Raw genomic sequence first — 67,747 nt, forward strand, 5'->3', positions numbered from 1 at the left:
CTCTGGGAAGTTTTCTGATATTATTTCTTCCAATAGGTTTTCTAACCCTTGTTCCTCTTTCTGTTGTTCTGGCACCTCTATTATTCGTATGTGGTTTCGTTTCATGTTGTCCCATAGCTCCCTTAGGCTCTCCTCCTGTCTTTTATTTTTTTTTCTCCAATTGCTGTTCAGTTTGTTTCCTTGTCTTCTAATTCGCTAATTCGGTCCTCCGCTTCTCCTAGTCTACTGTTGAAATGTTCAATGGTGTTTTTTATTGCAGCTATATCACTCTTCATTTCTTCTTGGTTCTTACATAAGTTATTGATTTTTTTTCATCCATTTCTTTTTGATTTTTACATAAGTTGTTGATTTTTCATCTGTTTCTTCTTGATTCTTGCATAAATTGTTGATTTTTTCCTCCATCTGGTTTATGCACTCTAGGACCCTTAATCTGGATTCTTTTTCTGACATTTTGCATGCCTCTGTTTCACTCAGATGCTTTTCTGGTGAGTCCTCTTCTTTTCTTTGGGGGTTTCTTTGTCTACCCATGTTTGATCTCACCAACAGATCTAGACGTGGAGTCGTTCAGGGGCTGCTCCTTGGGTGGCTGTGGCTCTTTGTGCTGTGTTTGCTTCTTGGGTGGTTGTGGTAGCAGTTGCTCCTCAGTTGGCAGCAGCTCCTCTGGTGGGTGCTGTTCACAGCCATAGCAGCTCCTCTGGCTGGTGGTGGGAGGCTTCTCACACAGCTGCTGTTCCTCAGACAGAGGGTGTGCTGATCACGAGGCTGCTGTTCCTTGAATGGGTGCGGGCTACACATGCAGCTGCTACTCCTTGAACTGGGGCGGACTGCTCACATGGCTGCTGTTCCTTGAATGGGGGCTGGCTGCACGTTGCTGTTGTTCCTCTGATGTGGTGGGCTGCTTGTGGGGCTACTGCTCCTTGGACTTGGACAGGTTGATTGCAACTGTGCTGCTCCTCAGATGGGGGTGGGCTGCTTGCATGGCTGCTGCTCTTTGGACAGGAGTGAGCTGCACGCATCGCTGGTCCTCCTCTCCAGGTGTCTGGTTATGTGGCTTGCTCTCTAGCATTGCACTGAATGGTCTGGTCAGTGCTTCAGGCTACCCCGTTTAGGTTCAGTCCTCCGTAATTATGGAATCCAGATCTCAAATCCCCTGGCGCCAACAGTCTTGCCGATTTCCTTTCCCCAGTCAGGGGCTTTGCCTGTCCCAAAGGACACAGCTGGGTGTTGCACGGTCTCCCTCTGACCCTCTGGGCTCAGAGATCTGGCAAACTTTCCTGCCCAGGTCCCTGGTTTTTACCTTTCCAGGGGAACTCTGCCCTTCCCGGCTGCAAACTGTCTCACCAGCTGAGTATACTTTGCCAATTCGGGGGTGGATGCTATCTGTTTCAGCTGCTCATTCTATTTGCTCCGGGACAAGCCTTGGGACATGTCTGCCTATTCCACCACCATCTTGTCTCTCTCCGGTGATCTCCATTTTGTAAATCCAATAATCCAATTCTTTATGATTTAGTCTGGGAAGATTATATATTTCTAGGAACTTATCCATTTCTTCTAGGTTATTGAATTTGTTAGCATATAGTCTTTCATAATATTCTAGTATGATCCTTTGTATATCTGTGATGTCTGTGGTGACTTCTCCTCTCTTGTTTCTGATTTTTTAATATAGGTCTTTTCCCTTTTTTCCTCAGTGAGTCTAGTCAGGGTCTTGTTAGTTTTATTAATCTGTTTATAGAACCAGCTCCTTGTTTTATTGATTTTTTGAATCGTCTTTTTGTTCTTTATTTTATTTAATTCTACTCTAATTTTATGAGTTCCTTTCTTCTGCTCCTTTGGGTTGCTTTTTTTCTTTTTCTAGCACTTTAAGATGTGATGTTAGGTTGTTTACTTGGGATTTCTCTTGTTTCTTGAGATAGGCCTATAATGATATAGACTTACCTCTTATTACTACTTTCATTGCATCCCAGAGGTTTTGGTATGTTGTATTGTCATTCTCACTTGTCTCTATATCTTTTTATCTCATCTTTTATCTCTTCTTTGACCCAATCATTTTTAGTAGTATTTAATCTCCACGTATTTGTGGTTTTCTTTACTTCCTTTTTGAAATTGATTTCTAATTTGGAGGCATCATGGTTAGAGAATATGCTTGGTATAATTTCAATCTTCTTGAATTTGTTGATGCTAGTTTTGTGACCCAACATATAGTCTATCCTTGAGAATGTTCCATGTGCACTAGAGAAGAATGTATAATTAGATGTTCTGGGATGAAAGGTTCTGAAATGTCAATTATGTCCATTTGGTCTAGTGTGTCATTTAAGGCTGATATTTCTTTATTGATTTTCTATTTGGCTGATTTGCCTAGAGCTGTCAATGGAGTATTAAGGTTCCAGACTATGATTGTGTTTTGATCTGTTTCTCCCTTTTGTCCTTTGAATAGTTGTTTTATATGTTTGATGCTCCATGGCGGGGTGCATATATATTAAGAAGTGTTATATGTCCTTGATGTGATGTTCCCTTTATCATTATAAAGTGTCCATCTTCATCTCTTGTTATTGTTGCTATCTTGATATCTATTTTGTCAGATATAGTATGACTATACCTACTTTTTTGTGGATTTTATTTCCTTGGAGAATCATTTTCTACCCTTTTACTTTGAATATAATTTTGTCTTTGCAGCTTAGATGTGTCTCTTGTAGACAGCAGATGGTTGGGTTTTGTTTTTTGAACCATTCTGCTACTCTGTGCCTCATTATTGGTGAATTCAGAACATTTACATTTAGGATAATTATTGGTGTATGAGGATTCCCTATAGCCATTTTATCTTTTGTTTTCTGGTAGCTCTGTACCTCCATTTGGTTCTTTTCCTTTATGTTTCTGTCTGCTATTTTTGTTTGGTGTTATTCCATACATCTCTCCTCTGTTTCCTCTTTTTGTTTAAGCTAAATGTCCTGGTTTGGAGATTTTTGTGTGTGGTTACCATTAGGTGTATAAAAAATGAAGTTGCATATATACCATAGTTTTTTCCCCTTTTGAGTGCATTTGATCTTCACCTTTTTTTGCCAGTTCAGACCTTTCTGCTTTCCCCTTGTATGTTTTTGTTGTCACAAATTATCCCCATTTATGCTGTAAGCCAATGATGGCAAACCTATGACACGTGCGTCAGAGGTGACACGCAAACTCATATTTTTGGTTGATTTTTCTTTGTTAAATGGCATTTAAATATATAAAATAAATATCAAAAATATAAATCTTTGTTTCACTATGGTTGCAAATATCAAAAAATTTCTATATGTGACACGGCACCAGAGTTAAGTTAGGGTTTTTCAAAAGGCTAACACGCTGAGCTCAAAAGGTTCACCATCACTGCTCTAAGCTTTTTAGTGATCTTACTTGTAATGTTGTGACCTTATGTTCTTTGTTTCAGGCAGAATAACTCCCTTGAGTATTTCCTGCAATGGAGGTTTTCTGGCAATAAAATCCCTCAACTTCTTTATTTCTGGGAATGTCTTTATTTTATCTTCATATTTAATAGATAATTTTGCTGGATATATTATTTGTAGCTAGTAATTCCTCTCTTAGATGTTTGAATGTTTGGTTCCACTCTCTTCTGGCTTGTAGAGTTCCTGCTGAGACATTGGATGAAATTCTGATGGAATTTCCTTTGTAAGTTATGTCCTTCTTTTTTTTAGAATTTTTTCTTTGTTATTAATTTTTGACAGCTTCAATACCAAGTGCCTTGGAGAGGGTCTCTTTGTATTGAGGTAAGTAACTAGATGTTTTGTTTGCTTCTTGGATTCAAGGAACTAGTTCTTTCCATAGATTCAGGAAGTTCTCATCCATTATTTGTTTTAATAGGCTCTCCATTCCATGTTCTCTCTCTTCCTCCTCCTCAATGCCTATAATTTTAATATTACCTTTTCTGATGGAGTCAGAGAGGCCTCATAGAGCTCTTTTATTTTTCTTTATTCTGTCTCTCTTCTTCCCTTTGTGTCATTTCTTGATTATTAACTCTGATATCACTAGTTCTTTCCTCTAACTGGTTGGTCCTATTTTCTATGCTCAGTTTCTCATTCTTAATCTCCTTAATTGCAAACTTAATTTCCAGGATTTTTTATTGATTCTTTCTCAAAATTTCAATTTCCTTGGTAAAATGCTCATTTTGTTCAAAGATTTGTTTTCTGAGTGCACTGAATAGCCTGTCAGTGTTTTCTTGCACCTTGTTGAGTATTTTCAGAACTGCAATCTTGAAATTTGTCTTGAAATATTTATTTCACGTATTTCCATGTGTTCCAGCCTGCTTTCTGGGGATTTTTCATTTTCTTTCTGGTTATCATTGTTACTGTGGTTCTTCAGGGTATTTGCTGTCCTTTGTATTCGCATTTATCTCTGAAGAGGTTTTTCCACTATATTCCAGTAGATGGCACTGAATCACGACATTTTTACCTCTGTCATCTCCCAGTCTTGAACCTCTGTGGCTTCCTTAGGATAGTACAGACACCCTGCTTGGTGGTGGGGTTTGTTTTGCCCTCACTACAATGGCGACCTTTGATCTCCGCACGGTCCCACCCCAAGAACCCCTCCTGAGGATCAGTCACAGAAGGAAACAGCGATTCCACTACAACAGCTCTTGGATTACCGATGATATGCTTCTGGACCCAATTCCAAAGGCAAGAGGAGGTGAGTCTTCGGAGTTCAAACTACGGCAGGGCTCTGTGGCTCTGTTTCTGTCTGAAACACCTCTGTCAGGCGCCTGCCAACTCAGACACTATTTGCTCTCTCACTGCTCACAGCTCACTCTGCTAGGCTGCCCCCACCCCTGCAGCTCTTTGTTCCTCCTGCCTAGCCAAGGGAAGCGCCTATTACCTCCACCTTTCTCCCCTCTCCTGGCCTGCTGAGCCATGAGCTCCCGGCTGCAGGCCTTCTGTGCTTTCCTCCCTCCTGGCTTCCCTGTTTATTCCCAGATGCCCACCTTCATGTGTTTCACTGCATAGGTCTCTCAGGTGTGCTTCTGTGCTGAGCAGAGATTTCTTTGTTGAGTTATAGATGTTTAACTTGTTGAAATGTCTGGGGAAGAGGAAAAGTTGTGCCCTTACACCGCCACTCTTCTGACATCACTTCATTCTGTGTTTACCATGTTATGCATAGGAGAATAAATTTAAGTATAAATTTTGTGATAACAACTCATTTTGTTTTTTTCTATTGCTCCAACATGTCAGCTGTCATCATCCAATATCTTACTATATTAAACCATGGTGGTGGCAAATGCAGCTCCAAATAAAGAAGTTCCCAGTTTTTCATGTTCTTCTATACCCTTTACCCCTGAGTAATTCGATAGTGGCTGGTCCCCAGCTACAAGAAAATGTTCTCCAAAAACTCAATTGCCCTTGTATTTGGATGTTTTCTCCTTCGTTTTCCTTCTACGTGTTTACAAAACTATGTGGTGGGTGGTAGAAGGTGGTTCTTTCTCAAAGGCCTTTTCATCTCTAATTAAGTTAGTCAATGAAGTTTCCCAGGATTACTTTAAGCAATACTATGATGCTATTTTAGAAAGGAGAGTTTCTAGTTGGCCATCATTTATGTGAATCAATTTTTTGTTTGATAAAATCACTTATTTTTTTATATATATTTTATTGATTTTTTACAGAGAGGAAGGGAGAGGTATAGAGAGTTAGAAACATCCATGAGAGAGAAACATCTATCAGCTGCCTCCTGCACATCCCCCACTGGGGACACGCCCGCAACCAAGGTACATGCCCCTGGCAGGAATCGAACCTGGGACCCTTCAGTCTGCAGGCCGACGCTCTATCCACTGAGCCAAACCAGTCAGGGCAAATCACTTATATTTTTAACAGCATTTCCCAATACTAATATTAGAAAAAGTTTCAGGCAACTCGGCCGCTGACATGGCATCCAGACTGAGGAAGACCCAGAAACTTCGGGGCCATGTGAGCCATGGCCACGGCCCCATCAGCAAGCACAGGAAGCACCTGGGGGGCCGCGATAATGCTGGCGGCCTGCATCATCACAGGATCAACTTCGACAAATATCACCCAGGTTACTTTGGGAAAGTTGGGATGAGGCATTACCACTTGAAGAGAAACCAGAGCTTCTGCCCAACAGTTAACCTTGATAAACTGTGGACCCTGGTCAGTGAGCAGACACGAGTGAATGCTGCCAAAAGCAGGACTGGAGTTGCTCCTATCATTGATGTGGTGCGATAGAGCTACTAAAAAGTTCTGGGGAAGGGAAGGCTCCCAAAGCAGCCTGTCATTGTGAAGGCCAAGTTCTTCAGCAGAAGAGCTGAGAAGAAGATTGAGGGTGTTGGTGGGGCCTGTGTCCTGGTAGCTTGAAGCTACATGTAGGGGAGTTCATTAAAATGTCCAAGTACTTTTGTAAAAGTGAAAAAAAGAAGTTTCAGAAAAGTTATTTAGTAATGTCTTTTAAGAGAATTCATACATTTTAAAGTCATCATATAAAGAAATAATTATTGTATTAACGGGTATTATTCTCCAATCACATGATGCTTAATTCATGTACTATTTGACAAAATTTAATGAGAATATATTGTTTACATATCTCACATTTGATTAGGATATTGTTACAGGGTTTTAGGAATGTGTTGTCTTTGCTTTTTTTTTTAATCTTTATTGTTCAAAGTATTATAGATGTCCCTTTTTTCCCCCATTAAACCCTTCTAGTCCACACCCACCCCACACCCACCCCAGGCCTTCACCACACTATTGTCTGTGTCCATGGGCTATGCATATATAAATACAGTTCTTTAGTTAATCTCTTCCCAACAACCCACCCACCCTCACCTTCCCTCCGAGATTCAAAAGTCTATCTCATGCTTCTATGTCTCTGGATCTATTTTATTCATCAGTTTATTCTGTTCTCTAGATTCCATATATGAGTAAAGTCAGGTGCTATTTGTCTTTCTCTGACTGGCTTATTTTATCATAATACTCTCCAGTTCCCTCAATGCTGTCTCTAAGGGTAAGAAATACTTTTTTACTGCTGCATAGTGTTCCATGATACCAGAAGGCTTTTGCTTATTTATTAAGAATTCACTAGAAAAGCTTTTTGAAACATGATCTTCACCTGTAAAATGATTGACATTGAGGATAGACTATGTCCTTTTGTTCCTATGCAAAATAGTTATTTTGTTTAAATATTAATAATCTGGCTTTCTGTGAAATGCAATACTTAATTTTATTTAATGAGCTTAACATATTATTGTGCTATGATAATCATCAGAACAATGCACTCATTACCTAACGTATTTTATTAAACATGGACTCCAAGCTTATCCAAAACATAATATAGAAGCATAATCATTAAGCAATTCCCAAATATATTTGAAATGTGACTATTTTAGAAAGCATATCTAAATTACTCAATGGATATTTGTTAGAGAATTAAAATATTATACTGAGCCAAAGGCTGCAAGCTTCTTTCATATGCTTACATTCCCTGCTGTGCCTGAGACATAGAAGTTAGTAAATATTTGATGTAGTCAACTTATGGTATTCAAGAGCATCAGAATATAAATCTAAAAAACGGCATGTAATTTTTTAGTTTTTGAGATTATTAGTGTAGCACTTGTTGTTTGCATGTACTGAGGTGAAAAGTCATGTCTCTCTCATCCACTCTGGTCTCTTACCTCAGATGTTTCTGGGTGCAAGTAGCAGTATTCTCTAAGGAAACCACTGTGCCCACAGGGAGCAGTTTGTCCCACCAATGTAACATCTGTACATTGTTATTAGGATAAAAACTAGTTAACTCACCCTAACCAGTTTGGCTCAGTGGATAGAGCGTCGGCCTGCGGACTCAAGGGTCCCAGGTTCGATTCCGGTCAAGGGCATGTACCTTGGTTGCAGGCACATTCCCAGTGGGGGGTGTGCAGGAGGCGGCTGATCGATGTATCTCTCTCATCGATGTTTCTAACTCTCTATCCCTCTCCCTTCCTCTCTGTAAAAAATCAATAAAATATATTAAAAAAGAAAAACTAGGTAACTCTTCCAAGAACAAAATTTAATTGATATGAGCATTTCCTAAGTATATCTATTTTTTTATCCCCAGAACTCAACATTTCTCCAAATTTAAGCTTTTACCTCCCATAAAAATATCAGACTTTTCTGCCATTGGCCCCTCTCCACTGTCACAAACTGCCTTTAAAAAAATTAGTGCCCTATCTTGTTTGTCTCAGTGGATAGAGCATCAGCCTGCAGACGGAAGGGCCCCAGGTTAGATTCCAGTCAAGACCACAGTAGAGGGTGTGCAGGAGGCAGCCGATCAACGATTCTCTCTCATCATTGATGTTTCTATCTTTCTCTCCCTTCTTCTCTGAAATCAATAAAAATATAATTTTTAAAATTGAGTATAGCTATTAATCTGCTTTTGTACAAAAGCAAATTGGATGTCTTAGATCAGTGATGGCGAGCCTATGACACGCGTGTCAGAGGTGACACGCAAACTCATTTTTTTGGTTGATTTTCTCTATTAAATGGCATTTAAATATATAAAATAAATATCAAAAATATAAGTCTTTGTTTTACTATGGTTGCAAATATCAAAAAATTTCTATATGTGACACAGCACCAGAGCTAAATTAGGGTTTTTCAAAATGCTGACACACCGAGCTCAAAAGGTTCACCATCACTGTCTTAGATGAACCCTCATTTCTCTTTAATATGATTTCCTGGATTGTTTTAGTATTACCTCTTTCATCTTCCCCAGATTACCCCCCTGCTATAACTTTCTTATTTTAGTAAGAATTTTTGAAATAAGATTTTTTTAAAATTCCAAATATTAGTAATAGCCATTCTAACATATGTGAACTGGTATTTCGTTGTAGTTGACTTTGGGTGGTGGGCACACATCTATCATAGAAACGTACACTTGAAACCTAATAATCTTATTAGCCAATGTTACCACAATAAATATAATTAAAAATTCCAAATGTGATTTTTTTCCCATCAAAAACTATAGTTGTCATATGTACTATCATAAAATAATCTGTCTCACAAAAATACATTTCACTATGCTTTTCAATTTTTGGAAGTTTATATTAAATAGCATTCTTAAGTTACATAGCAATCTTTTAAGTGCTACAGCATTGAAATGCTGAATTGAAAGAACAGTATTTCTTTGTGATATTGGAAAATTTATAACTTAGTGTTCATTTTGAGAACTTCATATGATCTATTTAATTTATAATTTGGGAATATTTGCACCAGTTTTGTTTTGTTTTGCCAGTAAAAGTTCTGACTTTAAAATGATCTATGAAGTTTCAGAAGATTAGTGGTATTTATCTTTAATTTCCTTTATGGTTAGTAATAACTTTGAACATCAATGGTCTAAATGCACCAACTAGAAGACAAATGTCAGCCTGGCTCAAAAGAAACTCAACTAAATGTTGTTTATAAGAAACACCATTTTATAAAGACATATAGGTTAGGGTAAAGTGATAGAAAACACATATTAACCTAACATTAACCAAAAGAAAGCAGGAGTAGCTGTATTCATTTTAGATAAAACAAACCTCAAAGCAAGGGAAGATATCAGGAATACTGAAGGGCATTACATAATGATAAAGCAGCCAATTCTCCGAGAAAATATAACAATCCTTAACATATACACCCAATAACAGAGTGACAAACTACATGAGGCAAAAAAAAAAAAAATACTACAAAGAAAAATAGACAAATTTACTATCATAATTAGAGACCTCAGTACCCCTCTATTATAAGTGGGCAGATTTAGCAGGCAAAAAATCAATGAAAAAAATGAACTGAATATAATTTGACATCTATATACTACAACAGAATACAGTTATCACATTCAACTAATTTATGGGTCCAAAATTTAAATAGTACAGGGACAGCAAACTACCACCCATGGGATAAATCTGGCCTGCCATCTATTTTTGACCAGCCTTCAAAACTAGGGATCGTTTTACAGTTTTTTAATCATGAAAAAAGCAAACAAATAATATTTTGTGATGTAGAAATTAAAGTTTGAATTTCACTGTTCATGAATAAATTTTCATTGAATCACAGCCACATGCATCTGTCCTTATTTTGTTTACAGCTTCAATGTGCTACAGTGAAATAGTAGGCACAAAGGAATAGTTTTGACAGAGACCATATGCTGTGCAATCCTGTGGTGTTTACTATCTAGCTCTTCACATGGAAACTTAGCCAACTTCTGTTGTAGCACAACACAAAGAGTCAACAACCTGAGAACTCACACTAATGCTACATGAATTTAAAGGCATTGTTCTAGATCGACAGCTCAATGTCTATTATGTTTAGAAATTTCAGCTGCAACAGTTTTTTATCAGGTCATATACTTTTTTTCCCCCAATTCAATCTATGACACTTTTAGTGTCTTTTTCACTAGGCTAGCCAAACATGTACAAAGTTTCATCTAACATGTAACATTTCATATGTTAATTTACATGTGGGACTGCGGGGGAAGAATTGGGGAAGATGGAAAGATGTGAAATTGGAAGAAAGACAGTAACTATTGAAATAGTATCCCTCAAGTTAAATGGAGGTAGAATTTTCTTCTGGCAGCAAGGAAAGGCTACACACGCTCAACTGGAAAATGTAATTTCCTCTTTGTGGGGCTGCACACCAACATACTGGCTGGAGATGCACCAGCCCACAGTGACCATTGCAGTTCTTAGGTGTGCCCACAGCCGGGCATAAGACACCATCCATGTTCCTTGTTCGTGATAGAGCTGATTTTAGTTCCTGTTCCTAAACCTTTAGGGGGCAAAGGACCCTCTCAACAGATGCGCTCAACGGGTTTTTGTTAGAGATATAAAATGTGAGAGCGATCTGTCTGCCCACTGGAGCAGATTCCCTTGAGAGTCCCTTCCTCATCCATTCTCTCCCTGTCCCTCTGGAAGCAGCCTACTTTGTGGGAACATTACCACAGAGGAAGGATTTGATTTCATCTGTGAAACAAGTATTCTTATCCTCTGTCACCTCAATAATATAAATTATTTATATTCCACGTCTTCAAAAGAGGGGGATTTGAAGTAACAAATGTTTAAAATGTCTACTTGAAACTGTTTTTGCTATTTAATGAGAAAGTTAACAGTTGAAGAGTAAGAAATGCATGTAGTTACTGAAGTGATTTCTAAGGCATGACATTGTGTCGTCTCAATGAGCTGATAGATGGATTAGTTCATTCAGCAAATACATCATTAGTCTATACTTACATATCTACATACGGAACCAGGTGCCCTGAGAATACAAAGGTTACAATATTATGGGTGATTAAGACAGTTGGAAGTATGTAATTAGTGTATCAAGAATGACACAAAGTAGCCCTGGCCAGTGTGGTTTGGTTGGTTAGAGTGTTATTCCGTACACCAAAAGGAGGCAGATTTGATGACTAGTCAGCACACATACCTAGGTTGTGGGTTCAATCCCCATTGGGGCACGTACGGGAGGCAACTGATCAATGTTTCTCTCTCATATCAATGTTTCTCTCTTTCTCCCTTCATTCCTCTTTTAGGATCAATTCTAAATAAATAAATAAATAAAAAGAACAGTGGGCTTTGAATATATCAAAAATAAAAAACAATGATACAAAGCACTATAAGGATTCAAAGGAGAGGGATGTTTTAGTTACATTTATTATGTAAGAATTCATGGAGTTTCATTTACAGTGGAGTTTAAAGGATTGTAGAATGTGGACAGATGCTCAGTGAGCACATCAGTCCAGGCTGAGAAAATTGGATGAAATGGGTATAGAAGTATGAAAGGGAAATTGTGTTTTAGGAATGGTCAGTAGTCCCATTTGATCGGACAATTGAAATAGAGTGCTTACTATGGGCTAGAATGTTTAAATATTTTATAGGAATTATTTAGGAGTATTACCTTTGTTTTCAAATGAGGGAACTGTGGCTTAGAGAGGTTATTTGTCCAAATGATTTACCTGGTTAGAAAATGGTAAAGCAGCACTTGGACTTCAGTGGTTTGGCTCAAGAGTCTATGTATTGCTTAGATCAGGAGTCCTCAAACTTTTTAAACAGGGGGCCAGTTCACTGTCCCTCAGACCGTTGGAGGGCTAGACTATAGTTTAAAAAAAAAAACTATGAACAAATTCCTATGCACACTGCACATATCTTATTTTGAAGTAAAAAAACAAAACTTCAAAAAAAAAGACTCTCCTAACTTCAAAAAAAAAGGCCCTACTAACTGCAAAATAAAAAAAATAGACCTCCTAACTTCAAGAAAAAATAAATCCTAACTTGTTCTTACCTCGGTCCTCAGGCAGCAGCAGGCTCTGCACAGGCAAGCTCCTGACTCGTCCGATCACACCCAAGACTGAGAGGAGGAGTTGAGAGACAGAGAGAAGGAGGGGAGTCAGAGAGTGTGGCGCACATTCCACACATGCGCACTGTGGGCCTGGGATGAGTCGGCTGCTAAGCAACAGGCAGCGGTGGCAAAAACACCCGGCGGGCCGGATAAATGTTTTCAGCGGACCACATGTGGCCCACGAGCCATAGTTTGAGGACCCCTGGCTTAGATCATAGCTTCCTTTTTCAAGGAGATATGTACAATAAAGTAAAAAGTTAGATTTGGTGTGAACTCTAGACAGTGATGAATGTGATGAATGGTAAGTTGCATAAGAAGAGCTTCATCTGAGAGGTAATGGGGATCTTTAATTTTGGGGCCAGGAAAAGAAACAATCAGAAGACAATTTACAGTATCATTAGGCAGCAGTTTAAAAAATGGGTTTGAAGTAGGTTAAATTAAGAGCCAGTAGAGACTAGTTAATAATTTACTGGAGTGACATAAGTAGACTCTCAACTAGAAACAGGACTAGTGGGACAAGATAGGATGGATGGATGCTTTGAAGATAACTGCATGGAAGATGATCATGTTTTCCTGATACTACTGAGTAACAGATAATTAAAACAGGTCTACAGTTTTTGCATTCTGGCTATGAAAGTTTAAATAATATTATTAATTAAACTGATTTTATAAAGTACCCTGTCTATATATAATCTAATAAAAGACAAACATGCAAATTGACCATACCTTCGCTATGCCTTAAGCCATGCCCACCAGCCAATCAGAGCGACTATATGCAAATTAACCCAACCAAGATGGTGGCCGGCAGCCATGAAACTGGAGCAAGCAGGAGGCTTGGTTGCTCCAGTGATGGAGGAAGCCAAGCTTCCCAACTGCTGTGGCCAGCTCTGAGCTCCACTGAAGGCAAAAAAGTTTCAATTATAGAAGATAAATAAACCCCAGATACTTGCTTTCAGCCTGCCATGGCCACGGAGCTGGAGCAATCAGGAGGCTCCACTGAAGGCAACAAAGTTTCAATTATAGAAGGTAAATAAATCCCAGGGGAAAAAAAGAAAAAAAGGAGAGGCTGGGAGTTTCCATCACCAGGGGGCTTGGCCAGCCTGAAAACGGCCCTCAGTCCCTCACCCAGGCTGGCCAGGCATCCCAGTGGGGACCCCCACCCTGAAGGGGGTGTGACCAGCCTGCAAACAGCCATCAGCCCTTCACCCAGGCTGGCCAGGCACCCCAGCGGGACCCCCAACCTGATCCGGGACACCCTTCAGAGCAAACCAGCCGGCCCCCACCCATGCACCAGGCATCTATCCTACATAATAAAAGGGTAATATGCAAACTGACCCTAACAGCAGAAAGATTCGGAATGACTGGTCACTATGACACACACTGACCACCAGGGGGCAGACGCTCAATGCAGGAGCTGCCCCCTGGTGGTCAGTGCGCTACCACAGGTGGAGCTCTGCTCAGCCACAAGCCAGGCTGACGGCTGCCAGTACAGCGGTGGTGGTGGGAGCCTCTGCCACCTCCTCAGCAGCACTAAGGATGTCAGACTGCAGCTTAGGCCTGCTCCCCACTGGCAAGTGGACATCCCCCGAGGGCTCCCGGGCTGCCAGAGGGATGTCTGATTGACAGCTTAGGCCCAATCCCCCGGGAGCAGGCCTAAGCCAGCAGGTGGTCATCCCTGGAGGGGTCCCAGACTGCAAGAGGGCACAGGCCGGGCTGAGGGGACCCCCCCACACACACACTGAGTACACAAATTTCCGTGCACCGGGCCTCTAGTATATCTATAAAAGCCCAGAGACCGGAAAGGCAGGACAAACAGTGGCTATGATGTGCACTGTGGCAGCCAACCAGCCTGATCCAGGCCCCAATTGCAATCCCTCCTCTGCAGACCAAGCCCCCAATCGGCCCCCAACACCTGAATCAGGGGTAGGGCCAGCCACCAAATGCCCATGGCCCCTCCCTCCCAAGGGCCTGGCTGGATAAGCCCCCATTGGGGTGAGCCAGCCAGACCCCACCCATGCATAAATTCATGCACTGGGCCTCTAGTATTTTTATAATGTTATAAATAAAAGACAGCTGGTAGAGATCAAGTATAGCAAAGTCGAGACCTAATATCCCTCCTTTAAACTTTATTTCCTTCTTTTTTCCCTTAAATTCTTTCTTATTTTCCTTCCTTCTCTAACTCCTCCCTTCCTTCTTCCCTTTGTTTTTCTTTGGTATTGTCCATTATTCTTTCTGGCTGGCAACATATAAGAAAACTATCCTATCTAATAAAGAGGTAATATGCAAATAGACCATCACTCCAACACACAAGATGGCCACACCCATGTGGCCACAAGATGGCCTGCAGGAGGGGGCAGTTGGGGGCGATCAGGCCTGCAGGGGAGGAGAGCAGGGGGGAACCAGGCCTGCAGGGGAGGGCAGTTGGGGGCAATCAGGCCTGCAGGGAAGGGCAGTTAGGGGTGACCAGGCTGGCAAGGGAGGGAAGTTAGGGGTGACTGGGCCAGCAGAGGATTGGGCCTAAATGGGCAGTCGGACATCCCTCAAGGGGTCCCAGATTGGAGACGGTGCAGGCTGGGCTGAGAGACACCCCCCACCCCCCCCCCGTGCACGAATTTCGTGTACCAAGCCTCTAGTATTGGTATATAATAGCCATTATCTTACATGCAACTTTTTCAAGTTTCAGTAGCAAACATATTCGTTTAGGTATAGGGAAATTAGATAGAACTGCAGTATAGGAAAACTTGTCATGGAACCACTTGGTAAGATTATTTGATTTCTTTTTTAACATACATGTCTACTTTTCACCTTGAACTATAATAGGGAAATGCCTAGAACTGTGCCTGCTACAAAGCAAGTAGAGCAAGAATAAGCAAAGTTTTACAAAAGAATTTTAATTTAAATACATAGAAGAGTGCTTTCTACAGAACCACATCATTTTTAATGTTCTTGCATTTACACTGTGTTCCATCTTGTCCTTTGTCATCAGATAGATTTTTTCCCAGCTCTTTTCTTTTGAAGCCATTTTCTTGCTTTTTTGGTAAATGATAAGCCATTTTTTTCTCTAAAAGGGAGTGTTTCTAAAACATTAAATAAAATATATTGGTTAGCAGCAATTTGCTATTTAAAAATGCAAAACAATTCCTATATAATACAAGTGTAGTATGCATTGTCTCCTCGACCAGGAGTTCGTCTGGGAGTTTGACCAGGGGACAGGGCCAGCCAGGGGAAGGGAGGGCGGCCCTGGGGAGGAAGGCCACAGCTTGCAGCATGGCGGTGGTGGCAGGCAGCTGGGGGAAGGGAGGAAGTACCTGGCTGGCAGCCATTATGGACCCTACCAGAGCATGAATTTTGTGCACTGGGCCACTAGTATTTATAGTATGATAGTATAAGATTAAAAATAGCACCAGAGAAAGTGGATGCTGGACAGATATGATAGTATATTGGAAATGGTCATTCATGACTTGTAAGGTTACTCTGAGTACAAATTTGTGAGGGTTGTATACTAAGCGTTAAATTTCCTTTTGTGGTCAAACATGATAAATATAGATATTTAACACACAGATGCAATTTACTTCACTACACATATTCAGGGAACTAGTCTAGTTTCAGATTAGAAAGGGTCTCTTAATCCATAGCTGTCCTGGGAAGCTGAGGGCATTTCTAAATCACTTTCAATTGGAGGATGTCTGTGTGACTTAACCACAGTCATGCAGGCCGACCATAGGTAAACATGACATAATACATGAAATGTGACATCCCTTTGTGAATCTCGGGGCTAATATTGATCCTGAATGTATCAGAAAGGATATGATTGCACAGAGCAAGAACCCCAGATCTCCTCAGAGGGTTCCCTAGCATAGTCAGCAAGAGACTGGATCAGTACATGCATGTGAGAAACTACCCAAGGCCACAGAAAGGCCCATCCTAAAGGATTAGAAAGAATAGGGCTCCTCACCCACCTGCCATGTGTATCCTCAACAGCCACTCTGGAAACATGTTACTCACAGAGCATTGGATAGAGTATTAAAATAGGTCTTGTCTCAGTAGTGGGGAACAACTAGTCCCAGATTAAACATGGTTCTGGCTCCATCTAACAAATTTTAAAAAGCAAGACCTATAATAATCAAACTACATCTAAATAAATTATCTGCATCCAAGAAAAAAGCTAAAAACATTTATAGGAAAATAAAAGTACTCAGCACTCAAAAAAGTAACATTCATTATATCTGGCAACCAATCAAAAACTACTCGGCATATAAAGAAGCAGGGAGATAAGACCCTTAAAATGACTAAATCAATCAAAATTGACCCAGAAATGACACAAATGTTAGAATTAAAGAAAATAACATTAACATGGATAACATAATTGCATTCCACATGTTCACAAAGCAGAGACATGAAAGATATAAAAAGGTCCAAAATAAAAAATTTAAATATGTGAAACAGTAATACAATGGATACATTTAAAAAAGCACAGTAGACAATTCCAAAGAAGAGATGAATTAATTCCTGTTGAGGAACAGAAACCATCAAAGGAAAAAAACTAAGAGAAACAAAATGACAAAATGAAGAGTATCAGTGAGATGTGGGACAACACCAAGAAGCCTAATATGTCTGTAGAGAGGAGGGGGGGGGGAAGAAGTATTTGATGATAATGTTTATTATCACTGCTTCTATTCTACATTATAGTGGAGGTTCTAGTCCAAGGGTGGGCAACCCCTGGCACGTGTGCCAAACATGGCATGCCAGTAACTTTTGCTGGCACATGAAACCCTCTCTTATAATCTTCCATTTACAATTTTTGTGAACATTTGAATGACTTAAATGTTAAATTACAAGGAACTGGCAAGACATTTGATGTTACGTTTGGTTACATAAAGGCTTTTGAAAAGAAACTGGAAGTCTTTAAGAGGGATGTGGATGGTGAGAGATTTAGTTATTTCCCAAACCTCAAGAGGCACATCAAAGACCTCCCAAAAGATGACAGAACAGACTGTCAAAGCCTTCAAAAGCTGTTTTTAAACATTATCGAGTCAACTATTGAGCAGTTCTTTTCAAGATTTGCGAAATTCAGAGGCTGGAAGAGATAGCAAAATTCATGAGGTTTCCAGGCAGCATGAGGAGGAACTAAACTTACAAATGTTTTCATGGATAGACATGGCTAACTTTGAAATGCATGCAATTGATTGAATTTCAGAGTAGCTCAATTTGGAAGCAGAAATTTATTGACCTTAGAGTTGACTTAGAAAACATTGGAAAAAAGTGATTAGAGACAGGAGTACCAGAGAGAAGTGTCGAAAATGAACTATTGAGGACTTGGAATGCCGTTCCAGAAAATTTTCAGTTTAAAAAACTTTGCAACAGCATTACTCTCCATGTTTTCATCCACATACGCTTGTGAATCTTTGTTCTCAGGGATGAGTTTTGTTAAGTCTTGTAATAGGAGTAGCCTGACGGATGAAAGTAGTAGCTCGTGCATATCTCTGAAGGTCACGGAATATAAACCTGATGTAAAATCTCTGTCATTAGTGATGCAGCAGCAAAAATCCCACTGATAATATCAAATGGAGACATAAAGTTTTCTGTCGGACTATCAGTGTACATGTATACATTAAAAAATAAATGTATTTTTCATCATCATATACTGTGTTTTTGTCGCTTGAATGAATTTTATTTCTTCAAGGTTCTTCACATACGTACACCTTAAGAGATATCAAGTAGGCGTAACATGTTCTTAAAAAATTAGGTTGGCACGCAGAAGAATTTTGAGTCAGAGATTTTGCTGGTTTTGGCATCCACTCACAAAAAAGTTGCCCATTCCTGTTCTAGTCCATACAATCAGGCAAGAAAAGAAATACAACGAGAAGAGAATTTGAAGAAATAAAACTGCCTTTATTTACAGACCATCTGATCATTTGTGTCAAATATCAATTTGAGACAGGAATTTTAGGGGAATACAGGCAGGCTTAGGGAATTTTTAGAATTGGAGTCTATGAAAAAAAAAACACAGGGCTACAGACTGGGAGAAGGTACATTTTCATAGAACAAGGAAGCCAGGCACAGTTACATCTCCATAACAAAAGGGAGAGGCAACAGCTACATCTACATAAGGTAAGAGAACTGGGAGTTGCCAAGAGGTCTATATTTACAAAATAAAGAAGAAGGAAGAAAGCCCAGAAGGAATAGGAGGACAGTGAGGGAGGAGGACCTCCCGAGTTACTATAGTAACAATTTGAAAGGGAATATTGACCAATCAAAGGGGATATCAGGACGCAGGAACTGCAGCCCCTATAAACCATGGGCACAGGAAGTCTGTGGGACACTTCCCCCTCCCTATGTGGGAGTCCGTACTTGTTCTTTAATAAATTTGCACCTTTGCTATACCACCTTCTGTCCATGGATTCATTCTTCAACTCCAGTGGACAGAGAATTTGGGACATCCTGCCCAGGGGAACAGCGAGTGTTCCAGTCCAAAAATACCATATCAAACTGGCATCTGGGAAAAATCTACTAGAACTAATAAATGATTTTTAATAATGCAGAATTCAAGGTGAATATAAAATTGTTTTCCTTTTTCTTTTCTTTTTAAAATATATTTTATTGATTTTTTACAGAGAGGAAGGGAGAGGGATAGAGAGCTAGAAACATTGATGAGAGAGAAACATTGATCAGCTGCCTCCTGCACACTCCCTAGTGGGTATGTGCCCGCAACCAAGGTACATGCCCTTGACTGGAATCGAACCTGGGACCCTTGAGTCTGCAGACTGACGCTCTATCCACTGAGCCAAACCAGTTAGGGTTAAAATTGCTTTTCTATATACTAATATCTAATTTGAAAAAAAATACAAATTATAATAGTAAAAATTATGAAATACCTAGGGATGAATATATCAAAAAGATGCGTAAGATTTGTACACTGTAATCATCTTTAGAAATAAAGGGATTGTAGGAGAAAAAATGGTGGCTGAATAGACAGACTTGTTGTGCACCTCCTCCTGAAGTATGGTAACAATCATCTCAGGTAGAAACTGTAGTTTAACTCTAACCCTGCTGTTTGGTTTCTGTACTTATTTGCTTGCTAAAATAATAGAAAAGTTATTTTAATTTCCTGAATTATATAAATCACCCCATTCGATTAAATACCCTATTGTTATGTGAACATCCCATTGATTGTGGTTATACTGGTCTTAGAAAGCACATTTTCCTTTACCTGGGAAGGACAGCACAGTTATCCCAAAGTTAGAGGGCTCCAGTTAACGTGTCCCTGTTGACTAGGTGTTCTGGAGACCCAAAAACTGTAATTTAGATAACATGCTGCTTCTGCTTCTGTAAACTGCTTTTTGCAGATGAGGTTCCTCATTCCAGACCTTGGGATGTAATCAATACCTTTGTGATTTTTGCCTATCTAAATCTGGTTTTGCGGCCATCTCATCTGTTAGGTCGGAGAGAGCCCAGGATCAGATACATGCAGACGTGTGATGAGATAATGGACCCTCCCTGGAATTTCTAACAGATCAGCGTGCCAGACACAGATACCCAGACACAGATACCAGCTTCTCCCTGAATCCACAACAACCCCCACACAGCTACTGACTCCTTCCTGAATACCCTGCCGACCCCCTGTGGCGGGGACTTCCTCAGTTCATGCCCCTGACCCTCACCCAACCGCAGTATAAAAAAGAAACCTCCCACCCTGTTGGCGCGAATCCACGGGCCCTGTCTTTGGGGTTCGTGGGTCACCCGGGGACACAGAATAAAACCTTTCCTTTCTTTCTTTTCTGATTGACTCAACTCTCTTTATTTCCTACGCCACCTCCTGAGCAACCTAATCTAACATCCCTGCGAGATTCGGAGTGCATGGCCCCCTCGTAGTTCCAGACTGCAATAAATGTGACTCTTTAATTCGACTTCTTGAGGTATCCTTCTGTGATTCGCAGGGTACATTACAACACTCCCAGGGCCAGACTGGAAATACAACTAAATTAGAGAACATCCACATGGGATTATCAAGTGAGGTCCATCTGAGGAGGAGACTTATATTAAGTAAGGACCAAAAACACATAGAGACCAGAAGGAAGGGTGAGGTTGAGAGAGGAGCTGACCCAGCTCCCAGGGGTGGCAGGGCCGAGAGTGAGGAGAGAGGTGCTGGCTATGGGAGGATCTGTTCTCTCAGAAGATAGAGGCCTGCAACCCAGGCTGGGCTCCACAGCCCAGAGCACTACAACCAAGACCTATAGCCCATGTAACATGAAAGGCAGGGATGCAGAGTCTGAAGACGGTAGACTGGAGGCAGAGAGAAAGCCCCAGTTTCGGGGAGTTTGCTGCTGCTGTTGTGTTTGGGTGGTGGTTGTTTTTAAGGCCCAGAGCACAGGAGTTTTCATTTGCAACTACTCACCCGATGCTTTGGCGCAGGGAGGGAGACACAAACTCGAGGTGCCTAAGGAGAGGCTGGAGTGGGAAGCTTTGCAGGGAGACATGGGAAAGCAGCAGCCAGGAGTTATTCGGCCACAGATCTCCCAACTGAAACAGCCACTTTTCCTGAGAGGAGCTAGCCACTTCCAGTAGCAATAGGGCAGGTAAAGAAAAAAACCCTCCCTAGGTGATACAGTCTGTCCTACCCTCAGGAGCCCTGCCTGGCGCACCCTGCATTTTGAACTTTTCAGAGGAAACAAAAGCAGACGCCAGGCCTACAGGTTTGAACGGTCCCAGGAGTGCCAGTGACTGGATTGGGGTAGGGGCTATCTGCCCCACTATCCTGGGAACTAGACAGGTACTTTCCCTGCACAGGAGAGCTGATAAAAACCCCAGCCAAACCCACTGAACTTCATACAACGATCTCTGTCCAGCCAAGGGCAGAGTAATACTTTGGGCCATTCGCAGAGAAGTAGCTCTGGGACAGGGAGACACACCCACCACTTTTTCTGCAAGCTGAACAGCACCTCCCCCATGGAAAGCCCTTTCAGAAATAAACTTTTGAGAGATTAAGATTGATAGCTGGCTGGCAGGCAAAGGCAGACAGAGGCGGAGCCTGGGGAATGAGGGGAAGTTTGTTGACCCACCCCTGGGTCCCATGCTGCTAACAAATATAGCTAGTTGCAGATTGGCTCCTCCCGCTTGCAGCCAAGGTCAACAGTTTAGACGCAGTGGTTCTCAACTTTCCTAATCCCGCGACCCTTTAATACAGTTCCTCATGTTGTGGTGACCCTCAACCATAAAATTATTTTCGATGCTACTTCATAACTGTAATTTCGCTACTGTTATGAATCATAATGTAAATATCTGATTGCAGAATGTATTTCCATTGTTACAAATTGAACATAATTAAAGCATAGTGATTAATCACAAAAACAATATGTAATTATATATGTGTTTCCCGATGGTCTTAGGCGACCCCTGTGAAAGGGTCATTCGACCCCCAAAGGGGTCGGGATCCACAGGTTGAGAACTGCTGGCTTAGAGCTTCAAGCAGGTTGATGAAAACAAAAGAACAATTCCTGAGACTGGTTAGCACTTAAGTACCTCAGAGGAAGTCTAGAATTGGCAGACAGAAAAGAAGAACAGGACCTAAAGGGAGATCCCATGGATCACTAAACTCTGCTGATATGAAATTGCACTTCACCTTTTTCTCTTTATTTCCCTTTTTTATTTTCTTCTCTTTTTAAATTATTTTTCTTTTCTTTCTTTTTCCCCACTTTATTTGTTTTTATCTATGTGCTTTATTGATTTGTTATTATTCTATGATGTTGTTTCATTCATATATCTAATTTTCCTCTTCCTTTTGCCTTCTAAATTGTTTTTTCTGTCACAACTCAAATTCTTTTCTTTCTTTTGTGTTTGTCTCCTGCTTTCTCATCTTTTTTCCTTTTCTTATTTTAGATCTATTTGTTTTCTCTGTTTTCCTTTTCAAAATTTTTTCTTCTTTTCTTTCCATCTTTGCTTTGCTTTTCATCACCTTTATTTTAAACCATTTTCCTTCACTATTCACCTAATTCTTTAGTCTTATTTTCTTTATTCCAGCTCTGCATCTATATATTCCTCCCACCAACACACACACACATTTTTGTTGGTTTTTCTTTGTGCTTTTTGTTTGTTTTGTTTTCTCCTCATATTTTTTCTTTCTTTCTTTCTATCATTCTTGCTCTCTTTTCTCTTTGCTAATTATCTCTTCTCTGGTAATTGCTTTTGTTGGTGCTGTAGGGGTCTTGTGCATTTTTTTTTCCTTTGTTTCGTGTTTTCTTGTGTTGTATTTTGTTCTGTTTGGTCAGCGCCTCCACAGCAGCTTGCACAACGTGGTCAGAGGTGAGCCATATAGTCAGCCAAACTGAGAGGAGAGACCATCTACAAACGGGACGATAACCCAACTACAACAGGAGAACCCAAGTAACTCAAGTAAGGTGCTTTCCTAGAGCAGCCAGCTCAGGAGATCTAAGAGACTGCATCCCTAGGTTCCACAAAACACCTTCTACACAAGATCAACCCACAAAGTCTGGGAGGCTTAGCAATTTGATCTAATACATAGAAACAAAAATAAAAGGGACAACAAAAATGGGGAGAAAAAAACAACCCCCAAATTAAAGAAAAGGAGGAATAGCAGAAAGGGAACTAAATGAAATGTAGGCAAGCAATTTGTCAAATAAAGAATTCAGACTAATAATAATAAGGGTGCTCAAACAATTCAGTGAAAACTATAAGCAACTTAGTGAGAACTCTAAGGAACTTAATGGGAATTATAAGGGACTTAATGAGAGCTACATCAACTTGAAAAAAGAGGTTGGAATCAATTGGAAATGAGGGACAAAATAGATGAAAGAACACCCTGGAAGGCTTCAACAGTAGACTAGAAGAAGCTGGGAACAGAAATCAGCAAATTAGAAGACAAGGTAGAAAAAAAAGCACCCATTCAGAGCAGCAAATGGAAAAAAAAATATTAAAAAGCAGGAGGAGAGTCTAAGGGAGTTTTGGGACATGAAATGTAACACCATTTCCATTGCAGGGGTTTAAGAAGGAGCAGGATCTAAGACAGGAACAGAGAACCTATATGAAAAAATAATGGCAGAAAGTTTCCCTAACCTGGTAAAGAAAAAAGTCACTCAAATTCTAGAAACACAGAGTCCCAATAAAGATGAACCCCAGGCCCTGGCCGGCTTGGCTCAGTGGACAGAGCGTCGGCCTGCAGACTGAAGGGTCCCAGGTTCGATTCCGGCCAAGGGCACATGCCGGGGTTGCGGGCTCGGTCCCCAGTCGGGGGCATGTTGGAGGCAGCCGATCAATGATTCTCTCTCATCATTGATGTTTTTATCTCTCTCTCCTTCTCCCTTCCTCTCTGAAACCAATAAAGAAATACATTAAAAAAAAAAAAAAGATGAACCCCAGACAACCCATACCTAGGCACATTATAATTAAAATGGCAAATATTAAAGACAAAGAAAGCATCTTAAAGGCTGCAATGGTGAAAACTAAAGATACCTATAAGGGAACTCCAATTCCACTGTCAGATGACTTCTCAATAGTAACACTTCAGGCCAGAAGGGAATGGCATGAAGTATACAAAGTAATGAAAACCAAGGGACTGAACCCAAGATTACTCTATCCTGCAAGGCTACCTTTCAAAATCGAAGGTGAAATAAAGAACTTCACAGACAAAAAAAAAAAAAAGGCTAAAAGAGTTTATTACCACCAAACAAGCACTGCAAAAAATACTAATGGGACTGTTTTAAAAAGAAGAAATATAAATAGAAAAACACAAGCATAAAGAATAAAAATGACAATAAATAAGTACCTAGCAATAATAACCTTAAATATAAATGGATTAAATGTACCAATCAAAAGACATAGGGTAGCTGAATAGATAAGAAAACATGACCCATATACATGCTGTCTACAGGACACCCACCTCAGAACAAAGAATTCACACAGAATGACAGTGAAGGGATGGAAAAAAATTTTCGAGGCAATTGGACATGAAAATAAAAAGCTAGGTTAGCAATACTCATATCTGAAAAAAAAACAGACTTCAAAGTGAAGGCCATAACAAGAGATAAGAAAGCCACTTTATAATATTAAAAGGATCAATACAACAAGAGGATATAACTATGGTAAACATATATGCACCCAATACAGGAGCAGTCCTGATAGGGAAGTTTATAGCACTGCAGGCCTACCTCAGAAAAACAAGAAAAAGTAATAAGTTATTTAACCCTACAACTTAAAGAATTAGAGAGAGAGAACAACAAGAAAATCCCAGAATAAGAAGAAGGAAATAATAAAGATTATAATGGAAATAAATTACATACAGACTACAAAGGAACAATACAAAAGATCAATGAAAACAAGACCTAGTTCTTTTGAAAGGATAAACAAAATTGATGAAGCATTAGTCAGACTCATCAAAAACCAAAGAGGTAGGATCCAAATAAATAAAATCAAAAATGAAGGTTGTGAAGTAACAACTGACCCCACAGAAATACAAAGGATTATAAAAAAATTAAAATAAAATACTAAGAACAACTATATTCCAACAAACTGGACAACCTGGATGAAATAGACACATTCCTAGAAAAATAGAATCTTCCAAAACTCAATCAGGAAGAATCAGAAAACCTGAATAGGCCAATAACAACTGATGAAACAGAAGCAGTAATCATAAAATGCCCAGCAAACAAAAGCCCAGGTACGTACTGCTTCACAGGGAAGCTTCACAGGGGAGTTTTACCAAACATTCAAAGAAGAACTAACACCTATACTCTTCAAACTATTTCAAAAAATCCAAGAGGAAGGAACACTTCCAAATTCTTTTTATGAGGCCAGCATTATCTTAATTTCAAAACCAGATAAAGACACGACAAATAAAGAAAATTTCAGGCCAATATCCCTGATGAACATAGATGCTAAAATCCTCAACAAAATATTAGTAAATCATATCCAGCAATATATTAAAAATATCATACACCATGACCAAGTGACGTTTATTACAGGAATACAAAGCTGGTATGATATTTGAAAATCAATAAACGTGATACACCACATAAGCAAATTGAAAGACAAAAAATCACATAATCATACCAATATATGCAGAAAAAGCATTTGACAAAAATCCAAAACCCTAAAAACTTTCAGCAAAGTGAAAACAGAGGTAGCATATCTCAACATAATAAAGGCCATATATGACGAATGTACAGAGAACATCATACTCAATGGGCAAAAACTAAAACAATTTTCCCTAAGAACAGGAACAAGACAGGGATGTCTACTTTCAACAATCTTATTCAACATAATATTGGAAGTCCTAGCCACAGAGATACATAGAAAAACCTAAGGACTTCACCAGAAAACTACTAGATTTAATAAATTAATTTGGCAGTGTATCGGGGTACAAAAGCAACACCCAAAAATTGATGGCTTTTTTATATATCAACTAGAGACTCAGAGCACAAAATTTGTGCATGGGGTGGGGTGTATCCCTCAGCCCGGCCTGCACCCTCTCCAATCTGGGACCTAAACCAGCAGTCAGACATCCCCGTCACAATCGGGACTACTGGCTCCTAACCACTCGCCTGCCTGCCTGCCTGATTGTCCCTAACCGCTTCTGCCTGCCTGATCACCCCCTAACCGCTCCCCTGCCAGACTCATTGATGCCTAAGTGCTCCCCTGCCAGCCTGATTGCTCCAATTTCCCTCCCCTGACAGCCTGATCGCCCCCAACTGCCCTCCTCTGCCAGCCTGATTGACGCCTAACTGCTCTCCTGCTGGCCTGATTGCCCCCAACTGCCCTCCTCTGCCGCAACCCGCCTCCTCTGCCGGGCCCTGCCTCTGCTGTGCACATAGCCATCTTGTGACGGCCATCTTGTGATGACATTAGAGCATGATGCATGAGGGCATGAGGATCACCTAGGCTATTATTAGTATAGATAATGAATTCTCAGAAAGAGAAACAAAACAAACAATCCCACTTACCATTGCAACAAAAAATTAAGATACTTAGGCAAAAATTTAACCAAGGATGTAAAAGACCTGTACTTGGAAAACTAAAGGATGTTGAAAAAAGTGATAGAGGAAGATGTAAACAACTGAAAGAATATATGATGTTCATGGATTGGTGAATTAACATAATTAAGATGTCCATACTATCCAAGGCAATCTACAGATTCAATACAATACCTATTAAAACACCAATAGTATACTTCACAGATCTAGAAAAAATACTCCAAAAATTTATATAGAATCAAAAAAGACCCTGAATAGCCCCAGCAATTATGAGAAAGAAGACCAAAGTTGGAAGAATTACACGACCAAATATCAAGTTATACTACAAGGCCACCGTAATTCCAAGAGCCTGGTACTGGCACAAGAACAGGCGTATAGATCTATGGAACAGAACAGAAATGCCAGAAATCAGCCCAAGCCATTACACTCAATTAATATTTGATAAGGGAGGAAAAACCATAAAATGGACTCAAGATAGTCTCTTCAATAAATGGTGTCAGGAAAATTGGACACATACATGCAAAAAAATTAAATTAGGCCACCAACTTACACCATACACAAGAATAAACTGAAAATGGATAAAACATTTAATTATAAGACATAAAGCCATAAAAATCCTAGAAGAAACCAAAGGCAGTAAAATCTCAGACATCTCTCATAGCAATATGTTTATGGATACATCTCCAAGTGCAAAGGAAACTAAGGAGAAAATAAACAAATGGGACTACATCAAAATAAAAAAGTTCTGCACAGCAAAAGAAACCACCAACAAAACGAAAAGGGAGCCCACTTTATGGGAGAACATATTTGGTAATGATACATCTGATAAAAGGGTTAATATCCAAAATATACCTGGTCAGCACGGCTCAGTAGTTGAGCATCTACCTATGAACCAGGAAGTCATGGTTTGATTCCCAGTCAGGGCACATGCCCGGGTTGCGGGTTCAGTCCCTAGTAGGGGGTGTGCAGGAGGCAGCTGGTCAATGATTCTCTCTCATCACTGATGTTTCTAACTCTCCCTTCCTCTCCCTTCCTCCCTGGAATAAACAAAAATATATTTTAAAAAGATATATATAATTTATATAACTTAACAAAAGACAATCCAATTTAAAAATGGGCGAAGAACCTAAATAGACACATCTCCAAACAGACACTTCTCCATGAAAAAAATGCTTAAAGTTACTGATATTCAGAGATACGCAAAGTAAAACAATAAGGTATCACCTCATACCTGTCAGAATGGCTGTCATCAACAAATTAATAAATGAAAAGTGCTGGCATGGATGTGGAAAAAAGGGAACCCTAGTATACTGCTGGTGAGAATGCAGACTGGTGCAGCCATTCTGGAATACAGTATGGAATTTCCTTAAAAAATTAAATATAGAACTCCCATTTCACCCATTGATCACACATTTAGGAATATATACTAAGAAACCAGAAACATCAATCAGAAAAATATATATTTTCATCTATATTAATAAAAGGGTAATATGCTAATTAGGGCAGAAGTCTTCCGGACGTCCATCTGGAAAATTCCACAGCAGCTGCAAGGCCTGGGGCTCACAGCAGCTGTGGGCTGAGGCAGCCGTCAATCCTGGCGGCTGCGAGGCCCAGAACTCAGGCCTCGCAGCCGCCGCAGCTGGCAGTGACAGCAGCAGCGGGGTAATGGGGATGACACCTTCCCCTGATCAGCCCAGTCGCCTCCCGCAGAGGCGAAAGAAACCACCATCAAATTGAAAAGGGAACCTACTGAATGAGAGAACCTATTTGCCAATGATATATCTGATAAGGGGTTAATATCCAAAATATATAAAGTACTCATACAACTCAATAAAAAGAAGATAAACAATCCAATTAAAACATGTGCAGGATTTAAAATGGCAGCAGAGTAAGAGGATACTGCATGGACACACTCCCAGGAACAAACTGGAATTACAACTAAAATACCGAAAGACTTCCTGAATGATCAACGAAAGGTGCAAAAGGGCTGGTGGGGCAATCACAGACAGCAACTGAAGTTCTGGAGAGAGAGCTCAGCTATGTGGGGAAGGGCAATGAATACTCTGGGGTCTAATCCCCAAGCTGGGCCCCACAGCAGAAAGCACCAGAACTGAGAAGGGTACCCCATAATATCTGACTGTGAAAAGCAGCAGGGTTGCTGCCTGCCAGGGAGACACAGCTGGAAATTCAGGCACCCTCTTAAAGGGCCAATGCAAAAAATTCCTGTGGAGCCACCTACCTTGTGCCCCAGCACAGGGAGGGCAGAGTGGACTGGAGCTGTGTGAGCAGAAACCAGGATTGGGGGCTCAGGGGTTAGAGCTCAGAAGGCAGACACCCCCAGTTTCCTGGGAGAGTCATTCCCTCATAGCGGGACTGGGCGAGATGGCCCTGATCGGCCCCAATTGGGACTGGGGGAGATGGGCAGACATGCCCTGGAGCCCTCCCATGGTCCTTCCCCAGCCGGGGTGGGGTCCCAGATTGTGAGAGGGCACAGGCCAGGCCAAGGGACCCTACTGGTGCACGAATCCAATGACCAGGCTTCTAGTCAATAATAACCCTAAATATAAATGGAGTAAATGCTCCAATCAAAAGACAGGGGTAGCTAAATGGATACAAAAACATGCCCCAACTATATGCTGTCTAGAAGAGACCCACCTAAGAACAAATGAATGAGAGTGAAGAGATGAGAGTAAAGAGATGGAAAAAAAAAATTCCATTAAAATGGAAAAGAAAAAAAAAAGTTGAAGTAGCAATACTCATATCAAACAAAATAGACTTCAAAATGAAGGCCATCACGAGACAACAAAGGTCACTATATAATACTAAAAGGATCAATATAATAAGAGAATATAACCCTGGTAAACATATATGCACCCAATACAGGAACACCTAATATATTAAAAAAAAAAAAAAAAAACTTCTAGAGGACTTTAAGGGAGAGAACAACAACAATACAGTCATAGTAGGGGACTTTAACACCCCGCTGACTTCATTAGATAGATCTTCCAGGCAAAAACTTAAAATGGAAACAGTGACTCTAAAGGACACACTGGGTCAGATGGACTTAGTTGACATGTAAAGAACATTTCACCCCAAAGTAACATAATATACATTCTTCTCAAGTGCACATGTATCATTCACAAAGATAGACCACATGTTAGGACACAAAACCAGTCTCTACAAGTTCAAGAAGACTGAAATCATATCAAGCATCTTCTCAGATGACAGTGGAATGAAAATAGAAATCAACTACCATAAAAACACCCAAACAAATTCAAACATATGGAAGCTAAATAGCATGTTATTAAACAATGAATGGGTTACCAATGAGATCAAGAAAAAAATCAAAAACTTCCTGGAAACAAATGAAAATGAACACATAACAACCCCAAATCGCTGGGACACAGCAAAAGCAATCCTGAGAGCAAAGTTCATAGCACTACAGGCAAACCTCAAAAAAAAAAAATTAATAATAAACTATTTAACACTACAACTTAAACAACTAGAAAGAGAACAAGAAAAGCCCAGAGTAAGTATAAGGAATGAAATAATAAAGATTAGAGCAGAAATAAATAACATAGAGACAAAAAACAATCAATGAAACCAAGAGCTGGCTCTCTGAAAGGATAAACAAAATTGATGAAGAACTAGCCAGACTCATCAACAAACAAAGAGAGAAGACCCAAATAAATGAAATAGAAACAAAATGGAGAAATAACCACTGACACCACATCACAGAAAATACTATGAACAACTATATGCCAACAAGCTGGACAATGTGGATGAAGTGGGCAAATTCCTAGTAAAATACAGTATCCCAAAACTGAATCAGGAAGAATCAGAAAATGTGAATAGGCCAATCACAACTGATGAAACAGAAGCAGTAATCATAAAACACCCAGAAAACAAAAGCCTAGGTCTGGACAGCTTCACAGCAGAGTTTTACCAAACATTCAAAGAACTAATACTCCTATATTACTAATATAGAACTAATACAGCAGCAGTTCTTAATTCAAAGAACTAATACACCTATACTCCTCAAACTATTTAAAAAAATCCAAGAGGAAGGCACACTTCCAAACTCTTTTTATGAGGCCAGAATTATCCTAATTCCAAACCCAGATAGAAAGAAAGAGAATTACAGGCCAATATCCCTGATGAACATAGATGCTAAAATCTTCAACAAAATATTAGCGAATCTGATCCAGCAATATATTTAAAAGATCATACACTATGACCAAGTGGAGTTTATTCCAGGGATGCAGGCTGGTAAAATATTCAGAGATTAATAAATGTGATACATCACATAAACAGGTTGAAAGACAAAGATCACATGACCAGCCCTAACCGGTTTGGCTCAATGGATAGAGCATTGGCCTGCGGACTAAAGGGTCCCAGGTTCGATTCCAGTCAAGGGCATATACCTTGGTTGCGGGCACATACCCAGTGGGGAGTGTGCAGGAGGCAGCTGATTAATGTTTCTCTCTCATCGATGTTTCTAACTCTCTATTCCTCTCCCTTCCTCTCCGTAAAAAAATCAATAAAATATATTATTAAAAAAATAGATATAAACAGATACAGAAAAAGCATTCAACAAAATTCAACACCCATTTTTGATAAAAACTCTCAGCAAAGTTTGAAGAGAGAGAGAGCATATTTCAACATGATAAAGGCCATATATGACAAACCTATAGCAAACATCATACTCAATGGTCAAAACTAAAACCATTTCCCCTAAGAACAGGAACAATACAGGGATATCTGCTTTCACCACTTTTACTCAATATAGTATTGGAAGTCATAGCCACAGAGATCAGACAAGAAGAAGAAATAAAAGGCATCTAAATTGGGGAGAAGTAAGTAAAACTCTCATTATCTGCAGATGACATAATATTGTACATAGAAAACCCTAAAGACTCCACCCTAAAACTACTACATTTAATAAGTGAATTTGGCAATGTAGCAGGGTACAAAATCAATACCCAAAAATCTATGGCTTTTTTATACACCAATAATGAATTACCAAAAAGAGAAACTAATCAAACAATCCCATTTACCACTGCAACAAAAAAATGAAGGTACTTAGGAATAAACTTAACCAAGAAAGCAAAGACCTGAACTCTAAAAACTACAGGATGTTGAAAAAAGAGATAGAAGAAGATATAAACAAGTGGAAGAATATACTGTGTTCATGGATCGGTAGAATCAACATCATTAAAATGTCCATACTAACTTAGGCAATCTATAAATTCAGTGCAATCCCTATTAAAATACCAATAGCATATTTCACAGATCCAGTCAACAAATACTCCAAAAATTTATATGGAATCAGAAAAGATACTGCATAGCTGCAGCAATTTTGAGAAAGAAAAACAAAGTTGGAGGAATCACAATACCAGATTTCAATTTATACTACAAAACTACCATAATCAAAACTGCCTGTTACTGCCACAAGAACAGGCATATATAGATCAATGGAACACAACAGAGACCCCAGAAATTGACCCAAGCCATTATGCTCAATTAACATTTGACAAATGAGGCAAGAGCATACAATGGAGTCAAGAGAATTTCTTCAATAAGTTGTGTTGGGAAATAGGACAGATACATGCAAAAAAATTAAACTAGACCGCCAACTTACACCATACAAAAGGATAAACTCAAAATTGATAAAAGACTTAAGTATAAGTCATGAAACCATAAATATCCTAGGAGAAATCATAGGCAGTAAACATCTCTTGTAGCAATTTTTTTACAGATACATCTCCTAGAGCAAAAGAAACTAAGGGAAAAATAAACAAATGGGACTACATCAAAATAAAAATACTCTGTACTGCAAAAGAAGCCAACAAAACAAAAAGGGAGCCCACTGTATGGGAGAACATATTTTGCAATGATACATATGATAAAGGGTTAATATCCAAAATATATAAGGAACTCATACAACTTAACAAAAGGAAGACAAACAATCCAATTAGAAAATGGGCAAAGGACCTATAGACACTTCTCCAAAGTGGATATGCAGATGGCCAAGAGATATATGGAAAAATGCTCAAAGTCACTGATCATCAGAGAGATGCAAATTAAAATGACAATGAGGTATCACCTCACACACCTGTCAGAATGGCTATCATCAACAAATCAATGAATGACAAGTGCTGGCGAGGATATGGAGAAAAGGGAACCCTAGTATACTGCAGGTGGGAATGCAGACTGGTATAGCCATTATGTAAAACAGTATGGAGTTTCCTCAAAAAATTAAATATGGAACTGCCAATTGACCCTGTGACCTCACTTCTAGGAATACATCCTAAGAAAACTGAAACACCAATATAACAAATGTGTGCACCCCTATGTTCATAGCAGCACAATTTACAATAGCTGAGATCTGGAAACAGCCCAAGTGCCCATCAGTAGATGAGTGGATAAAAAAGCTCTGGTGCATTTATACCATGGAACACTGTGCAGCAGTAAAAAAGAAGAATCTCTTACTCTTTGAGATAGCATGGAGGGGCCTGGAGAGTATCATGCTAAGTGAAATAAGTCAGTCAGAGAAAGACAAGTATCACATGATCTCACTCATATATGGAATCTAAGTAACAAAATAAACTGATGAAGGGAGTGTATCCAGAGACATGGAAATTTCTGCACTCAGGGGGTCCCTCAGCCCGGCCTGTGCCCTCTCCCAATCCGGGAGCCCTCAGGGGATGTCTGACTGACGGCTTAGGCCCACTCCCCCACCAGAAAAGGAAACAGAGGCGAGCAATTTGTCAGAGAAAGAATTCAGAACAATGGTTATAAGGACACTGAAAAGGATGGGAGACAAATTCAACAACATGTGTAAGAATCAAGAGGACATGAAAAAGAATTGATAGTAAATAATGACACAGCCACAATAAAGAACACAATGGAAAGTTTCAGCAGTAGATTAGAAGAAGCTGAGGACTGCATCAGTGAGTTAGAATACAAGGTAGAAAAAAAAACACCCAAGCACAGCAGCAACTGGAAAGAACTTAAAAAGCAGGAAGAGAGCCTAAGGGAACTTTGGGACAACACAAAATGAAACAACATCTGCATAATAGGGGTGCCAAAAGGAGGGGAAGATGAGCAAGAAATACAAAACCTGTTTGAAGAAATAATGAAAACTTCCCTGATGTTGGGAAGAAAAAAGCCACACAATTCCAAGAAGTACAAAGAATCCTAAACAAGATGAACGCAAAAAGACCCACACCAAGGCACATCATAATTAAATTGGGAAACATCAATGACAAAGAATCTTAAAGGCTGCAGAGAGAGACACAAAGTTACCTACAAGGGAACTCCTACTAGAATATCAACTGATTTCTCAACAGAAACACATCAGGCCAGAAGGAAATAGGATGAAATATATAAAGTGATGCAAAGCAAGGGACTGAATCCAAGAATACTATACCCGGCAAGGCTATCATTCAAAATTGAAGGTGAAATCAGGAGCTTCACAGACAAAAAAGGGCTAAGGGAGTTTATTACCACCAAGCCAGAAATGCAAGAAATGCTAAAGAGACTGCTGTAAAAAGAAGAAATAGAAAGGGAAGAAGGAACACAGGCATAAAGAATAAAAATGACGACTAACAAGTACCTATCAATAATAACCTTAAACGTAAATGGATTAAGTGCTCCAATCAAAAGACACAGAGTAGCTGAATGGATAAGGAAACATGACCCATATATTTGCTGCCTACAAGAGACCCACCTTAGAACAAAGGACTCACACAGACTGATAGTGAAGGGACAGAAAAATTTTTTTCAGGTGAATGGAAATGAGATAAAAGTTAGGGTAGCAATACTTATATCTGACAAAATATACCTCAAAGTGAAGGCCATAACAAAAGATAAGGAGAGCCACTTCATAATACTAAAGAAATTCAACAAGAGGATATAACTCTGGTAAACATATATGCACCCAATACAGAAGCACCCAAATACATTAAAAAAATAAACTTCTGGAGGATATCAAAGGAGAGATCGACAGCAATACAATCATTGTGTGGGACTTTAATACCCCACTGACACCACTGGATAAATTCTCTAATCAAAAAATCAGCAAATAAACAGCAATCCTAAATGACTCACTAGATCAGATTGACTTATTTGACATCTTCAGAACATTTCACCCCAAAGCTACAGAAAACACATTCTTCTCAAGTGCACACAGGACATTTTCAAAGATAGACCATATATTAGGACACAGGCAATCTCTTCAAATTCAGGAAGATAGAAATCATATTTTAAAAATGGGCATAAGACCTGAATATACTTTCTCCCAAGAGGACATACAAATGGCCAAGAGACACACCAAAAAAAAATGCTCAAAGTCACAAATCATCAGAGATATGCGAATTAAAACCACAATGAGATATCACCTCGCACCAGTCAGAATGGCTATCATAAAGATTTTTTTTTAACTCTAATTCAAGCCCATACTTTGGAATTATAAAATATATAAAGTCAAATCTGAAAGAAAAGATATAAAAATATTGATACACATACAAATGAATTGAAAGGTTCTTATAGTAAAACATGATGTAAAAAAGACAATTTAGAATAACTCTATTGGAAATATCAATGCTTCAAATAGCTCCACCATTAATATACCTTAAGCAGTCTGTAGTGTTACCATGCCTCCCATCAGTGGTAATGTCTAATGGGTACTTCCTGTGCCAGAATTTACCCATTGTACTGGTTGCCACTAATGTTGGCTAGGACTCACTGAACAGAAATTAGCATCAGGATAAATTAAGGGGAAACCTGGGGCATTCTGTTGCTCTCCAAAACAAAGATTTTTCAGAGATGTCTGGAAGCAAAACAGAAAAAAAAAAAGCTAACTTGGAGAGAACTCCCACTAAAAAAAGTGGTAACAAGTTGAATATTAAAAAATAATAATTACAAAAAATTGGAATGAGCTGAGCTTGCCATCTAAGCAGTGAGTTCCTGATAATACTACAAAGTACATGTGACAAAAGTATCTTTTCCATACATATTTGAATTTCCAATATTAAAAAATTTGTGATATAGCAGTATATATCAATGTATAACCAAATTATGTAAAGCTTACACTTAGTCTAGGTATGTCAAAAATAAGTTACCTAAGATGATTATCCTATACTAGAGGCCCGGTGCACAAAATTTGTGTACTAAGGGTGAGGGCCCTCAGCCCAACCTGAGCCCTCTCACAGTCTGGGAGCCCTTGGGGGATGTCAAGCTGACGGCTTAGACCACTCCCCCTGGGGAGCAGGCTTAAGCCAGCAGTGGGACATCCTTAGCACTGCCGCAGAGGCAGGAGAGGCTCCTGCCACTGCTACTGCACTCAACAGCATAAGCCCGGCTTCTGGTTAAAAGGGTAATATGCAAATAGACTGAATGGCGGAATGATGCTATGATGCTCAATGCAGGAGCTGCCCCCAGTGGTCAGTGCGCTCCCACAGGGGGAGCGCTGCTCAGCCAGAAGCCGGGCTTGAGGCTGGCGAGCACCTGTGAGCACAGCAGCAGCGGCAGGAGCCTCTCCTGCCTCCACAACAGTGCTAAAGATGTCCGGCTGACAGGGGAGCAGGCCTAAACCGTCAGTCGGACATCCCCTGAGGGTTCCGGGACTGCGAGAAGGCACAGGCTTGGCTGAGAGACCACCCCCCTCGAGTGTACGAATTTCACCAGGCCTCTAATTTACAATGTTAGACCAACATTTATTGATATGGCATGTTGTCATTGTTATTTAAAAAAGTAATCTACATACCCTGGCTGGCTTGGCTCATTGGATAGAGCATCAGCTGGCAGACTAAAGGGTCTTAGGTTCAATTCCAGTGAAGGACATGTACCTCAGCTGCAGGCTTGATCCCAATGCAGGAGGCAACCAATTGATGTGTCTCTCTCACATCGATGTTTCTCTGTCTCTCTCCCTCTACTCTCTCTAGAAAACAATGTAAAAATATCCTCAGGTGAGGATTAATAAAGGATAAAAATAAATAAAGCAATCGACAAAACAGCCTAAGAGGTATATTAACATGAATTTATTTATTTATTGGAATATTTAAATATTCAGAGAAATATTATGTTTGTGTGTGTGTGTACACAAGTTAATAGGGTGGTGCTGGGATTACAAATGATTTATCTTTCTCTTTAAACAGATTTATACTCTAAATCCTAAAATATTACATATTATTTAAAATTAAAAGCACTTACTCTAAAATTAATTGGTGGGTAAAAATTGAAAACTTTTTCCAAGAAATTCTGATTCTAAGAAAAAAATCAGTTATGTCATTTTTCTATAAGAACTACAAGTATAGTTTATGGTGTGAAATAAAATCAAAAGTAGTTACTATATATATATAAAAGGCTAAGCAACCATCCAACCGTCCAACTGTCCAACCAATAGCAATGACACACACTGACCACCAAGGGGCAGACACTCCTACTGGTAACTATGATGTGCACTGACCACCAGGAGGCAGATGCTCAACACAGGAGCTGCCGAGCTGTGGTGACTTGGCAGCAGCAGTTCTCAGGTGACGCACCCTGGAACCAGAGAGGAGGGAGCCTGATTGCGGGGGGGGGGGGGGGGGGGGGGGGGGTGTTACCTGAGAACCATACTCTCGCAATCCGGGACCCCTCAGGGAATGTGAGAGAGCTGGTTTCGGCTTGATCCCTGCAGGCCAGGCTGAGGGACCCCACCTACCAGAGGGACCCTTCTCACTCCACAGATGCCCTTCGAGCCACAGCGCTACTTCAGGTGCAGCCGGGTGGGGAGGGACTGTGGGAGGTTGGCTCCAGGGTGTGTCCAGTCCGTCTGGCCAAGTCCCGCTCCGCCAGCCACCTTCTGATTAATTTCCTTTCAATGTGCACAAATCCGTGCACTGAAGCAGTAGTATCAAATAATAAGGCAGGACTTTTTATATTATGGTCAAAATATAACACATATCATTTAGGGGAACCAATCCATTGTCATCTTGTATAGGGTACTTTCAAAAATCCAAACTAACAAAAGCTTCTTCTCTAACAGCCCATATTAGAGGTGAAAGTTAAATCTACCTTTTTGTCACCCTCTCCTCTAATTCTGCGCCGTTGTATCTCTAGTCCAGCTTCTTTCTGAACACCTTCTGCAGACTTTGTCAGAAGCAGCATCTCTTTTTTCTTCCATTCCTGAAGAGCACAGTGTTACTGTGATTAGTGTTTACAGTAACCCCTTGTATTTTGTCCACCACCAACAAACAAATTAGAACAAGTCAAGAGCCTAAAAGAAATCAGATCAAGTGTAGTGGAAGTCAAACATTGGCTTTTGAATGGGCTTCTTTCCTTCCTGCACTCCTACTAGGAATGCTAAATTTAAAAAGATATCCCGCTCACACTGAAAGCGATCAGGGAGTTAAATGGTGCCTGGTAACTTCCACAATCCTCTCCTTAAGAGCAGATATAATTTGTGGTGTCAGCCTCATTATTTTATGTAACAACTTGTATATCATAGCTGTGAAGAAAGATTAATGTGGGTAAATTACTTAGACTTGAAATGACTTCAAGAAATATTATAGACAACTAAAATTATTTTCAAATAAAACACTAGGCACAATCTTTCTCTTAATATTTTAAATGTATCTCTCACCTCTTCAAATTTTCTACGAAGAATATGTTTTCTTCTTGTGTGTTCCTGCTGTCGTCTTTTTTCTCTTTCCAACCAGAGGAGGCGCTGCTCTTCTCTTGTACATCCACATTGATCTAATTTCATACTTATCTTATCCAAATAACTAAATAAAAGTGCAAATGCAAGTGAAGATGAATTGCATGTTTCCCTTATAGTGGCATCAGCTGCTTTGATACACCCAGACCACCTCATTACTCAGTCTTATTTCTTGCACTGTAAGAATTTTCAGTTTTTCTCTCAGCTCTGTTCATGGATTTGTAAGCCAGCTCTCACCATGCTTTGTCATACAGATCTCTCTACCATGTCAGTATCTGTTCTTATGGCCAAGACAGTGGTAAAATGTGGAGCAGATTCCTTCAAAATTCTTTGCACAGTCCTAGCCATTTTGGCTCAGTGGACAGAGTGTCAGCCTGCAGACTGAAGGGTCATGGGTTCTATTTCAGTCAAGAGCAAGTACCTCAGTTGCAGGCTCAATCCCGGGCCCTCATGTGGGAGACAACCAATCGATGTCTCTCTCACATTGATGTTTCTCTCTCTGTCTCTCCCCCCTTACTTCCACTCTCTGAAAATCAATAGAGAAAATAACCTCGGTTGAAGATTAACAACAAAAACACAAAAATACATTTTGCACAGTAATTATTCATAACTCAGTGAGTTTGCAAAGAAGGCTGGAATAACTGAAAATTTAATTTCAAATCTAGAAAGAAAAAAAAAAAGGTTGAATTTCCGAAGAAAAAGATGTATCCTGGGTCCCCAGTGACTTGCAGAGCCTTAAACAAATCTTCCATCTATAATTCGGGTCTCTGCTATGTCAATATGCTTATGGAACTACCACAAAATGGACCCACAGAATATAAAAGTTAGGCTGTGCAGCCCAATCCCTCACTTTAATGAAGGATGAAAGAGGAGGAGGAGAAAACGATAATATCCCTAAGATATGGGCTTGACCATGAAATGGTTATGGTTGACCATGAGCAGGTAATATCTGAAGAGCTTACACATTTTCTTTTGGAGGCAATGCATCTCTACATCAGTACTAGATATAGTTTAGACAAACCTCTATTTTTGACTTTGCATGAACTTCTTTAAATTTAATGCTGTCAGCCCTTAAAGATGAATCATAAAAAGCGACTGCTGCCCTGGCCAGTTTGGCTTGGTGGATAGAGTGTCAGCCTGTGGACAAAAGGGTCCCAGGTTCCATTCCGGTCAAGGGTATGTACCTTGGTTGTGGGCACATCCCCAGTAGGGGGTGTGCAGGAGGCAGCTGATAGATGTTTCTCTCTCATCGATGTTTCTAACTCTCTATCCCTCTCCCTTCCTCTCTGTAAAAAATCAATAAAATATATTTAAAAAATAAATAGAAGCAACAGCTAAAGGCTGTTTTCCTGTGCTAAAAGATTGTTTTCCTCCATTTGCAACAACAGGAAGGATTTTGGATCTCATTTGTCCTTTAGTTATCAGTTTGGATTACCTCTTGTACTCCCAGAAATCCTGTCGTCTCTGGTGGAATTTGCTCTTCCTTCCCTTGACACCCAAGTTCCCAATTTCTGTACCTCTTGGTCTCCCTTCCTCTCTATACTTAGGTCAATAGTGGGATTAAATAGTGTCTAGTACATTTTTAAAAATTCCTAGCTCCAATTCTTTCTAGTATTTTTCCAACTTATTTGAGTCTACAATCTACACATAAAATATGCATTCACTTCCATCTTACCTGGGCATTTCTAATGGCTCCTGGTCCTTAAAAGGTTGGGTCTCCTCCCATAAGAACCAATTTTGGAATTGTGCATCATCGGGAAGTCTATGTAGTTGATTGTTTAGTTGTAGTTTATTTATTTGTTTTGCAAGCATTCCCTGTATCATATAAATGCATATATCTGTATGTGTGTGTATTTATACATATATATGTTTTTAAAATTTACAGAAATGAATTGTCCTTTGACATACCTTTTTATAGTTAGTGTTTAGTAAACTTCTTGTATTTTCTAAATAACTAAGTCAGTTTAACTGCATTTAAATCTATTTTGAATCCATTACAGACATGGGTAACTGAACCAAAGTAAAAATGTATCTCTCCAAAAATTAAAAGTAAATATCTCATTGTACATTTCTATCCATTCTGAAAAAAATTAAATGAAAGTATGGAAGAAGGGCAAGAGAAACTCTAGACACAGAGGGGGAAATATAGAACACTTAAAGGTAAAGGTAAGTTATTCTCATTTCTATACCACTTTCTCACTGTAGAACATAAATTTGTAAAAGTACACATGCACATACCTTTCTTGACCCTAAAATCCAAATTCACTCATAGGCATGTGTTTGCATCACACACACACACACACACACACACACACACACACACACACACACACTACCTTTGAGTCAAAAATTGAAAGGAGCCTGGCCAAGGTGGCTCAGTTGCTTGGCTGTTGCCCCATGCACCGAGAGGTTGCTGGTTCCATTCTGGTCAAAGCATTCCCCTCATGGCATATGTCCGGGTTCAGGCTCAGTTCCCACAGTGGACAGGCAGGAGGCAGCCACTCCATGTTGAGCTCTCATATCAATGTTTCTCTCTCTTAAAAAAATCAATATAACTATTCTTTTTTTAAATAAAAATTTTAAAATTGAAAAGAAGTCACTATATATACTCACTCTCTCTACCCCTAATCATTTCACTTTACCTTTAATATAATTTTTTACTGGATGAACACAGCTGCATGTGCATAAGTACAAACACACAGTGTATATGTTCTTGAGTCACCTGTAGGACATTATAACTATTCACACTGTTCCTCTCCTTTTACTCAAGCTAACTTTGGTTCCAGTTTTAAAATCTTGCTGCTACAATAGATTATTCCTATTGGCCCCAACTCAGATAAAAGAAACACACTGGATTAGCAATTTAGTTACTAAATTATACCCAACTACCACTGACATATTAATAGATGGCCTGGTCCCTTTCCATTTCTTGGCCCAATAAAGCAACCTCAAATTCTTCTTTATTCCTGCTTTAAATTTTCATTTGGAAAAAATAATTAGTCTGTCATAATCAAAGGTAAAAGTATTACAAGAAAATACTTTTTATACAAGTAAACCTTTCTTCCAAACTTTACGTAAGAAAACAAATTTAACTATTTAACTTACTTGTTCTTTTACGTAGTGCCTTTCGAAGTCTAATTTCAGACTTGTAAGATATTGCCTATACTTGTTAAACTCAGTCAAGTTACATATAACCTAAAAAACAAAACAATAACAAAAAATATAAGTATAAACATTTAAAAATCATAGCAATCAGTTTCTGAAGGAAAAATATTAATAATATGCAATTTGATAGCATTTTGGTATCAAGAGTAATAAATTGCTAACAATTTTGTAAGTAGTAGCTCTCTACAATTGTTAAACAACAGGACATATCTAAGTCTCATTACTTTTTTAAAATATGATTTATGAATTTAGTACACATAATTGGAGTTAGAATAAAATGCCTATCTATATATATAAAAACCTAATATGCTAAGTGTCCAACCAATTGGTAGACCATTTGGTCGACCGCTCGATCAGTCACTATTACACACACTGACCACTAGGGGGCAGACACTCCAACCAGTCAGTTAGCTTGCTGCTGGAGTCCCGCCAATTGGGACTGGGCAAGATGGGCCAGACATGCCCTGGAGCCAAACTCCCATGGTCCCTTCCCAGCCTCTAAAATATTTCTTCTAATTAATGTTCTTTCAATGTGCATAAATTCATGCACCAGACCTCTAGTGTAATAATGATTACATATTCAATACATATTAGAATATAAAACTATTCTTATGTTTTATCAAGATTGTATCAGGCTAATATTGCTGTGTTCCTAATTTTTTTTTTCTTTTTAAAAAATATGGAAAGCTTCATGGATTTGCATGCCATCTTTACATAGGGGCCATGCTGATCTCTGTATCATTCCAATTTTAGTATATGTGCTGCCAAAGTAAGTACCCGTGTTCTTATTTTGTCTCGAGTTTTTAAAAATTTCGTAAGACATAATCCTTGGCAAGCATACAAAATCATTGGAGACAGAGAAAGAGAACTGTGATACAGTCAGAAAATTATTTTTATATCCTCAAATTACTTGGTAATCACCTTTTGATATTATAAACAAAAAAGGTGGAAGAAGTAGTATCATTTAGAAACGCGCCGAAACCGGTTTGGCTCAGTGGATAGAGCGTCGGCCTGCGGACTGAAAGGTCCCAGGTTCGATTCCGGTCAAGGGCATGTACCTGGGTTGCGGGCACATCCCCAGTGGGAGATGTGCAGGAGGCAGCTGATAGATGTTTCTCTCTCATCGATGTTTCTAACTCTCTATCTCTCTCCCTTCCTCTCTGTAAAAAAATAAATAAAATATATATTTAAAAAAAACAAAAAAAAATGCAATTGTTGTCTGATTTTCCCTTGACCCAAAATACTAAGTAATTTATAGAATTTCTCATTAAGTATCACCAAGTTAAAAGTGAAACCCCACCCCCACTCTAGTAAGGTATTGAAGCCAGTTTATATCAAGTCTTAGAAGTCTTCAATGATTAAAAGGAGGTAATCTTCAACCCACTTCATTATTGCGGGTGATGTAGCCTCCTTTCTTTAATCTCCTCCGGATATCTTCACGTGAATGGTATGCTCTTAAATGTGGATCATGAAGACTATTATATTGGTTGTCCAAAAGTCGACAATAAGGATCAGTCAGGTTAAAACCATAAGAAGGTTGAAAAAGCTGCAAACACAGATTTAAAAAGATGATAAATGTAAATTTTGAAGATGACTGGAATATTCATTCAAAATAAAGCATGCAAGAAGAATTCGACATGGGGAAACCCAGCAACAGAAAGATTTGGATTGTGTAATGCTTATCGCTTATTCCTACCCGCCCCCACCACACACACACACACGCCTGACCTGAATATTCTAAAAACCCACCCTCACTCAATTCCTCCACTGATCTCCATCAGTTTCTGCCCCTGAGCCAGAGAGAAAGGAAGAAAGGAAATGAAAGAGACTAGGATAAAATGTGTTTTAATGGATAAAGCTAATGCTAAGTTCTCCATTTCCTCCCTCCCTCTTCCAGATCAAGGGACTGCATTCAAAGTCTAAAGAGATAATATTAACTATGACTGTTATACCTCAATAATCTAAAAATGAAGAAATTGGAAAATCATTTTTGAAGATGCATGGAAACAAGTTTATCAAATAATAATAGAAGTAAAGCTCAGATGTTAAAGATGATGGATTAGCCGAAGCCGGTTTGGCTCGGTGGATGGAACGTCGGCCTGCGGACTGAGGGGTCCCAGGTTCGATTCCGGTCAAGGGCATGTACCTGGGTTGCGGGCACAACCCCAGTGGGAGATGTGCAGGAGGCGGCTGATCGATGTTTCTCTCCCATCGATGTTTCTGACTCTCTGTCTCTCTCCCTTCCTCTCTGTAAAAAATCAATAAAATATATTTTAAAAAAAAAAGATGATGGATTAAAGAATTATTGTTTCTTGGGATCTTATCTAATACAAGAAATCAAACAATCTCTGAGTGCTACAATCAGGAAAAAAATCAAGATCTGGATTTTAAAGTTTAATATATTGAACCAGTTATGAAGGATATTGACAGGAATTGCTATTTCTCCATATGTGAAAGACGAAATACAACCTTGTGCAATAGCCATTAATATTTAAAAGAAGAAAAATATCAGCTAATAGTCATGTTTCTATGTGTTATTTTGCAGGGGTGGGGAACCTTATCTGCCAAGGGCCATTTGGATATTTAAAATATCATTTGTGGGCCATACAAAATTATCAATTTAGAAATTAGCCTGCTATATTTGTCAAACATTTAATTAACTCACCCCTAATGCCTTGGCAGGGCCAGACCAAATGATTTTCAGGGCCTTATAGGGCCCATGGGCCGAATGGTCCCCACCCCTGCTTTAGAGGAAATAGCTGTTATTTAATCTCAGTTGTAAATGAAAACATTACCAAGTTGGGGCTTTTTTTGTTGGTTGGTTGGTTGGTTGGTTGGTTGGTTGGTTGGTTTTTTTGGTGTGAATTCTTAGTCTAATTTTTAATAGCAGGATGGTGTTAATACATTAAGCAAGAACCTGTGAAAGGGAAAAAGTAGAGGACAGAAGTAGATGTGGACTTTGTCCTAGTGTCTTTACATTATTTTTGTTTTTGTTTATGTGTTTTTGCTCAGGAAAACAGAAGTTTTAGTCTAAAGTAACATAGAAGTAGAAATTGGCGCAAGTGAAAGGCGACTGGAATGTGTGGGGATGTGGCAAACCTGAGAGCACCTGTCCTGTTTGCAGGCCCGATTCAATGTACAAGACTCCACAGTCCTGACCTGTCTGCAGGGACCTGTGTTGCTCTGTCTGGCAGAAGCCATGTCAGTCATGTTCTGATCACTAAGCAGCCTGGCTGGGTGGGGTCCTCAAAGAACTCCCTTAGGTAGGTGGGAGGATGCTTCATATGTGGGCAAAGGGGATTGGTGGGAACTGATAGGATGCTAGCTTTCCTTTCCATTTAAAGCTTCCTTGGAAAGTTTCTGTTTTCAGCCTTAACCCCAGGCTTTAACCCTTCCAAGGGGCCTAAATCATAAAGTGAAATCATTCCTTAATTGCCAGTGCTTCCCTGAGAAGGAAGAGAATGGAATTCTGTGGGGCAATGTCTTGAATTCAGTGAAGCCAGATATGAAGCAACCAACAGTCATGAGTCCAGGACTGTCTGACTGTTTCTTTTAGAGGTTGACATTTAGCTGTCGAGTTCTTTTAGATAGTGATTTTAGTTGTGATGAGATGTTTCTCAAGATCAAACCTGGACTACTTGACCTATAAACAAAGAACACCGAGAAACTAAGATGGCGGCATAGATAAACACCGGGAAATAGTCGCCTCCCACAACAATTGAGAAATATCCCAAAGGACGGAGCAAACACCGCCCAGAACAACAGGAAGGCTGGCTGAGTGTAATTTCTACAACTAGAAGGAAAGAAAAGCACGCTGAGAGCCAGAGGAGCCGCGGAGGCTGAGTGCAGAGGTACGGTGGCGGCTCGCGCGCGGGGAAAGGGGGTGGCACCTGAGGACGCGGCTGTCTTTTTGAATCACCAGCTCCCGACTGCTCTGAACTCCGGTTCTGGGAAGTCTCTGGGGACCCAGGACTCATACGGGGAGAGGCTGCTCTGTCAGGCGGCAGCGGGCGAACTTGAGGGCGGATTTCCCTCAGAGGTGCTTGCAGCCGTTACCGGGACACTGAGACTCGCGACTCCGGGTGCGGAGAATCAGCCATAGCTCCTTTCTCCTCCCTTTTGACTCCCTGAGACCCCGCCCCACCCAGGCTGCGGCAGAGGCTTTTGCATATGAATGTACCTAACTACAGCCCAGCCAAGCAGACCCGGAACTTCCAAGAGAAGGCCCAAGGCCCCGCAGCGCCTTGCATTGCTTCACAGCTGAGCCTCTTCGTAGCTCCTGCTGTGTGGCCTCAGGCAGGGGCTGAATTAGCACCTCCTTAGATCCAGGAGCCACTGTACCCAGTGGTCAGAGGGGGACCATTCTCCCACTTCAGACACAGCTGCTTCCCACAGCCAATTGGCCTGGAGGTCAATTCCTCCCAGTGATCCTACAACATCCAAGGCACCAAGAGTGCACCAAGAGTGTCCACCCCAGGTAACTGGGGAGGCTGAGCCACTGGGCCCTACAGGACACCTGGCGCGCAGGGCCACTCTATCAACACAGGGAAGCAGCCAAAATGCGGAGACAAAGAAACAGGTCACAATTGGCAGAAACGGAGGAGGACAGACGACTGGATATAGAGTTCAAGGCCACGTTTATAAGGTTTGTCAAGAATTTTATGGAAACCGCCGATAAATTTAATGAATCCCTCAAGGAGTATAGTGAGACCATGGAGGACATGAAAAAGGACCAACTAGAAATTAAGCATACACTGACTGAAATAAAGAATAATTTACAGAGATCCAACAGCAGACAAGAGGATCCCAAGAATCAAGTCAAAGATTTGAAATACAAAGAAACAAAAAATACCCAACCGAAAAAGAAAAAAGAAAAGAGATTCAAAAAATATGAAGATAGTGTAAGGAACCTCTGGGACAACTTCAAGCGTACCAACATCAGAATTATAGGGGTACCAGAAGGAGAGAGAGGGCAAGATATTGAAAACCTTTTTGAAGAAATAATGACAGAAAACTTCCCCCACCTGGTGAAAGAAATGGACTTACAAGTCCAGGAAGCGCAGAGAACCCCAAACAAAAGGAATCCAAACAGGACCACACCAAGACACATCATAATTAAAATGCCAAGAGCAAAAGATAAAGAGAGAATCTTAAAAGCAGCAAGAGAAAGACAGTCAGTTACCTACAAGGGAGTACCCATTCGACTGTCAGCTGATTTCTCAACAGAAACCATGCAGGCCAGAAGAGAGTGGCAAGAAATATTCAAAAGGATGAATAGCAAGAACCTGCAACCAAGATTACTTTATCCAGCAAAGCTATCGTTCAGAATGGGAGGTCAGATAAAGAGCTTCATGGATAAGAAAAAGCTAAAGGAGTTCATCACCACCAAACCAGCATTATATGAAATGCTGAAAGGTATTCTTTAAGAAGAGGAAGAAGAAAAAGGAACTCTTACCATTTGCCACAGCATGGATGGAACTGGAGAGTGGATAAATACCACATGATCTCACTCATTTGTGGAATATAATGAACAACATAAACTGATGAACAAGGACTGATCCAGAGATGGAGAGGCTTTGATTGGACTGTCGGGCCTTGGAGGGAAGGTAGGGGAGGGTGGGGGCAAGGGGGAAGGATCAACCAAAGGACTTATATGCAAGCATATAGGCCTAACCAATGGACACGGACAACGGGGGGGTGAGGGGATGAGCGGGGGGGGGGGGGGGGGGTAGAAGGTACACATATGTAATATCTTAATCAATAAAAAAATATTAAATTGCAAAAAAAAAAAAAAAAAACAAAGAACACCTTTTAAACAAATCCATTCATGCCCTACCTGGTTTGGCTCAGTGGATAGAGCTTTGGCCCATGGACTGAAAGGTCCTAGGTTCGATTCTGGTTACAGATTAGATCCCCAGGCGTGTGCGGGAGGCAATCAATTGATCTGTCTCTCTCACATCACAGTAGGTCCTTAGGTTACATGGGAGATATTTTCGCCGTAAGTTGGAACCCACCTACATAAGCACCTGTGTCACTCACCTGGAACATATACACAGCAGTAATGAAGTGAAACAGTAAAAAAAATTTAAAAGAAAGATAACAATTCCTGACCTTTATTTGTGGTAAATAAATAATAAAAAACATAAAGCACATATGTACATACGTCGAAATGGAACTTTTTTTTTTAATAAATAAATGGGAGATGGCGACGTAACCACAAAACAATGTACCTCAAATCCAACGTAACCCAAGGACTGCCTGTATTTCTCTCTCTGTGCCTCTCCCCCTCCCTTCCACTCTCTCTAAAAATCAATGGGAAAATATCCTCGGGTGAGGATTAACAAAAAATTCATTCACTGGAGCCAGGATAATCCTGTTTGTCAATTAAAATAACTGGTTTGTGTCCCTTTGGTTAAAAAAAGAAACACACTAAAAGTGTAAATATAAAGCATTATTCATTGAGAAACTTTTACTAAAAGAAAAGGAAGGCTCTCACAAACTCAGTCTTCAAGGAAATTGCTTGGTGCCAAATTATAATTAAATGAAGACAGTTTGGGGAAAACGAACATAAGAATAGAGAGAACATTTTTTAAAAAGTAGTTGACAAGCGAATTAATATTTGACAGAAAATGGTAACACAACAAATAATATATTTGAGGAAGCAGACAAAAGAAAGAGGGCAAAATTTAAACACAAGAGTAGTAGTATAGGTGGCAAGCATGCTGTAGGAAAGCTAGTTTGTGTGAATGTGACCCAGTTAAATTGTGTGAAGTAGGCATGTTTTTAGTCAGCTTGCTCTATCCTAGAAAAACAGATTTGTTTTTAAAAACAAGTATTTTCCAGAAGCAAAACTTGCTTTAAGAAATCATGTTTACTTGGCAAGTATCAAATACCTACTCATTTCTGACATCACAGAGAGCAGAAGGGTAAGGGGGTCTCATGGAATTCTTCCTTGTAGAATTTTTGGCTCTGTTAATCAAAGAAACCATTCAAAAAGAATGTCCTCCACCTCCTTCAGGGTTAGTGTTTGACTCAAGAACTGGGTAGGTTTCAGGGTGGGAGTAGTGTTGAGAACTAAAAACAAGAAAGTGTTTGAGGGAAGTATACACTATAACCCAGTATGAGTTAAGTTATAAAACTGTAATTACAGAATTATAGTGTTGAGTAAAATTATACAAACAAGGGCAATGTAAATTCTAAGGAAATATAAGCTAACTGGGGGCTATGATAGTTCAGAAAAAAATCTTGAAAGATGGCTGAAGTTCACAGACTGAGGAGAAGAGGAGAGGGTACACCAGGTTTGGGGGAAGGTAAGGAAAGGCACAGAAGCATTCCCATGGTATGTGAGAAGAGATATGAAAGACCCCCAACTGGAGGAAGCGGAGGTTCTGGGTGGGAGTAAAGACTGGACAGGGGAGAAACCAAGATGGCGGCATAGGTTAACACCAGAGATTGCTGCCTCGAACAACCAATTCAAATTACACCTAAAAGACGGAACGGACATCATTCAGAACCACAGGAAGGCTGGCTGAGTGGAAATTCTACAACTAGGAGGAAAGAGAGTATCATACCCAGACTCAGAGGAGGCGCAGTGCTGAAGTGAAATACTCAGGTGCGGAGTGCGCGGAGCGGGCTGGCAGCGGAGGGCGGGTTGTTGTTTTCAATCGGGAGGGAGCTTCAGACTCTGAGCTCCAGAGCCGGGCGAGTCTCTAGGGACCCAGACTCAAACGGGAGAAGTGGGACTGTCTGGCTTCAGTCGGCACTCGAAGGCAGCTTTCTCTCCGAGGTTTGCAGCGGTTGCTGCGACTCAGTGAGGCAGAGCACCTAGGGACGGAACTGAGAGCAGCCATAACTGCTCCCTTCGCCCGCCCTGTAGATCCTCTGGAACCCGCCCCGCCCAAGCCCTGCACAGAGGCATTGCCGGATAGCCTCAGGCAAAGGCTAGATTAGCACCGCCCTAGAGATCCAGCACAGAAGTTCTCCCACTGCAGACACAGCTGATTCTCATAGCCAGTTGGCCTGGAGGTCAAATCCCCACCAGTATTACCTACAACAACCAAGGCTTAACTACAACAAGACAGCACACAAAGACCACAAGGGGGTACACCAAGAAAGCATAAAAAATGCAGAGACAAAGAAACATGACAGAAATGGAGGATACAGAGCTCAAAACCACACTTTTAAGGTCTTTCAATAAGTTTCTAGAAACTGCCGATAAACTTAATGAGATCTACAAGAAATCTAATGAGACCCTCGATATTGTGATAAAGAACCAACTAGAAATTAAGCATACACTGACTGAAATAAAGAATATTATACAGACACCCAACAGCAGACCAGAGGACCGCAAGAATCAAGGCAAAGATTCGAAATGCGAAGAAGCAAAAAACACCCAATTGGAAAAGCAAAATGAAAAAAGAATCCGAAAATACGAAGATAGTGTAAGGAGCCTCTGGGACAGCTTCAAGCACACCAACATCAGAATTATAGGGGTGCCAGAAGATGAGAGAGAGCAAGATATTGAAAACCTATTTGAAGAAATAATGACAGAAAACTTCCCCCACCTGGTGAAAGAAATAGACTTACAGGTCCAGGAAGCGCAGAGAACCCCAAACAAAAGGAATCCAAAGAGGACCACACCAAGACACATCATAATTAAAATGCCAAGAGCAAAAGACAAAGAGAGAATCTTAAGAGCAGCAAGAGAAAGAAACTCAGTTACCTACAAGGGAATACCCATATGACTGTCAGCTGATTTCTCAACAGAAACTTTGCAGGCCAGAAGGGAATGGCAAGAAATATTCAAATGATGAATACCAAGAACCTACAACCAAGATTACTTTATCCAGCAAAGCTATCATTCAGAATTGAAGGTCAGATAAGGAGCTTCACAGATAAGGAAAAGCTAAAGGAGTTCATCACCAACAAACCAGTATTATATGAAATGCTGAAAGGTATCCTTTAAGAAGAGGAAGAAGAAGAAAAAGGTAAAGATACAAATTATGAACAACAAACATGCATCTATCAACAAGTGAATCTAAGAATCAAGTGAATAAATAATCTGGTGATCATAATAGAATCAGGGGCATAGAAAGGGAATGGACTGACTATTCTTGGTGGGGGGGAAAGGGGTGTGGGAGATGCGGGAGGAGACTGGACAAAAATCGTGCATCTATGGATGAGGACAGTGGGTGGGGAGTGAGGGCAGAGGGTGGGGCGGGAACTGGGAGGAGGGGAGTTATGGGGGGGAAAAAAAGGAACAAATGTAATAATCTGAACAATAAACATTTAATTAAAAAAAAAAAAAAAAAAAAAAGACTGGACAGGAAGGTTGGGGGAAATCATGGAGTGTCTTCCGGAAGGCAGAGCTTTCTTCCATTAAAGTGAAGTTAAAGTACCTAAGTATGTTAACTCACTTCAATTCCATTTTTTCCTCACTGTTGTGTATGAAACAGAATTTCTCTCAAAACAAAATCATAGAGAAAATCATAGAGAAGTTTCTATAATGAGAGTTTTGTCCAATTTATTATTGGTTAAAATCATAATTAAATGCCAGCCAACACCAATAATTTTCCACCTTTGAACCAAACATATTTATAAGTAAATAAAATCTCACTGAATATATTTTGTGTTGTTACAAAGAAAAGTTAATATGCTTCCAAAACTTAAGAGAGAACTAAGAATAACACCTGTCCATCCCATGATTCTGTGCAAGCCAGACTAAATGAAGTTGATTGGCATGAATCTAAACAATACCTTGGTTTACATGTGCGTTTGAGTTGATTTTTTTTTTCTGTGAATGTTAATGCAAATTCCCTTAATGGAGTTTGTATAATGTAGCACTTACTTGACTTTAAAAGCAAGTAGAAATGGGCAAAGTCAACCAATGTCAAGACAAAAACTACCTTTTTATTTAACTTCGTCGTATAGTATAAATTATTGCTCCCAGGGATCACAGGCAGCTTGACCTCAAGAGGCAGATCCAGTAGTGCAGCCACTCCACTGCCAGGGAAATGGGCTTTGCGCTCACCCTGTCAGGAACAAAGGAGAGTTTTGTCTTTCCTTTTAGGCTTTATTTCCTTAGTTCAAGCCTATCTACCCCTAGTTTAACCAAAGGAAGCAAAGGGTCATACAGTCAGGATTAAAGGGGCCTGGCCTGTCAGACAGCCCTGAAGACCTGGTCTGTCACCAGCCAGTTGCTGCTCCCCACTGCACTGCATGAAGGTACCCCAAGCACCATAGTTACACCCATGTGACCTGTCTGTGGCTCTCTTTGCCCTGCCCCACAGGAAAACAGGGCCTCTTGCCACTCACAGCTCCACACTGCTGGGGGTTGTTGTCCAGGCTGCTAGAGTTCTTCCTGGTGGTGGCAACGCTGTTACCCTTGGAATGGGTGCTGAGGTACTGCTCCATAGTAGGCCTAGGCTCCTGCTCTCCTCATCCCTTGTCCTGACAGCCCAGAATGCCCACTACCCCTTTGTCCCACTGTCTCAGAGTTCCAAGTTGGAATGTGGGGGCCCCAAAGGGCAGAGCCCTCAGAGGGCTGTCCCCTCTTGCTTGAAGCTTGAGCACCCAAAGTTGGGGAAACCATTGTTGGGGCCTGATCTAAGAGGCCCACAGTCGAAATATAATTTCTCTGAAACCAACAGTCAAACTAAACCCCAAGTCACAACATATAACGCTTTGCTGGCGCATAGCTGGCTAATTTCTTCTGGCCTCCAAGGAGCTATGGTTCCAGAAAAAGAAAACTCCAGGAGTGATTGTACCAACCATTCTAGGGCCAGAGGCCTGGCTTTCCACCTGTCCCCTCCTAGACACTATGACCACACCTTTCCCAGGCTCCTGCAACCACTTCCCACTCCAGGTCTCAATGACGTTCTTTTGACCCTTGTTTCTCATCCACTTCATCTGACTGCTACCTTTTATCCTTCCTGATCCTTTGGTGTCCACTGTCACCTCTCTTGCTTTAAGCTCTCAACTTATAATCCAAAAGTTTAAAAATTAAAAGTTAAAGTAATGTCACATTCAAAGGGCTCAACAACATATATTCATTCATGTTACCAAATAAGAACAGGCAACACTTAAGAGTTAAGGACTGTATCTACCCTGCTTTGCTCCATAATAATTACTGCTCTCAGTTCCAGAGCTCAGGCCCTCTTTTCCCGGCACAGCTACTTCCTCCAAAGGCTGATCTACCAAGCATGCCCAACTCCTTTCCTGGGTCTCAAGTTAAGCTTAAGTGGTAGGTTGTTAATATCATAATAATTGTTTTAATTGTCTGATACACATACATGCTTTCAAATGTTTTCATGGTGCTGGTATAGCATAAAGTCAGTGAATGTTAACTTCTAATCAAAGCTGGATCTGAAATTCTTTTCCAAGATAATGTCCTTATAGGGAAATTCAATTGATTATTCTAATTCACAGCACCCACTCCCTAAAATAAGAAATATCTCCATTCATTTATTCAATAAACATATATCGTAAGATTGCTTTCGTTTTCCTCAATTTTCAGCCTTCCTCTGATCCCTCCTTCTCTAAAAAAAAAAAAAAAAAAAAAAAGAGCCAAAATGGAAATAACCTTGGTAAAATGAAGTCAAGCAGACATGGTTTTGAATCCTAACTCTGGATTTGAATTCCTTTTTCTCTATCTCTAAAATATTCTCCCCTATAAAACAGGAAAAAAAATGTCTTCCTTTCAAGAAAATTTCTGTGAAGCTATGTGTAAAGAACAGACCTAATTGCTTGATATTTAACAGATCCTCAATGAACAGTAACTATTCAGTTTAAAAGCCTACAATATTTCCCCCAAATCACTAACATCTAGCACCTCTGTTTTCACCAGTTACATTTTAGAAATCGTTATGCATAAAATATTATGGACTTTATTTTTTACCTTTAATCACATTTAACAATATATGTAAAATAATACTAAATGACCTTAAAACCCAAGTTTGATCGTCATTCCCCTTTGCCTAATCTTTCAACAGCTCCCCACTACAGTTAATATAAAATCTAAATTCATCACCATGGCATTCAAAAGGGGACAGGATCTGGTTCCTGCCTGTCTACAACCTAATCTCACATCACACTTCCTCTAACTTAGTAAGCTCTGGCCACATTGCTCAGTGTGTTGAATACGCATGTTCTTTCCCACATTAAAGACTTTGCATTTGCTGTCCTCTTCACCTACACACGTGCTCCCCACCCACTCTTCCATCCCATGGCCAGCTTCTACCCATACTTCCTGTTTCAACCCAGATGTCATTTCCACGTAAGCCTCCTCTGACAATCATCCCTGTAAAGGTCCTAGTCTACCATTCTTCCCTTTATGTGCTCTTCTCAGCAGTTCACTTTCTGTTTCTTTTTTAAGACCTATCTTCCCCACTGGAAGGTTAACTACAAGAGAGTATTAAAATGACTCAGGTTTAACATCAAAATTACAACTACACTACAGAACAACCATCATTCAGAACCACCTGAAATCAAGATGAATGAAAGTCCTATAACTATGAAATTAAAGAAGAAGCCACAATCCTAGCTGGTTTGGCTCAGTAGATAGAGCTACTGGGCTAAAGGGTCTTGGTTCCATTCTGTTCAAGGGCACATACCTTGATTGCAGGCTCGATCCCTAGCCCCTCCACTCCTGGTTGGTGTACAGCAGAAGGCAACTAATTGATGTATCTTTCTCACATCAATGTTTTCTCTCTCTCTCTCTCTCTCTCTCTCTCTCTCTCTCTCTCTCTCTCTCTCTCCTCCCTTCCACTCTCTCTAAAAGTCAATGGAGAAATATCCTCAGGTGAGGATTAACAATAACAACAAAAAAGAAGCCACATCAAGACTGGTAGAAGGGGAGGAAGCATGGATGGGGTGGTCCCACACCCAGGTGTGGTGTGCCCCGACCCGCGGGGCATGCAACGTGGGTACCGTGACGATTCCTGTAAGGGAATGAGAGGATAGGAGACGCGAAGAAATGGAGGCAAGACAAGATCCTGATCAAGCCTCAAACTTTATTCTCACAGCGGCAGGATATATACTGTTTTAGGGACAGGGGGTGGGTAAAGGGGTCTATTAGCTTATCAGCAGGGTTGTAGCAGGCTCCGATGTGGCAGTAGTTGCTTCAGGGAATAGGATGGTTATCTTTAGCTGCTGGCCAAATCGCAGGACACACGTAGTTTCTGGTAATTAGGAGTTTCTGGAAGAACCAGAAACTTATAATTCTTAAGATGGCTTTGTCTAAGCCAATATCTCTAATGGCTCCCAACAGTAGTGGATAAAAATGAAAAGGTATACCTTGGCTGTGAGGGTCACCCCTGAGGAGTGAGGGGTTCCAGGCAGGAAAGTCTCCTTAACTTCTGACTATTAAAAAAAAAAAAGGTGGAAATTGAGGCTGAAGGAGTTTGAGCTCCAGTGCAGGGTCAGCAGCTTGAAAGGCACCAGAGATGTATGGGGAGGAGATGAATTGTTTGGCATCAGGATGAGAGCTAAAGGGGCAGGTTTTTTGTAGACAGAGGTGCTGGCAGAAGCCATTGTTCCTTCGATGATCCCTTCCCCACAGAGCCAGAGACTCCATAAACTTGTCTCACACTGTTTGACCCACCCTGGTGATTCCCTGAGCCCCTGCCCTACCCAACTTTGGGTCCCACCCAAACTGTGTCCAGTGGCTTTATGAGAGGAAAGGCCTATCTTGGCTCATGCTTCAGATTTTTCTTAAATCTCTCAAACAAGCAGCATCTGGCCTTAGCCAGAGGCTTGCTGAGTGACCCCAGACCCAGCAGCAGCCAGCCTTGTTTGCCTGCTTGGCCTCAAGTGAGCATCTCCAAGCCCAACACAAGAAGCAGCCATCTACAGATCGCTTTGTAGTTTATGCCTAGTGACCCCGGGTAGAACACAGGCAGTGGCTGATCTTGGCCTATGCCTCCAGGGAGGCCCCAGAGCCAGCACATCCAGTAGACAGCTTTAGACCAAGTTGAAGCAACACCACCCAACCACCCCCTAAGTGATACACTCAAGGGCAGACTCAGCAGGTACCTGAGCCCTGCTGCAGTAGGTCCTGCTCTATGCAGTGGGTCTCTGCACAGTCGATCCTCCAAGGTTGTTGGAGGTCGGTGGTTAGTGGTCACAGCCAGTCCTTGCAGCCAGTCCTTGCCTCAGCCTGGGTAAATCCCTCCCACTGAAGTGCCAACAGCAAACAAGACTCAACTACAGCCTGGTTAGTCTGGTTCAGTGGTTGAGCTTCGACCTATGAACAAGGAGGTCACAGTTTGATTCCCAGTCAGGGATATGCTCTGGTTGTGGGCTCAACCTCCAATAGGGGGCATGTAAAAGGCAGCCGATCAATGATTCTCTCTCTCATCATTGATGTTTCTATCTCCCTTTCCCTCCCCCTTCCTCTCTCTGAAATAAATAAAAACATATTTTTAAAAAAGATTCAACTACAACAGGAGGGTGTATAGCCCACATGGGGGCACACCTCCAGGGCCTTACTGGGGTGATTGGGGAGGCTATGCCACTGGACCCAACAGGACACCTAGTACATTAGGCCATGCTGCCAACCCTGGGACACATAGAAGCTCTATCTAATACATAGAAACAAATACATGGGAGGCGGCCAAAATGAGGAGACAAAGAGCGATGGCCCAAATGAAACAACAGAACAAAATTCCAGTAAAGAACTAAACAAAATGGAGATAAGCAATCTACTAGATACAGAGTTCAAAACGCTAGTTATAAGGATGCTCAAAGAACTAACTGAGAACGACAATAGCACAAAAAGAACCAGTTAGAAATAAAAGCTAGAACCAAGATGGCGGCATAAGGTATACACTTGTACATGCTGTCCCCCACAACCACAACAAAACTACAACTAAAAGACAAAATGGCTATCATCCAGAACCACGGGAAAGCTCGTTGAGCGGAAGTTCTACAACTAGAAGGAAAGAAAAAAGCAAATTGAGACTGGGTAGACGGTACGGAGGCGCACGAAACAGGCTGGTAACTGGGTGCGCTGTTTTTTTCAGTTGGAAGGGAGATACAAGCTCCAGACTGCTCTGAACTCATTTCCATCAAGACTCTGGGGACCCAGACTCCTACGGGGAGAAACTGGACTGTCTGGCATCAGGTCAGAAAGTGAGGATGGCTTTCTTGCATAGCTGCTCACAGGGATCATTGTTACTGTGGGGGTGCGGGACTTGGGGAACACAGAGACCCAGAGACCCAGAGACGCAGAGATGGCTGACTGACAGCCATCACTGTTTGCTCCGCCCTGGTGATTCCCTGAGAACCCACCCCATCCAATTTACAACCCCACCCAAGCTGTGCACAGTGGCTTTTGCATATGAATCACCTGTCCTTTCGCAGCTTAACCTAACAAACTGCAGCTGGGTCAGAGAGCTCCAAAAACTTCCAAACCCCAAACAAAGAGGAGAAATCTGAAGATCTTGCTGTAGCTCCTGCTGGGTGAACTCACGCGATGGCTGACTTTGCACCTCTTTGGAGATCCAGGAGCCAGTGTACCCAGTGGTCAGATATCAGATTTCAACTCCTCACATCCATAAGTGACACACTCAAGAAGGAGACTCAGTGAGCACCAAAGCCCCACTGAAGCAAGCCCTGCCCCTAAGGGTGTCTCCAGCACAGCAGTTCTTCCACTATAGATACAGCAGATCCTCGCAGTCAATTGGTCTGGAGGTCAATTCTTCCCAGTGATACCTACAACAATCAAGGCTAAACTACAACAAGACTGTGCACCCTACCCACAAAGGGGTCACCAAGATTGTCCACCTGAGGTAATTGGGAAGGCTGAGCCACTGGGCCCAATAGTACACCTACCACACAAAGCCATTCTATCAATACAGGGAAGCAGCCAAAATGCAGAGACAAAGAAACATGTTACAAATGAAATGGAGGAAAGCAAACTACTGGATATAGAGTTCAAAACCACTGTTATAAGGTTACTCAAGAATCTTCTACAAACCTCCGAGAAACTTCGTGAGACCTCCAAGAAATGTAGTGAGACTCTCAAGGTTCTCAATGAGAATGCCAAAAAAAGGAAAAGAACCAGTAAGAAATTAAGCATGCACTGACTGAAATAAAGAATTATACCCAGAGTTCCAACAGCAGACTAGAGGATCCCAAGAATCAAGTCAAAGATTTGAAATATAAGGAAGCAAAAAACACACATCCGGAAAAGCAAAAAGAAAAAAGAATCCAAAAATATGAAGATAGTGTAAGGAGCCTCTGGGACAGCTTCAAACGTACCAACATCCGAATTATGGGAGTGCCAGAAGAAGAGAGGGAGCAAGATCTTGAAAGCCTCTTAGAATAAATAATGACAGAAAACTTCCCCTATCTGATGAAAGTAATAGATTTACAAGTCCAGAAAGTGAAGAGAACCCCAAATAAGAGAAATCCAAAGAGGACCACACCAAGACACATCATAATTAAAATGCCAAGGGCAAAAGACAAAGAGAAAATCTTGAAAGCAGCAAGAAACAAAAAGTCATTTACCTACAACGGAGTACCCATACAACTGTCAGCTGATTTCTCAACAGAAACCATGCAGGCTAGAAGGGAGTGGCAAGAAATATTCAAAGTGATAAACAGCAAGAACCTACAACCAAGATTACTCTACCCAACAAAGCTATCATGTAGAAATGACAGTCAAATAAAGAGCTTCACAGACAAGAAAAAGCTAAAGGAGTTCATCACCACCAAACCAGGATTATATGAGATGCTGAAGGGCATTCTTTAAGAAGAGAAAGAAGAAAAATGTAAAGATAAAAATTATGAACAACAAAGTGACAACAAATACATATCTATCAACAAGTGAATCTAAAAATTAAGTCAAAAAAAATCTGATGAACAGAATAAACTGGTGAATATAATAGAAGCAGGGGCATAGAAAGGGAGTGGACTAACTATTCTTGGGGGGGGAAGTTGTGGGGGGGGCGGGAAAAGACTGGACAAAAATCTTACACCTATGGATGAGGACAGTGGCGGGGGGTAAGGGCATGGAGTGGGGTGGGAACCATGTGGAGGGGAGCCATGGGGGGATAAAAGAGGAACATCTGTTATAATCTTGAACAATAAAGATTTATTGTAAAAAAAAAAAAGAAAGAAAGAAAAGCTAACTGAAATAAAGAATTTACAGAAAAATGACAGTAGAGTCAATGAAGCTGAGAATCAAGTCAGTGATGTGAAATATAAGGAAGAAAAAAACACCCAATCAGAAGAGCAAAAAGAAAAAAGAATCCAAAACAATGAGGATACTGTAAGGAGCCTTTGGGATAACTTCAAGCATACCAACATTTGCATCATGAGGTTGCCAAAAGGAGAAGAAAAACAGCAATAAATTAAAAACTTCTTTGAAAAAATAATGACAGAAAACTTCCCTAACTTGGTGAAAAACAAACAAACAAACAAACAAAACAGACATACAAGTCCAGGAAGCACAGAGAGTCCTAAACAAGATGAACTCAAAAAGGCTGACAGTAAGACATATTATAAATAATAAAGAGCTAATATGCAAATGGACATCACACCCTCATGCTGTCACGCCATAATGGCTCAGACACTCAACACTGGAGAGAGAGAAATGGGGATCAGCCAGGCACAAATGAGCTCACAAGAGAGGAATGGGGACCAGCCAGGCTGCGGCCAGGTGAGGGACAATCCACACGCCTCACAGTCCCTGCGGTCCCGGGAGCCAGTGGCCCAGGAGAGGGACAACCCACCCGCCCTGCTGCCCTGGGCACCAGTGGCTGTGTCTGCACCCTGTACATCTGGATAAACATTTTTATGAAATAATTACTAGACTTTACCACCTATGAAGGTCTCCTGATCCATGAAGCTCAAGAGAGAATTTGGAGCAAGCCCACTTGCCTACCTATTCTTTTTTTTTTTAATTAAATCTTTATTGTTCAGATTATTACATTTGTTCCTCTTTTTTCCCCCCATAAGTCCCCTCCTCCCAGTTCCCACCCCACCCTCCACCCTCACACCCCACCCACTGTCCTCATACATAGGTGCATGATTTTTGTCCAGTCTCTTCCCGCATCTCCCACACCCCTTTCCCCCCCCCCAAGAATAGTCAGTCCATTCCCTTTCTATGTCCCTGATTCTATTATAATCACCAGTTCATTCTGTTCATCAGATTATTTATTCACTTGATTCTTAGATTCACTTGTTGATAGATTCGTATTTGTTGTTCATAATTTGTATCTTTACCTTTTTCTTCTTCTTCCTCTTCTTAAAGGATACCTTTCAGCATTTCATATAATACTGGTTTGGTGGTGATGAACTCCTTTAGCTTTTCCTTATCTGTGAAGCTCTTTATCTGACCTTCTATTCTGAATGATAGCTTTGCTGGATAAAGTAATCTTGGTTGCAGGTTCTTGCTATTCATCACTTTGAATATTTCTTGCCACTCCCTTCTGGCCTGCAAAGTTTCTGTTGAGAAATCAGCTGACAGTCGTATGGGTATTCCCTTGTAGGTAACTGAGTTTCTTTCTCTTGCTGCTTTAAAGATTCTCTCTTTGTCTTTTGCTCTTGGCATTTTAATTATGATGTGTCTTGGTGTGGTCCTCTTTGGATTCCTTTTGTTTAGGGTTCTCTGTGTTTCCTGGACTTGTAAGTCTATTTCTTTCACCAGGTAGGGGAAGTTTTCTGTCATTATTTCTTCAAATAGGTTTTCAATATCTTGCTCTCTCTCATATTCTGGCACCTCTATAATTCAGATGTTGGTATGCTTGAAGCTGTCCCAGAGGCTCTTTACACTATCTTCATATTTTCGGATTCTTTTTTCATTTTGCTTTTCCGGTCGGGTGTTTTTTGCTTCTTCGCATTTCAAATCTTTGACTTGATTCTTGCGCTCCTCTAGTCTGCTGTTGGGAGTCTGTATAATATTCTTTATTTCAGTCAGTGTATGCTTAATTTCTAGTTGGTTCTTTATCACAACATCAAGGGTCTCATTAGATTTCTTGAGGATCTCACTATATTTATCAGTGGTCTCACCAGTCTTTTCGAGGGCCTTACTAAGTTTATTGGCCGCTTCTAGACAGTTCTTGAGAGACCTTAAAAGTGTGGTTTTGAACTCTATATCCTCCATTTCTGTGAGTTGTGTCCTGTTTCTTTGTCTCCGCATTTTTTATGCTTTCTGGTGCACCCCCTTGTGGTCTTTGTGCGCAGTCTTGTTGTCAGGACCACATAAATATTGTACATAGTTAAAAAACAATATTAAATTTTAAACATCCCTAAAAATTAAAAGCAGAAATTAAACAAGCCTAAATCTCTGGTGGTTATTATAAGCACACAGAGAAGAACTAGTCTAAGAGAATATAAGAACACAATAACCAAACTATACTAGCAGAATATGCCTTAAGAACTAAAAGAACTGCATAAATTTTAAACTGTTTTAATAACCATTTTGTTGCTGTTACTAGGAGACTTGTGTATGTGTGTGTTGTGGGATAATGCAAATGAGTAATATCATTGCCATCATGGAGAACAAGATGCTCAATGTGGAAGGAAAGTGATATACATATAACACAAATGAGATTAAGTAAAAGCCATGTGTGCCTCAATTTTAATTGTAAACACCAATGTAAATTTATATTTTATTCATTTAAAAAGTATGTACATCCTAGCTAACTTCACTGGAAAAGCATAGTAAAAATGACCAATCCAGTAGCAATGAGTACCTTCCATACAGAGATTTGGCTCTAAATTCCATTTTCCACATAAAAGAACCTTCAAAAACTGGCTCACTCCAAGTCTTCAATTGAAACAAGGATGAATCTGAAACATCTTATTATGCCAGAAAACAAAAAGCTACCAATGACTACTAAGGTCATCCCAAAAGACTCAAGAGGATCTTGATGGCCAAATATGGAAAATTTAAACACTAATAATGATAGTAATGCAATAAATTGAAACACTCAAATATGTTTAATTCCATTACTTTATAATAACGTAAAAAAACCTAATTGGTCACTTTGGAGAATGTTACAGAACCAATTCATTATTTTGAAAAATGGTATTGCCCTGACCGGTTTGGCTCAGTGGATAGAGCATCAGCCTGCAGACTCAAGGGTCCCAGGTTCAATTCCGGACAAGGGCACGTGCCTTGGTTGCGGGCACGTACCCAGTGGGGGATGTGCAGGAGGCAGCGGATAGATGTTTCTCTCTCATCGATGTTCTAACTCTGTATCCCTCTCCCTTCCTCTCTAAAAAATAAATAAAATATATTTTTTTAGGGGAGAAACTAAGATGGCGGCATAGATAAACACCGGGAAATTGCTGCCTCCCACAACAATTGAAAAATCTTCTAGGAACACAAAATGGACATCATCCAGAACTACAAGAAGGCTGGCTGAGTGTCAATTCTACAACTAGAAGGAAAGAAAAGCACACTGAGAGCCAGAGGAGCTGCGGAAGTAAAGTGCAGAGGTACGGGGGCTCACACGCGCGGAAAGGGGCTGGCACCTGAGGACGCGGCTGTCTTTTTGAATCCAGAGGGAGTCACAAGCTCCCGACGGCTCTGAACTCCGGTTCCGGGAAGTCTCTGGGGACCCAGGACTCATACAGGGAGAAACTGGACTGTCTGGCAGCAGGCGAACTTGAGGGCGGCTTTCCCTCAGAGGTGCTTGCAGCCGTTACCGGGACACTGAGACGCGTGACTCCTTAGGGCAGGGCTAAGGATCCACCATAGCTGCTTGCTCCGTTCTTTGATTCCTTGAGACCCCGCCCCACCCAGGCTGCGGCAGAGGCTTTTGCATATGAATGCCCCGGCCCTTTGCAAACTGATAATTACCTAACTGCAGCTGGGCCAGACAGACCCAGAACTTCCAAGAGAAGGCCCAAGGCTCCACAGCGGCTTGCATTGCTTCACAGCTGAGCCTCATCAGGGCACCTCCAAACTCCAAAAACGGAAGGGGAATCTGCAGTTCTCTTCGTAGCTCCTGCTGTGTAACCTCAGGCAGAGGCTAAATTACCACCTCCTTAGATCCAAGATCCACTGTTCCCAGTGGTCAGAGGGGGACCATCCAGATTACAGCTCCTCAGATCCATAAGGGACACACTCAGGGTGCAGACTCAGTGAGCACCAAAACCCCACTGAAGCAAGTCTTGCCCCAGAAGGGTGTCTCCAGCACAGAAGTTTCCCACTGCAGACACAGCTGATTCTCACTGCCATATGGCCTGGAGGTCAATTCCTCCCAGTGATCCTACAACAACCAAGGCATAACTACAACAAGACTGTGCACAAAGCCCACAAGGGGGTGCAGCAAGAGTGTCCACCTCAGGTAACTGGGGAAGCTGAGACACTGGGCCCTACAGGACACCTAGCACACAAAGCCACTCTATCAACACAGGGAAGCAGCCAAAATGCGGAGACAAAGAAACAGGTCACAAATGGCAGAAATGGAGGAAAGCAAATGACTGGATATAGAGTTCAAGGCCACGTTTATAAGGTTTTTCAAGAATTTTATGGAAACCGCCGATAAATTTAGTGAGTCCCTCAATAAGTATAGTGAGATCCTGGAGGACATGAAAAAGGACCAACTAGAAATTAAGCATACACTGACTGAAATAAAGAATAATTTACAGAGATCCAACAGCAGACAAGAGGATCCCAAGAATCAAGTCAAAGATTTGAAATACAAAGAAACAAAAAATACCCAACCGAAAAAGAAAAATGAAAAAAGAATCCGAAAATATGAAGATAGTGTAAGGAGCCTCTGGGGCAAATTCAAGTGTACCAACATCAGAATTATAGGGGTACCAGAATATGAGAGAGAGCAAGATATTGAAAACCTATTTGAAGAAATAATGACAGAAAACTTCCCCTACCTGGTGAAAGAAATAGACTTACAAGTCCAGGAAGCGCAGAGAACCCCAAACAAAAGGAATCCAAAGAGGACCACACCAAGACACATCATAATTAAAATGCCAAGAGCAAAAGACAAAGAGAGAATCTTAAAAGCAGCAAGAGAAAAACAGTCAGTTACCTACAAGGGAGTACCCATACAACTGTCAGCTGATTTCTCAACAGAAACCATGCAGGCCAGAAGAGAGTGGCAAGAAATATTCAAAGTGATGAATAGCAAGAACCTGCAACCAAGATTACTTTATCCAGCAAAGCTATCATTCAGAATAGAAGGTCAGATAAAGAGCTTCACAGATAAGAAAAAGCTAAAGGAGTTCATCACCACCAAACCAGTATTATATGAAATGCTGAAATGTATTCTTTAAGAAGAGGAAGAAGAAAAAGGAACTCTTACCATTTGCCACAGCATGGATGGTACTGGAGAGTGGATAAATACCACATGATCTCACTCATTTGTGGAATATAATGAACAACATAAACTGATGAACAAGGACTGATCCAGAGATGGAGAGGCATTGATTGGACTTTTGGGCCTTGGAGGGAAGGTAGGGGAGGGTCGGGGTAAGGGGGAAAGATCAACCAAAGGACTTACATTCAAGCATGTATGCCTAACCAATGGACACGGACAACGGGGGGGTGAGGGCATGGGGGGGGGGGCGAGGGTAATGTGGGGACAAGGACACATATGTAATATCTTAATCAATAAAACATATATTAAAAATATATCTATATTTTTTTTAAAAAGAAAGAAAAATGGTATTAAAGAGTAAAAAAATTAAGTAATTAAGTAAAAAATTATTCAAACTATTCCTAATGCCAATAAATTGTTGATGAAGGTAAGTTTCTGTTTATAAAAGTATAAAAAGTTTCCACTTACTAATGAAAGAATGATACAATATAACCCTTTTGCAACCCTTAATGAAATAATAATTCTGAGCAACAAACATCAATGGCTCAAGAGTCGGCAAACTTTTTCTTTAAATGAGCCAGATGGTATATATCTTAGGCTTTGCAGGATACATACAGTTTCTGTCTCATATTCTTTTTCGCTTTTAAGCTTTCATTTTTAACATCACTTAAAAATGTAAAAACCAAAAAAAAAAATGTAAAAACCAACATCAGCTCATAGGATGCACAGAAACAGGCCACACACCAGATGTGATCCACAGGCTACAGTGTGCTGAACCCTTGGTGGCTAGTAGCAACATTACAGTATATGCCTCTTGATGAAACCATGTACCACCACCACCTATGACATGGTGGACCTACAAAATCTTGAAGTTGAATTAAGCAAAAATGTCACCAAAAATACATGATATACTTTTTAGCAAAGAGAGTTCTAGGTTATTTGTTAGATAACCATATAATTTGCTCTTATTTTAACAGGTGTCTAGAAATCCAGCAGGTGAGCTTTAAAATAAAGCTCTTAATTATTGTTCTAAACCCAACTAGAACAGCTGACACTTTTCTAGTACCTAGTTTCCTCTATTAAATAGATACTCTCCATCTCACAAAGATAAAAGTGCAGTAAGTAACATTGACTCAGGGAACAGAAATCAGACAGCTATGTACAAATGTACAACTCCTAAGTTACAAATGCGACTTCTCTATATGAACTCTGTAATTTTACCCTATTTCAATATAAGCATAAATGCATATTCTGAAGACAAACAAAATATTTTGGAATTATCCATATAACCTCCATTTGAACAGATAGTTCAAACTTTAAGTAATCACAAATCATGTTAAGTATTCATTTAAATAACTTTTCTTAAAGGTGTCATATAAAAGAATCTAGCTCACTATGCACAAAAGCAGAATATTCAAATGCACCAAACAGTGCTGAGTTCACTGATGATTTTTCTTAAAATCTTTTTATTAAGAGAAAAATATTTGTTTTCCAGTGGATTGCATCTTTAAAATAGTGAAACTCAGTTGGAAAAAGATAATTATATAAACAAATTTCCAACTCATATATACAACTTTTCAGAAACATAATGTGTATGGCAAGGTCAAGTAATACTAAACCATTTTACATATATGTACATATACCAATGCCCACAATACCTAAAGAAGGTTTCTGCACAGAATAGGCCCTAGTCTGGTTAAAACTTTTGAGGTTCAAATTTTAAATCTTATAAACTAGATTTATAGCTAGGAAAATAGCTAAAATAAAAGCTTACTTTGCTTATACAACAGTAAATTAATGTACATTGATACTATACAGTCACTAAAAATTGTGATGAGAGGGATTAAGAATAATGGATAAGGACATGAGTTCAAGCATCAGGCTGCCTGAGTTCAAATCCCATTTCATTTGCCAATTATGTGACCTTGGAAAAATTATCTGATCTCAGTTTACTCATCTATAAAATGGGGATAATAGTTACTGCCTCCTAATGCAGTTGGGAGGATTAAATCATATCATATATGTAAACCATTAAGCACAGTATCTGGCACATACTAAGCATTCAAAAATGCTATTAAATTGGAATTCTAAAATGTTAATCAGATTAAGTAGAAGCTGTACTGCCATTCTCCCAGGACCAAACTAGAATTACAAGTAAAATGTAGAAAAACCATTCTGAATAACCAACTGAAGACTAGCTGGAGAGAAGCCTTATAACTAAGGACATAAGTGGAGACCATGTAGAGACTAGTAGGAAGTGCAGGGATGCAAGAGGGCTGGCAATGCTCTCAGGGGCAGCAGAAGAAGTCTGGAGGGATAGCTCAGCTGCAGGAGGTTCCCACTGAAAACTCCAGGGCCTAAAACCCAAGCTGAGCTCCCCAGCCCAGAGCACCAGACCTGAGAAAGGTCCATATAACATCTGGCTGTGCAAAGCAGTGAGGTTTCTGTCTTCCAGGAAGAGATGGCAGGAAATATAGGCTCCTTCTAAAAGGGCCAACACACAAAATTTCCTGTGAGCCACTCACTTTGGGCTCTGGTAAAGGGATGGCAGAGTGGACTACAGCTGTGTGAGGAGAATCCAGGGTTGGTGGCTCTGAAGATAGAGCTCAAAGGGCACTCATCTGGATTCCTGTGCTGAGTCATCCCCCCATACAGAGCATGACCTCTTCCTCAGGCAGACCTTTACCATCCAGGCAGCTTTTGCTAGGGGGGAAGAAGGGGAAGCAATTCCCCCAGAAGTTAGAAAAACTCTCACTCCACCCTGTAAAGTTTATGCCTTGTTGTGCTTTATAACCTGAAGCTCATTAAGAGACAGCAGGCAGAGGCAAATCTCTGGGTGCTATGAGTTTTTGCCTGATCTGTTTCTGGGCATAGGGTTAGGAAAAGCAGGCCTTGGTGCATATCTTGGTCCTTTTCAAATGCACCCAGCCCCAGCAGAGAGAGTTATAAGCTGTGGATCTATGATAGCTCCAAAAAGGGTACCAAGAACCAGGTAAAAATAGTGTCTGACATTGGCCTGTCCCAGAAACTCTCCCAAAAGACTGGGAGTCAGAGCAGATCTACCTAGTATTTAGAAACACACCCCAACAGGCAGCCAAAATTGGGAGACAAAAATAAACAAATAAACAACAACAAAATTAAAACAAGCCCCAAATGAAAGAACAAGAGGATTCTCCAGAAGAAGACCTAAATGAAATGGAGATAAGCAAATTATCAAATACAGAGTTCAGAATAATGATTATAAGGATGCTCAACAGCATCAGAAAAGATTTGTAAACTATGAAAAATGACCAGTTGGAAATGAAGAATGACATAGCAGAAATAAAGAATACACTGGAAGCAATGAACAGAAGATAGAGGAAGCCAATGATCAGATCAACAAATTAGAAGACAAGGTAGAAAAAACACACACAATCAGAGAACTGAAAAGAAAAAAAAAATTAAAAAACAGGAGAACACTTTAAGGGATTTGTGAGAAAGCATGAAACTAACCGTATATGCATCATAGGAGTGCCAGAAGGAGAAGAAAGTGAATAAGGTATAGAGAACTTGCTTGAAGAATAGTCAGTCAAAGACAAGCATTACATGATCTCACACAGATGTTGAATCTAAGTAACAAAATAAACTGATGAAAAAAATAGACCCAGAGAAATTAAAGCATGGAACAGAGAGAAGAATCTCAAAGGGAAGGTGGGGGTAGGTGGGTGGGTGAGAGGTAAACAACCAAGGAATTTGTATGCATATATACATAACCCATGGATGCAGACAGTGGGATGGAGAGGGCCTGGGACAGGGGGCGGGGGTGGTAAATGAGGGGCGGGGGGGGGGGGAAGGGGACATATGTAATAATTTCAACAATAAAGATTTTCTTTAAATAATAATAAAATAAAATAAAAATGGATAATAAAATGACCAAAAAAAAAAAGAAAGAAAGAATGGCAGAATACTTCCCTCATCTGGTGAGGAAAAAGTCACGCAAGCTCAGGAAACACAGAGAATACCAAGCAAGGAGAACCCAAAAAGGCCCACACCCAGATACATCATAATTAAAGTGCCAAAAATTAAAGACAAAGAGAGAATCTTAAAGGCAGCAAGAGAATAGCAAACTGTTATCTATAAAGGAGCTCCCATACAGCTGACACCTGATTTCTCATCAGAAACTCTACAGGCCAGAAGGGAATGGCATGAAGTATTCATGAAAAATGAAGATCTGAAACCAAGATTACTATATCCAACAAGGCTATCATTCAAAATAGATGGTGAAAT

The 67,747-nt window shown here is 40.4% G+C and overlaps 2 protein-coding genes across 2 annotated transcripts; one reads left to right on the top strand and one right to left on the bottom strand.

Moving 5' to 3' along the window:
* Nucleotides 1-5,897: 5,897 nt before the first annotated feature.
* Nucleotides 5,898-6,383, top strand: LOC308530843 (large ribosomal subunit protein uL15-like). The gene is given in 3 exon segments (XM_081107580.1): nucleotides 5,898-6,215; nucleotides 6,219-6,224; nucleotides 6,228-6,383. Coding segments are annotated over 3 exon segments (441 nt in total). The 5' UTR covers nucleotides 5,898-5,900; the 3' UTR covers nucleotides 6,348-6,383.
* An 8,831-nt stretch (nucleotides 6,384-15,214) lies between these two features.
* Nucleotides 15,215-51,599, bottom strand: LOC308528725 (fibrous sheath-interacting protein 2-like; the record flags this gene model as incomplete). Its single annotated transcript, XM_081104484.1, has 8 exons — nucleotides 15,215-15,412; nucleotides 37,379-37,489; nucleotides 37,947-38,088; nucleotides 39,697-39,836; nucleotides 41,127-41,216; nucleotides 42,571-42,732; nucleotides 51,092-51,217; nucleotides 51,501-51,599. The coding sequence occupies 8 exons, from the start codon at nucleotides 51,597-51,599 to the stop codon at nucleotides 15,254-15,256; spliced, it is 1,029 nt and encodes a 342-aa protein (XP_080960610.1). The 3' UTR covers nucleotides 15,215-15,253.
* Between the last annotated feature and the right edge of the window lie 16,148 nt (nucleotides 51,600-67,747).

Source organism: Myotis nattereri (assembly GCF_964212035.1).
Source record: "Myotis nattereri genome assembly, chromosome: 1".
NCBI lineage: Eukaryota > Metazoa > Chordata > Mammalia > Chiroptera > Vespertilionidae > Myotis > Myotis nattereri.